The sequence below is a fragment of the Schistocerca piceifrons genome, chromosome X, assembly GCF_021461385.2.
Source record: "Schistocerca piceifrons isolate TAMUIC-IGC-003096 chromosome X, iqSchPice1.1, whole genome shotgun sequence".
In the NCBI taxonomy this organism is placed as follows: domain Eukaryota; kingdom Metazoa; phylum Arthropoda; class Insecta; order Orthoptera; family Acrididae; genus Schistocerca; species Schistocerca piceifrons.
In genome coordinates, this window is record NC_060149.1 from 776,758,111 (window position 1) to 776,830,199 (window position 72,089).

Here is a 72,089-nt window from a genome sequence, read left to right on the forward strand (position 1 = left end):
GCTTACATTTTTCACAACGCCAATGAACCGTAGACCTGAATATGTGACATAAATGTCAACGTAATGTATCTACTCGTTCCTGCGAAAAACTCCACCATTGCCGATCCCAAGTCCGGGGCCTCATGTCGCAAGTGATGAGGAAGGAGGAGGGGGAGGAGTAACACCTCGTTAAAAAAACCTGGATCCATCTGGCTCCGGATGGTAGAGCCCTGTAAGGGCCCCTGCCTAGGGTTACTAGGTGAAACCTGGTCAACGGTCTCAAAGGCGGAAGAGGAAGTTCAGATTCCGAACGGCGGAGAGAGCGGAAGAACTACCTCCAGAACTCACAATCTTGGTTGTATTTTTTGTTGCCTTTGGACTAGACCCAAAACAACTTTCAACAATCATGGAAGTGTGTGACGTAAACTATTTTACCGCAGGTGGACGAACCACCGTACGCCAGTACGTCAGCAGACATTCGGATTCTGAGGAGTCTGCAACATTGCACAAAGAGAAGTCGGAATGTCTTGAAATCTCTTCCAAATTTCAACGTAGGTAATCAACGTACCTAGCAACTTTCAATGCAAACTCTTTGTTGCAAACCGGAAAACTAAAACTTCTAACAGATACGCTAAAGAACCTCAACATACTCATAACAGCCATTCAAGAAACACGATACATGGATACAGATACCTTCGATTCCGAAGGTTTTAGTATATACAAAGGGAAACCCAACTGGTTTAAAGAAACTGAGAAAGATTTAATAGAATTAAAGATTCCAGAAAATTCACTTATTGATCGAACATCTGAAGTAATTACTAAAGATGAAAACGTAAGGTTCCAAGACAAATCTACACAAAAGTCCAAACCCTGCATCGGAAAGAATAGCGGAAAAGAAGATCAGAAAGAATGAAGAAATACTAGGCCCTAAGAAGAGAACAACGCGCAAGGAAATGATGGATCCAGCGTACCCCAAAGAGGGTGAAACGAAGGAAGAAGAAATTAAAAATTAACAATTTCCGCATTTTTTTTTCCCTTTACTTGTATTGCGAAACCTTGCTTCGTGTCAAATCTCATGATTCTAGGTCAACTGGAGTATCCTATAGATTTTATTGAGTGAGTTAGTGAGTATCGAAATATGTGACATTAATGGCCTATCTTTTTTGCATTGACTTAGAAGTTTAAATTTTTTACGAAGTCAAGGGGCCATAGATCTTAGTGTATGATATAAATTTCAAGGTTATACCTCCATCCGTCCCTGAGAAACAGGGATCTTAACAGTCGTACGGACAGACACAAGAACAATGGAGTGATCCTGTAAGGGTTCCGTTTTTACTAATCGAAGTATTAACCGTTGGAATCCAGCACTGCGTTCCGTATTACCCTCCTGAACCCACCGATTCCATATTCGGCTAATAGTCGTTGGATCTCGACCAACACGAGCAACAATGTCGCGATACGATAAACCGGAATCGCGATAGGCTACAATCCGACCTTTATCAATGTCGGAAACGTGATGGTACGCATTTCTCCTCCCTACACGAGGCATCACAACAACGTTTCACCAGGCAACGCCGGTCAACTGCTGTTTGTGTATGAGAAATCGGTTGTAAACTTTCCTCATGTCAGCACGTTGTAGGTGTCGACACCGGCGCCAACCTTTTGTGAATGCTCTGAAAAGCTAATCATTTGCATATCACAGCATCTTCTTCCTGTCGGTTAAATTTCGAGTCTGTAGCACGTCATCTTCTTGGTTTAGCAATTTTAATGGCCAGTAGTATATACCTGCGGAGTGACAACCGAAAAGAATTTCGTGTATTAGTTCAATCATGCACACTGAAACAAGGAAAGAATGAGACAGAAAAAACGCTAATAGATAACAAAGCTAAAAGAGTAAGTAGGACGTTTGGAGGAAGAAACGAAGATTGGGATTTGTCCCGTTGACGCTGAAGTCTCTAGAGACGAAGCACAAATTCGGATTGGGGAAACGATGGGGATATAAATCGAACTTGTCCTTTTCAAGGGAACCAACCCGCGATTTAATTTACATGATGTAAAGAATTCACGGAAAACATATATCTGTAGGGCTGGGCGTGAATTTGAACCTCCGTTGTCCCGAATCCTCATTTACAAAGTTTGAGACATTTTCTAGCGTTTCGTAAGACATGTGAAAGTCCTGTGGCGCATTTTTCGCAATAAATAACGTAGAAAGGCAAGTACACGCCGTGGGGAGCCTCTCGAATCCAGGTTCAAGTGTTCGGTCTTGGCCGAACTCGGGAACTGTTTTCAAGCGTTATGAACGAAAGCTCGCCTTGACTACAGAAAATATTTATTGGAACTCCATACCTGAATGATTTTTCCTTGACAGCTCTCAATGAACTTTTTGTAACTTTGCTACTACCCGTTACTAAGGGCGCAGATAATCATTTAGCTAGCGAGCTGGTTATTTCACTGGCAGGAAGTCATAAGACACTTACAATTAAGTCTTTCGAATAATTCTCTCTTTTGATTAATTTTAGTTGTACACCTCTCGATTAAACTAACTCGTGAGGTTAGTATTTTCCTCATTTCCTGCTGTGCAGTTACTGCGAAAATTTTAGGGTACGTAGACGCTCATTCACTCTGCCTGCAGAAAACAAAATTCATCCTGTCTTGATTACTTTTAATGGATTGTATCAATAAGAAAAAGCTTGGCATCGGTGGTCTTAGATGGCTGCTGGGACAAACCGAAGGCTGCTTATTTACACTGATAATAGGTGTCAATGAGATGTATCTCAGGTGTAATGTTTGCCTCTTCGTAAGCAATCAATAATCATACTCCCAGGGAGCAGAAATTCACACAATCCCCCCAAATTCGAGCTCCGTCTTTAATAGTTTTAACAATAAATGTTGCTTTGAGGCGCTCTCTATATGCATGTTATTTCTAAAGGCGAAACACATAAAGATGGACTCTTGTGCACAATACCCTTGCGTCTTGTGGAAAAGTAGACCGGAAATCAGCTTAGCAGTAAATTTTTATTACACGTATTTGGTATCAGAATTTGCTACTGTGCATGACGTGATGTGATGTTGCATCACGGAGAGATTTACTGTTGAAATTTCGGGACAGTACTCTTCAGGAAGAGTCAGACAACATATTACTCCCTCCCCCCTCCCCCCAAATACATCTCGCATGTTGACCACGAGGAGAAAATCCGAGAAATTAGAGCCAATCAATCTTCCCACGCACTATTCGAGAGTGGAACAGGGTTGGAGGGATCAGATAGTGGTACCGAAAGTACCCTCCGCCACACACACTTAGGTGGCTTGCGGAGTATGATGTAGATGTAGATGTGTGATAATTCGCATTACAGTTGACTAGTTGGAACGCGTCTGGTCGTACAGCCACTCGAAGAGTGACATTCCACCGAACAGAGTGCTATAGAAATAGTTCAAAAATGGTTCAAATGGCGCTGAGTACTATGGGACTTAACATCTGTGGTCATCAGTCCCCTAGAACTTAGAACTACTTAAACCTAACTAACCTAAGGACATCACACACATCCATGCCCGAGGCAGGATTCGAACCTGCGACCGTAGCAGTCGCGCGGTTCCGGACTGAGCGCCTAGAACCGCTAGACCACCGCGGCCGGCTATAGAAATAGTCACATAGCTTATGATGCACAGCATGGGATTGACAAGTATCGAAGTTTTGTTCGTGGATTAGAGAACTTTATAATCTGGTGAACTTAAATTGATAATAATCGATTTCATGTTTTTATCATATCTACAATATTATGTTAACTACTTTTCTTTTATCTTCTTACAAAAATAATCAATGGTAGAAAGAAAACAAAGCAAGATTTTGTGATCGTTGTTGAAACACAGTAGATCTGGATTTGATAAATTAATTTTTCATAAACTTAAATTCCCTTTTCCATCGTATTCACCTTCACTGCTTAAACCAGATTCAATGTGAACAGTTTATTTATGAGTAGGGACTACGGAAAGTAATTTACCCATGTCGTCCTACGCTAAGACCATTGTGCAACAAGAGTGGTGTACTGTCAGAGCAGAGCACATGTTCCGGATTTCTTGCAGAGAGAGATCTGTTGCGGTACGGATAACTACTGCTTCACGATATCGGAGTGGAATAGCGCGTCAACTGGAAACTAAACGTCAAAGTTGAAGTACGGGAAACAGTGCGATTCTTCTGTTAAAAAACGTCGAAATTCCACACACAGATTCGCCGTGAAATTTTGGCAGGATATGGACAAAATGCAATGTCGCATCCAGCAATAGTGAATTAGTGTCAACAATTTCACCAAGACCCTACAGATGTGTGAAGTACGGATTTCGATCTTTTCGATGTAATCGAGGAGGAAAATTCTGGGGGAAAGAGATTTCACAAAGAATGGTTCTCGAATGGATCCATGACTAAGGAGAGGATTTCCATTGTCGAGTGACTGAACTATTGGTAAAACTTTCCGGCCGCGTTTTACGGAGACTTGGTGATTACGCTACAAAACACTATTATGTATCTGTGTTACGCTGAAGGGTAGTGCTGCATTCAGTAAAAGTTAAACTGGCCTGCCATGATAATGTGTAGCCTACTTTTGGAAGTCCCCTTGTATTCTGTTTGTGGACTTTACAGAATTTGAAGCTTAGGAAGTAGACCGTCGGAATTATTGCCTGTGACATTGAGCAAGTGGCTGTCGGGACTAGGACAACAAAAAGTACCGTGAGTTAGTCTTCCACTATTTGGAAGTCAGTGGCACCCGGCTCCCCAGGTATCTTCCCCGCCTATCGCGGTGAACACACAGCAGTCCTTCCTTAACACGCAGGTCACGGCATACGATTTTAGTTTCCTGGTTCCATATCAGGAAAGACTCCCAAATGCTGCTAAACAGGTGGCGCACACATTTGAGCCCATCACTGACACAAATTGATAGAAAGAAAAACTTCTAATTGATATTCGTAAATACGAGGGCTGTTCGGAAAGTAATATCCGATCGGGCGCGAAATGTAAACCACAGTGAAAATCCGATGAAGCTTTGCACATACAGGGTGGTCCTCTGATAGTGACCGGGCCAATAACTCACGAAATACGCATCAAACGAAAAAACTACAAAGAACGAAACTCGTCTAGCTTGAGGGGGAAACCAGATGGTGCTATGGTTGGCCCGCTAGATGGCGCTTTCATAGGTCAAAAGGATATCAACTACATTTTTTAAATAGCAGCCCCCATTTTTATTACATATTCGCATAGTACGTAAAGAAATATGAATGTTTTAGTTGGACCACTTCTTTCGCTTTGTGATATACGTTTGTGACTATTACAGCGCCATCTAAGTACGTGGTATCACGTATCATTCCGCCAGTGCGGACGGTATTTCCTTCGTGATACATTACCCGTGGTAAAATGGACCGTTTACCAATTGCGGAAAAGGTCGATATCGTGTTGATGTATGGCTATTGTGATCAAAATGCCCAACGGGCGTGTGCAATGTATGCTGCTCGGTATCCTAGACGACATCATGCTAGTGTCCGGATCGTTCGCCGGAGAGTTACGTTATTTAAGGAAACAGGAAGTGTTCAGCCACATGTGAAGCGTGAAACACGACCTGCAACAAATGATGATGCCCAAGTAGGTGTTTTAGCTGCTGTCACGACTAATCCGCACATCAGTAGCAGACAAACTGCGCGAGAATCGGGAATCTCAAAAACGTCGGTGTCGAGAAAGCTACATCAACATCTATTGCACCCGTACCATATTTCTATGTACCAGGGATTACATGGCGATGACTTTTAACGTCGTGTGCAGTTCTGCCACTGGGCACAAGAGAAATTACGGGACGATGACAGATTTTTTGCACGCGTTCTATTTAGCAACGAAGCGTCATTCACCAACAGCGGTAACGTAAACCGGAATAATATGCACTATTGGGCAACGGCAAATCCACGATGGCTGCGACAAGTGGAACATCAGCGACCCTGGCGGGTCAATGTATGGTGCGGCATTAAGGGAGGAAGGATAATTGGCCCCCATTTTATCGATGGCAATCTAAATGGTGCATTGCATGCTAATTTCCTACGTAATGTTCTACCGATGTTACTACAAGATGTTTCACTGTATGACGGAATGGCGATGTACTTCCAACATGATGGATGTCCGGCACAGCTCGCGTGCGGTTGAAGCGGTATTGAATAGCATATTTCATGGCAGATGGATTGGCCGTCGAAGCACCATACCATGGCCCGCACGTTCACCGGATCTCACGTCCCCGGATTTCTTTCTGTGGGGAAAGTTGAAGGATATTTGCTATCGTGATCCACCGACAACGCTTGACAACATGCGTCAGCGCATTGTCAATGCATGTGCGAACATTACGGAAGGCGAACTACTCGCTGTTGAGAGGAATAATGTCGTTACACGTATTGCCAAATGCATTGAGGTTGACGGACATCTTTTTGAGCATTTATTGCACTAATGTGGTATTTACAGGTAATCACGCTTTAACAACATGCGTTATCAGAAATGATAGGTTCACAAAAGTACATGTATCACATTGGAACAACCGAAATAAAATGTTCAAACGTACCTACGTTCTGTATTTTAGTTTAAAAACCCTACCTGTTACCAACTGTTCGTCTAAAATTGTGAGCCATCTGTCACAAGGTGAAAAAAGTGGTCGTACTAAAACATCCACATTTCTTTACGTGCTACACGAATACTTAACAAAAAATGCGGGTTACTATTTAAAAAAATGCAGTTGACATCCGTTTGACCTATGGCAGCACCATCTAGCGGGCCAACCATAGCGCCATCTAGCGGGCCAACCATAGCGCCATCTGGTTTCCCCCTTCAAGCTACACAAGTTTCCTTCTTTGTAGTTTTTTCGTTTGACGTTTATTTCGTGAGATATTTGGCACGGTCACGGGCAGTGGACCACCCTGTATATGTTGGGCAGTATCTCTTGAATACCCATCTATAACGTCAAGTCTCTCGTTTCAGTTCTGAGGGCACAGTGAGCACGTAAATATGCCTAGGACTATTATGTCTCTCACCTAGTATAAGGGCCTTGTGAGGGATTTCGCCTCACGTTAAGCAGCCTACATAACATAACTGTCATGCGTTTCGTTCTTCATGACAATTCTCGGCCACACTCTGCAGGGGAAACGAAGATTCTCCTGTTGTGTTTTCGACGGGAAGTGTTTGAGTACCCACAACACAGCCCCTAATTGGCTCCTCCCGAGTTTCATTACTTCTCACATGAACAGCTGGCTATTAAGACAACATTCTGGCACAGACAACGAGTTGTGCCCGAGCGTAGGTAAGTGGCGGGAAACGCAGGCGGTTGGCTTGTATGACGAGGGTAATGTAACATTGGTTCAACGCTACGACAAACGTCTAAGTCGGAGAGGCGACTATGTAGAGAAGTAGCTGGAAGGTGTAGCCAACTGTTGAAAATAAATCATTTTTAATTTTTGTAACAGTTTCCATTTCGCGATCGATCGGACCTTACTTTCCGAATAGCCCTCGTATGTAGTAGAAATACTTTAAAAGCCGTAGTGTGGACTACGTAATTTACGAAAGGGAATGGAAGAAGGACGTGAAACTGAATTTCGCATCTAGAACTAATGTTTTTTGTCACTTTCACTTTTAAAATCTGTATCTGTGATTTAAACTATATGTTGCCGTCTAATAAAATTGCTACGTCATACGAGCAACAAACCTCAAACTGGGATGAAGTGTGCTACATGCTTGGATTTGCAAATCGTTAGCACTTTAGTGCAACCACATAGAACAACAAGGAGTAATGTAGTCTACATTCTGTATATAAGAAAATATTATGCAACATGCAACGGATGTCTTATTGAAGGATTCGAATTTGAATGATGTTTGTCTGTGAAAAGATTGTGTTAAGATGCTAAGCCTCCGAGAGTACAGGTAAGCTATATTTTTTCGCACAGTCGCACAGATTTGCAGCCACACCATGTTCCTTCAGTGAGAAACAACTTTGTTTACAGCAGGAACAAGTATCTGTAACGACGTGTGGAGCACTGCGGGCAGATAGCTTGGCGACCACAGTTGAGGCTTACCTTGACGCAGCAGAGAGAGGCGTGCTGTCAGCTTTGTTCCAGACACAACATTGGACGCGGAAGTAACACCATGTCGTCTTTTTGGACGAGTCCCAGTCGTAACTTCTAGACTGAGCCACACACAACTGATTTCATCAAAGTGTATGGGCCTGATGATGGCGTTGACGCAACGTCGAAACTAATAGAGAAGTAAGTGTAAAATCTTAAGTACAGCTGGAGGAATTTCATTTTTAATAAAGATCGTACCAGCTGTGTCCCACCTTCATCCAGTTTAAATATTGATGTACGAAGATCAATAATATATGGTTCAGTTAAAAATGTTGCCATCAAAAGGGAGTGTTCTAAAACCGTCAAGAAGTAGTTTTCTACGAACCTTTATATTCCTAGTGCGGATGGAAATTATGTGAAGGCATGAAAAGAAACTTATCTAAAGACACTGCAGATTTCTGGCAGTAGGGTGCATCGAGCCATAGCCAAAGCAAAGACGAACTCTTTATGTGACCAGTGCGGAAAACACATACCTCGTAAGAAAAGTGATGGCTCAATGATTATTCACATCCGTAATCATATTAATAGTTTTCCCACTACATCGAGTCACTACTGCAGAAGAACTTGGACAGTAGACTTAATCTTAGTTTGATGTACAGATTATTGATTGACAAGCTGAAAGAAGAAGATCCCAATGTTAAACCTCCCACCCAATCACTGTATAAAAAAGTATTTAGACGAGACTTCAATCTCAGTTTCAGACCTCCTCTAAAGGGTAGATACCAAACATGGGACAAGCTAAATACACTAATTACAGCAGACGAGACACTTAGGCCTGGTGGGGTAGACACTGAGAAGCTACAAAGATTAAGAAAGGAGCAGGAATTGCACCACTGGAAGGCTGAAGTTGTTACAGATTGTCTGAAAATGGATATGGAGAACTCCAAGACAGATAATCTTACAGTTTTTGCATTTGATTTGCAGAAAACGTTACCGCTGCCAAAACTGCCAACAGGTGTTGCATACCATAAACATAAACTCTCGTGGTTTAATCTTGGAATTCATGACTTTAAAAGTGGAAAAGCAGCAATACATTGCTGGAAAGAATGTATTGCTTCAAGAGGAGATCAAGAGGTAGGCTCTTGTGTATTGAAGTATATCGAATTTCATCATATTGGTCCAAGGATTTCAGTACGGACGGATTCATCTGAGAGGGTCGGGTAAAATAGGATTTTAACATTACGACAGTGTGGATGTATTTGGTTCAGAGTGACAAAAATAAAATTGAGGAAATTACCTACAAATTTGTTGAAACTGGTCACTCATATCCTCTGAATGACAGTGATTTTGGGATACAGAGAGGAAACTATGATGTTATACATAAATATTTGCACCAAAACAGCTTTAGTGTATTATTGAGAATGCCAGAGTGAAAAAAGATAAATTCGAAGTTGTGAAAACGGATTTTAGTGACTTGAACAGTACTATGGTACTGCAAAAAGCAATGACTAACAGAAAAGTAAATCTTTCTGGAGAAAAGAATGAGTGACTTAAGATTTATGAAATGAGATTTTCAAAAGAGGCCGGCCGGAGTGGCCGAGCGGTTCTAGGCGCTTCAGTCTAGAACAGCGTGACCGCTACATTCGCAGGTTTCGAATCCTGCCTCCGGCATGGATGTGTGTGATGTCCGTAGGTTAGTTAGGTTTAAGTAGTTCTAAGTTCTAGGGGACTGATGAGCACAGCTGTTAAGTGCCATAGTGCTCAGAGCCATTTGAACCATTTTTTTTTTTTTTTTCAAAAAAGAAGCTGGGGATAATAAAGTACAAGTTCAGCCACAATGACGTGGAAGAATATTCTTCAGTGAATTTCAATAAACGAATAAACGCTCAGCACTGTTCTCTCAGTCAAATTGCACTGCCTACTCTATATCCATCAGGGCATCAGGGCATACAGTACGCCCAGGGAAACTGAAAGATATTCAGAGCCTTCTGATGTATGTACCCCCACTACACCATGAATTCTATAAGGGTCTGAAAATGGCTGAAGTAACAGAAACGTGCAGTAGCAGTAATAAAGAAAATGAATAATAATACAGTACCCATATGGTTAATAGGGAAGCACAAACGTCGCCTTAAATGTGTTACAATGTTCTCTCCTAACTCCAAAAATTGTTTCATAATGCTGTAGCACATAAATACTTAAATTATTTCTCTTTGTTTCAGTTGCCAAATAGATTTATGTATGAATATAATTCAAAAACAAAAAAAAACTTCATATTTTGTATCTGAAGTGGATTAATGTGGTGTGAAAACAAAATAACTTGACGTACATGGATATTTTACACTGTTTCTCCGCAGCATTAAGTTTCATACAGTAATTAAATAATGTGCTGCAAGGCTCAAAATGCTTGTAAAATATTTTCGCTCTCACTCCACTATACCACATGTATAACCATAAATATTTTTCAATAAATAAGTTGCTGTTAATTCAACCAAACCTCAGTGTCTCTAACGTCAGTGATTTCGCCAGATCGCCATGACACAGTAACCTATAATGATGTGAGGGGTGCTGACATGTTAAGTGCCAGGATCGGCGTCTGAGGATGGCATGTGCAGGACGATCTATTGTGTACTGCCAGTTCCCCAGCAGTCGTCAAATAAGTACAGACGAATTAGCAATTAAATTCTTTATTCATTGAAACCCTCGTGCAAAGTTTGATGGTGCTGGCTCAGTGGCGTTCATAGACTTTCAGGTAGCAGTTGCTACCTACACAAAGTACACGGCAACGTGCTTGGTCCACAGCAGTACGAAAACATAGGGCAGCCAAGTGCTGCCTCGCCGATGTGACGCCAGCTGATTTGGGCATAGAGACGAACTGGGACAACGAGAGACACAGACCCTGTGGCAGGCGTCACAGCACGTGTTACTACGGGTCTTCAAGAGTTGCACCAATCATCGCTGGAGGAAAGCGAGTCGCTATTTCACGCCAATTCAATACTTCGTAGGTGTGCGTTTAAGTAGAGTCAGGCTCTCAATAACACATGAAAAAGTTTGGAAATTTACTGCCCATCTTTTCAGTCACATACCGATATCCCACGTGGTCCCAGACGTAGCCAAATATTCACGATGTATGTCGGCCAAGACAACTAGTGAGATGTCGCAAGTTCGTTGTAGGACCCCTCATTCTCATGTCCCGGCAGATGCAAGACAGAAGTCATGTGCTTGGCAGGTGGCCGGCAGATGTGCTAGACAGCCGGTTGTTCGAAGCGCTCGGTCATTGGCGTACAGGAGCTGAACACAGGACCCATTAAACACGCTCATAGATTGGACGAAATCTGCCAAGAGGTGATTCCCTCTTGGTGACACCAGCTCGATTGTCAGAATCACCAGGTCTATAGCTGCTCGAGACCAGCACCTAGCAGACGATGCAGCTAGATGTACTCAAAGCTGATTGATCCACATGGGACCAACGGCTGTCTTGGAGTATGACTTGATATTGACAGTAATCGAAAACTAGGCTGTGAGTGTTTATAGCAGCGGTACCAGATTTGTTGTAACAAGGGCCCCACCTTCAGTCACACTCGTGACAAAGGCAGTGTGGCATTACTCAATAGCATTTGGGAATTCAGCTCGCCACTGTAGTGGACGGGGGTCTTGCACCGTGCTGTGCCAGAAATACTCCAACCCCAGCACCAGCGTTTGACCAACTGAATCCCAGGCTCCTACTAAACCTGTGAATTTTTTAAAATAACATAATAGTATATACACTCTTACACTCATATTTACGATTCCCACATTGTCTTTACTTCTTTGTCCACTCTATGACATGGAATATGCTACCCTGAGAATCAACTCTATATTACATGTCTCCATGACAGTTTGAACTACATTAGATAAATAACTGTACCCCAAACCATTCAAGTACCACAACTGCTCAAACCTAAGAGGTGACATAATCAGTAAGTAAGTAATGGACTGGGCGTTTGGAAGGGCAGGCAGTTCACTGTCACTTATAGACACAGGCTATACAAGTGAGGACCAAGATTAAGATGGTACCTAATGAATATACTTCTGTTACCATGAGCCTGTACTAGTACCTGCAGCAGTACTGCTGAGGTTGTTGGAAAACCTATTTCACACTAATGGATGCGTTCTGTGTGGGTCCTAATTCGTACAGAGAACAGAATATTTTGGGATCCAAAGTATTTTTCAGGTAGGCCAGATTCCAAGCTGGCAATATTTCTAGAGGATTATTGGACAAATACAATTGGACAATACAAATAGATGCCTTCTGTGTGGGTCCTAACTCGAACAGAGTGCAGAATATTTTGGGATCTAAAATATTATCCAGGTAGGCCAAGATCCAAGCTGGCAATATTTCTAGAGGATTATTGGACAAATACAATAGAGGATATATCAGATTCGGAGCCATAGTGCCTGTTGTTGTTTCCAGAAGCTGAAAAGTCAGCCCCAAGATGTCGCACTTTGTACCATTCTGTAGTATCTATAATTCTGAATCTTCTGTTCGCATTTAATGTCCATACTCCCAGCAAGTGGTAACAACTGCAGCTAAGTGATAATATGAGTATACCAAGAAAGATCCTGTCGTCTGGAAATGTGATTGGCTTGCAGGAATGCCTTGTGTACATCCTTCCACAACGCTACCCTGAGAATCAACTCCATATTACATGTCTCAATGACAGTTTGAGCTACATTAGATACATAACTGCACCCCAAAACCACTCACGTACCACAATCTCTTCGATGCTAGACTGTGTATTACTTCCTCTCCTAATGTTCCAATCTGAAAATATCCATCCTCTCTGTTCCTACACAAGATAATCAAACACCATGTCCTGTCAAATGAAGATCACCCCAAAAAAGGAAAAAATCATCACCAATTACTGCACTAACAAGGCAAATCAATTTGAGTAAGCAAAACCTATTATATCCCCCAAACAACTGTCAACACTCTCCAGCAATGAAATTCATTCACACATTATAACCTCCAACTATATCTCAAGTAAAATGCATACAGATATAAATAAAAATGCAACTAAATAAAGGCCTTTATAAAATAATGCACCTAATAAAACTATAAAATTTTTAATTCTATCTCTTCCTCTCTACATCAGGCAACACATAAGGCAATGTATGCATAAATTTTGCAAGAATGATCTGCCCCGCATGAGGTACTGCCTTTCCCTTCCAACTTCCCCTACATTTTTTGGTAATGACACCAGTAATGGTGCTAAAGAGACTGGTGCCATAATGGATGAATATGCCCAACAATGACAACCATAATAGAAGTAGGTAGTTGTTGTTTCATGTTCACATTTTTTTTTCAATCATTTGATATGGACCTCCGTAACAACTGAAGAATTTGTTTGTCTTCACCTTCAGGGTGCATGGGCTTGTTAACATCACTCACTGTCCTACACAGTATGCAGGTAACTTTGATTTCAATTGTCCTATCCATTTAGAAAATTCAAGGGTCTTGGTGTTTTCCTTTTACATTCGATTACATGATTCCCACAAAGTTCTTGTAAAGTTATGTACCAGCTCTCCATTATTACCTACTTTGACTCCACTATATAATATGGTGATATTTTCCAGTCATATGCTACCTTGTACAGTGAAATACCCATACTTTCTTGAAGATGAATCGGCCTAAAAGCATATTCCAATCATTATTATGACTATTTACATAATGGTTTAATATCTTCTCCATTGGCCAATCAACTTGCCCTGTTCTCCCATTCCCTTGTGGACGCAATGCACTTGTCCTTAGCTTACAATGCTGCAACAGATAATGAAGCTGTTTCATTAATGCTAATATGAAATTGGTGCCCTGGTCTGTAGTAAACATCTCCAGAACACCCAAGTTCAAAAACCACTCATTTATCTTCGCCTGAGACACTATGTTGACTTGATGATATGGGATGGTAATGTGAAAAGCAATCTATTACAACATATATTCTTCAGCCACATGCTATTCCATCATTCTTTGATTACTATGGTCCGCTAACATGAGATGATGTGCCTATCTGAATACTTCCTCCAACATTGTGGCTCAAACTAAAACACATGAGGACTCAGTGAATAAAATTCATATATCTGCTGCCATCAAGGTGATGTTAGCTGTAAATGGTGTGATAAACTGAGGCTTTTATTCCTCATATAAGACTTTACTGGTACGACAGTAAAATGAACACTATAAGCTGTAAAACTTTCTTGAGATAACAGATTTTTTCCACACTGAGACAAAATTTTCGAATCGAAGTTACCTGTATCAAAAGATTATGCTCCTTTTTACAAGTGAGTATGGAGAAGAATGGAAGACTTGAAGTGGGTAGATAATATAAAGAATGGGGTAGTGTTACAGATGGTGAAGAAGAAAAGAGAAATGCTGTGAAAATGGCAAAAGATATTGGCTAAGGAGATGCTGTTTAGCCATACAACCCCAACCCACTCCAGGGGCAGTCAGTAAATTACACCTACTACTGTTGTTCATTTTTCCCCAAACCCAACAAATAAAAACACACAAAATAAGAAATTTACCTCAACCTCATGAATAAAAATAAACAAAAAATCAGACAACTTATAAGTTTTAAGTGTATATGAAATGGCTGAAAATCAATCAATTGTAATTTCTCAACTGAAGTTAAAAATGAGTGAAAATCAGTTAACTAATAATTTTTTAACTGAATAAAAAGTCTCATCCACAAAAAATTAAGGTTTTGATAAGAAAAGGATAAAAATTTTTAAAGATCGAATAATCTTCTATTTTCCTTTTTTAAAATCTAATGAATTTTTTAACTTATTGACTAGAGCAAACAATAAACTATGAGTAATGTGTGGCACAAATGTAAATGTGACAAAAACCTTTTTAATAAACCAGAAGAGGAACAAGTTGAAATCTTATTCTAAACCATCTTTAATTATAAAACATTTGTAAACTAAGACAATAATAACATAAGAATACAATTGTGAATGGGAATATATAAATTATAAGGATACAATTATAAAAATACAGGAACAAATTGATAAATCAAACACTCTCTTTTAATAACTTAAAAAGTTGGGAATCACCATATAAATCTTGATCCTTATTTTATTTTAATTACGATGATGATTCTTATGATGATGATGATACCGATACCACACCAAAAATATTAAAACAGTATTATAATTTACCAAAAATATTAAAATATTATATTGAAATTTATATATTATTTTTAAAAGTTTCTCACTTAATATGAAAAATCTAAAAATTAAAATTTCTTTGCTAATACTCTGTTTTGAGCACCATAAGTTAAATTATTTTTTTCCATAGATAATTATTTAATCTAGATTGTCATTAGGAATTTTATCATTGAAAGTAGCACATAATTTCATAGTAGTTTTTTGTATTGCTGCAATGTTTTTCTTTGAGTCATATTTACAACATAAATAGGAATAAATTGTAATACAGTTATAGGGACTTAAATCAGTATCTCCTTTTGATTGTGTTCTTTGTTTAAAATCATGACAAGAATTGTAGGCTTCAAAAAAATTATTTTTTGGGTATAATTTCCACATATCTTGAGGGAAAATTTCATTCCCTGCATTTTTAAATAGATATTCTGTAATTTAACATTATCAAATAATGAGCAATTAACCAAAAGGTTATTTCTACATATTCTTTGAGAATAACAAAAATTAAATGAGGCTTATCAAATAATGCTGAATTCTAATGGTTTGTTACATATACCTGAAAATTATTACTGCTACACAGTCCAGCGACTTTAATACACTGTAATTCAAAGTAAGATGCTGATCTTTTAGGATTTTTAAATCTTTCTTGTTGTAATTCTAGTACTTAATAAGTGCTCATATTTCACAATAGGTACTCTAATTTCCATCTTTTCAATAACAATTTCTCCTTGTTTGGTGTGTATATCTTATTACAACCACAGCATCATTTTTAACTCACCATCTAAGAACAGCAACATGTGCACTATTAGAGTTAAATTAACTCCCACATTACGTCTTTGTAATCTTTTGAAAACTTCCAAATAATTCTAAAGGATAAAGTACTTTCTTTCTATACTTTTTATTATACCATTCTTCTACACATATTGTGTAACAAACTGATGAAGTTTAACATAATAAATCTGAGGAAGAAATAAAAGAATTCCTTTTTTATAATTACAAAATGATATAACCTTGCAACATAGTTATCAATTAATTTTTTAGTTATTTTTCCATTATATGTAGAGTAATCTGTTCCATCAGCTCCAGTAAGACTGCAGCTCACATAAGGCTGACCCATGACTGAGATAAGTCCTACCATCTCCAATAATTGTATTAATATCTTCATCTTTCTTAAGAATATTGAAATAATTTTCACTTCTCTTGTTCACTGGTAAGGTTTAAAATTGATTGTTCAGTCTTTCTCATTTATAAAGATTAAAATTTATAAAGATAGCAAATTTTAAACCATTTCAAAATTAACTGTTTCAGTAACAAAAATTAAAATCTATCAAATTACCAGTTTCAACACAAATATTTATTTCTAAATCCTGTACTCTTAAATCCTGAATTTGAACAAATAAAGGACGTTTTGGTTCATAAATTATAGTTTTAAATTATAGGTTTAAAAGAAGCAACAATATTAGTTTCTTGATAAAAATATTTATCTTTTCCCACAAACATCCCATCACCTGAATTAAAATTTATGTTCATTAATTTGAACAGTATAATGTTTGGTAAGTTATTAGCAACTATTTTTTCTTAGCTTCATCAGTATGATTTTTTAAAGCTTAAAACTACTCCAATACTATCTTTTTATATCCACATATAACTGAACATTGCTCTCAATAATAAGTTTATTTAAAATATATATATATATGTATATACCATGTGCAGAACTATGAAACTGGAATTTGGTTGCAATATTTACTTGTCTGTTGTTTGAAACTGATAAACAATATTTTCTCTCATCTCTCCAGCAGGCTATGAGTGTGACACGAGAAAAAAAAACAGTTCTTCTTTTGAAGCGAGCCAGTCAGCAAGCCATTTCAGTACATTTTCGTATGAACAGAAGTGTTGTACACTAAGAAAATGTCCCAGTGATTCCAACAGATGGTAATCAGATGGAGTTAAGTCTGAAGAATAAGCTGCGTGCCATGGTATTTCCAAACTCACCACTTCGATCATTTCCTTGACACAGTTTGCTGTGTGTGATGACAGAAATTTGCATGGAATGATGAAAGTGGTTGAGGATAACAAAGTTTTTAAATAAAATAATATTATAAAAATTTATAAAGTATTAATTTATAAAATCTATATAAAAATTTTCATATAATAATAATAAGGTTCAGCATTAAGAAAACATGAAGATTGACTTCAACTAGTATTATAAACAGCATTCCCATTTTCATTTAGCGGTGTTTCAGCAGCTTCCACTGTAGCAAATACAATAATGAATAACAAAAGAGGTAATAAATAATTAGAACAATAAATTTCAGATAATTTAGAAAGAGGGAATGGAACTGGAATGAAAAAAAAAATATTGCCTCCAAATATAATTAAGAAATATGATAAACCTTTATCAATTATTGATATGGAATATCTTGCTAAGCAATTAAAAATTAACCATTTTAGGGACATTTTGGGATTGTCAAATTAACTAACAGAGCATAGGTTGTTGAATGTGGTGTAATAAGTTTAGGTGTTTCTCATAATATTGATACACATTGTATTTTTTATTATTAAGCAAGAAATTTAAATGTGCTTAATTTTGTGTTCACATGTCTCAAATATATTATCAGAAAATTATTAAATTTTAATCTAAGAAAGTAAAAATAATATTTGATGAATTAGAAAAAATATTGAAAACAAAAATTAACAAATGTACATTGCGAAGAATAAGGTGCACCCCAGAGGCTGCATTAAATGATGCAAAATCGGCTTTAGAATAAAAAAATCAATGAACAGTTAGAATCAAAAGGTAATAGAAATAGATACAAAATAGGAGATTTAATAAAAAAGTTAGTAAGGAATTGGATAATTTTCATCTAAGAATTATGTTAACTTTAGTGGTAAAAGATAATAAGTGTGAGTGAAACTATCTCTATAAAAGATGTCATTGAAAAACAATATCTATTCAAAGAATTAAAAATTCTTCTTACTACACATGAAAATACCAAGAGTCTCTTAGATTTTAGCAAAACAAGTGCAATTTATGAATTTTTATAGAAGATAATATTAAAAAAATCATAGATTCAACGCATAATTATGCTTTAGATGAATTCAATCGACTAAAAATTACGTTTAATGGTAAACAAATAACTGAATCTCCTTTTATGAGTGAAAAAGTACAAAAAAACGTAATTTTAAGTATGATTTTCTAGTTGAAAAAGTTGTTGATTATTATATTTCTGTATTTAGGTTTGTTAATGTTTACAAAATAACTATTGTTATACAGTCAAAAAATATTGCATATATCAAACATACTTACCTTAACATTATTAGATAAAGTTAAAACTGTTTCAGTATATTCAAAAATAAGTTTATTTGATAAAATTTAATCTTATGTACATGGACAATCATGATATTCAAAACTTTTCCTTTCAGACTGTGGTGTCACCGCAAGACACCACACTTGCTAGGTGGTAGCCTTGAGATCTGCCGCGGTCCGTTTGTATGCATCGGACCCGCGTGTCGCCACTATCAGTGATTGCAGACCAAGCGCCGCCACACGGCAGGTCTAGAGAGACTTCCTAGCACTCGCCCCAGTTGTACAGCCAACTTTGCTAGCGATGGTTCACTGCCTACTTAAATTCTCATTTGCCGAGACGATAGTTTAGCATAGCCTTCAGTTACGTCATTTGCTACGACCTAGCAAGGCGCCATTATCAGTTACTATTGATATTGTGAATCATATACTGCCAAGACCGACTTTCATCATTAATGGATTAAAGTCAAGTATTCCACCAGCTACATCCGTTTTTCTAAATTCTAATTTCGTTGTCATGTTCAAGACCTCACGCCAGCCTGCGTGAGCTAAAACGCATGCCTTTCGGCTTCCTCTAGTAACATGGTGTTGGCTCTCCTGCCAACCACAACACAGACAATCATTTCTCATGCTCTGTCTGCATCCAAATACTTGTGAAGAAAAAATTATGAATTACATAAATCGATAAGTAAAAGTTTTAAAAGAAGAATGTAGTTTCATGAACTATATATGATTTATGTCAAGCAGATTTAGGTGAAATGGATTGAGGGAAATTAAAGGAATTTCAAAAATTAATAAATTATATAAATATTTACTAACTATATTCGATGTTTCTTGAAAATTTGGATGGGCTCTTCCACTTAAAGATTAAACTACTAAAATATTTCAGAAGCTTCTGAAAACATTTTAAAGCTAAGATGTCAAATAAAGTTACAAGTGGATAATGGTGAAAAATTTTGTAATAAGATTTTCATGAACCTATGAAAAATTTAATATTAATCGTTATTCAACTCTTACAGAATTAAAAGCATATGTTGGAGGAATATTTACTAGAACATTTAACGAAAAATTGTGGAGAAAATTTGTTGTTCACCAATATTTAAACATATGTTGGCTTATTTAAGAAACTACTTGATGAAAATAACAATACAAAACATTCATCAATAGAACTGAAGGCAGTAGAAGTTAATGAAAGGTTATAAAAATTTATTGCTGTACATAGCAATATACCAAAATATAAAATAGGGGATAATATTCGAATCAATAAATTTAAATGCGTTTTTGAGAAAGGGCACACAGCTAATTGAACAATAGAAATATTTGAAATTGAAGAGTTATTCGTTCTAATGGTGACGAAGTGGAAGAAAATTTTTATAACAAAGAACTACAAAAAATTTCTGGATCTTTTAGGCAAAGGTATAAATACGAAAAGTGATAAAGTTTTTGTTAAATGTGTTGGTTCTGATAATTGTCATTGGATATCAATGTTATAATATAATACATAATGTTAAAATATAAAATAATTTTTATTTTTCACTTTCATAATTTTTTACATTCCTAATAATTTTTCTAAATGAATAGAAGCTATCGAGCGACAGCTAAAGCAGTCATTCGACTGCTTGTAATCTTTCGTTTGTAAAAAATGTATTGTTATGGAATCAAATGATAATTTTATGTTGAGTAAGTAGACATAAGATGATTATACACTCCTGGAAATGGAAAAAAGAACACATTGACACCGGTGTGTCAGACCCACCATACTTGCTCCGGACACTGCGAGAAGACTGTACAAGCAATGATCACACGCACGGCACAGCGGACACACCAGGAACCGCGGTGTTGGCCGTCGAATGGCGCTAGCTGCGCAGCATTTGTGCACCGCCGCCGTCAGTGTCAGCCAGTTTGCCGTGGCATACGGAGCTCCATCGCAGTCTTTAACACTGGTAGCATGCCGCGACAGCGTGGACGTGAACCGTATGTGCAGTTGACGGACTTTGAGCGAGGGCGTATAGTGGGCATGCGGGAGGCCGGGTGGACGTACCGCCGAATTGCTCAACACGTGGGGCGTGAGGTCTCCACAGTACATCGATGTTGTCGCTAGTGGTCGGCGGAAGGTGCACGTGCCCGTCGACCTGGGACCGGACCGCAGCGACGCACGGATGCACGCCAAGACCGTAGGATCCTACGCAGTGCCGTAGGGGACCGCACCGCCACTTCCCAGCAAATTAGGGACACTGTTGCTCCTGGGGTAACAGCGAGGACCATTCGCAACCGTCTCCATGAAGCTGGGCTACGGTCCCGCACACCGTTAGGCCGTCTTCCGCTCACGCCCCAACATCGTGCAGCCCGCCTCCAGTGGTGTCGCGACAGGCGTGAATGGAGGGACGAATGGAGACGTGTCGTCTTCAGCGATGAGAGTCGCTTCTGCCTTGGTGCCAATGATGGTCGTATGCGTGTTTGGCGCCGTGCAGGTGAGCGCCACAATCAGGAGTGCATACGACCGAAGCACACAGGGCCAACACCTGGCATCATGGTGTGGGGAGCGATCTCCTACACTGGCCGTACACCACTGGTGATCGTCGAGGGGACACTGAATAGTGCACGGTACATCCAAACCGTCATCGAACCCATCGTTCTACCATTCCTAGACCGGCAAGGGAACCTGCTGTTCCAACAGGACAATGCACGTCCGCATGTATCCCGTGCCACCCAACGTGCTCTAGAAGGTGTAAGTCAACTACCCTGGCCAGCAAGATCTCCGGATCTGTCCCCCATTGAGCATGTTTGGGACTGGATGAAGCGTCGTCTCACGCGGTCTGCACGTCCAGCACGAACGCAGGTCCAACTGAGGCGCCAGGTGGAAATGGCATGGCAAGCCGTTCCACAGGACTACATCCAGCATCTCTACGATCGTCTCCATGGGAGAATAGCAGCCTGCATTGCTGCGAAAGGTGGATATACACTGTACTAGTGCCGACATTGTGCATGCTCTGTTGCCTGTGTCTATGTGCCTGTGGTTCTGTCAGTGTGATCATGTGATGTATCTGACCCCAGGAATGTGTCAATAAAGTTTCCCCTTCCTGGGACAATGAATTCACGGTGTTCTTATTTCAATTTCCAGGAGTGTAGAATAATGTATAAACTTATTTAAATGAATCTCATTGAAAATGTATAAGAAAAATCAATTTCTTTGTGAGTGTTGAGAATATGTTATAAATTTTTATTTCAAAAAACACTTAAAACTAATTCCAAGTGAAAAACACAAAAAATTTCACTATCTATTACAAAAGATGAAAACATAAAATTGATGAAAGCATAAATTCAAAAAAATGTATAAATTGTCAATAAATAAAAGATATAGTAGTTTTTATAAAAATCGAACTTCTAAGAAGAAATATTCCAGTAAATGTAATAAATGTAGTCTGAAATATAATGAAAATAGTAATACTTATAATGTTGGGGGATATAGTTTATGAGCTGAAGAACATATAATTGACTTATTTTCTAATGGAAAATGTAAATATATTAAATGTGAATTATATAAAAATTTAATCTAATTAATTTCGATACATTTACATATAAATCGTTAGTATGGTAATGAATATGCTAATGCATCTATTTCATTTGCTAAAACAAATCTTCTATTACCACATGGACTCAAAGCTTCGTATCGAATTCATAGTTCTCTACTGTTCTTTATTGTTAAACAATCTTATTTTTTGTAAACTTATTTTATGTTTAACAATTTACTTATCTACTCCTTTTGATTTCATCTTTTTCTTATCACCAACTTTATAAGCATACATTTTTGATCTTAAATCACAAAATCTTCCATAATTTTTTCCATTTTATTCATCTTTCATTGTTCCTAATACTTGTTCATTAGCTTGAGATATGTTATAAGTATCATTCCCTGGATAATCACTTGTATCAAAATAATAAATCATTGATTTTATATCTTCAGCTTTCATATTATAAATATAACTATCAGTATCTTGATAATTAAGTTTCAAATCTTCTTTATACTTTTGTTTCATAACAATATAGATAAAATTAAACACTATTTCTTTCGATGAAACATCTTACAGCTATGCCAATATAAACACTTTGTTAATGAAAAATTTGATTTATTCATATGGATAGTAGCTAATCTTTTATTAAATATTGTTCTGTTTTTAAAATTAAGTTTGGCTCCTAATTTAACACATTTATCTCTCTGTTGGACTAATTAAATATCTACTCCCTTTCAAATATTTGTGGTTCTTTCCCAAACTGATTTCTTAGCCAGTTTGTAGAAATCTTTTCCAAAATCATTTTTTGCTTTAGTCCTCATTTTTGTATTTAAAACTATATCCTTTTTTTAACCAATCAAACTGCTTAAATTTTTAAACTTTATGAATTTTTGTTATTTTCCTTTCTAGAGATAAATATGGCTTAAGATACCTGTAGAGAACAACTCAACTATATATACTATCTAAAGTAGTTAATAATTTTTTCATTACTTCCTGTCACAATTTTATTTTAGGGAGCAAACAGTAAATATTATTGTTAATCATGTTAATTTTTTGTATGTTGTAGATCTACTTCAAAGGTATAACCGATTTTAAAAGTTTCTCACATTTCGCTTATTTCTGTAGAATAGCACTTTGTGCTCAGGTCTTCATATCTGCTACTCAGGCCTTCATGCTTTGTGCTCAGGTATTCAGACAAATCAAAATTATTTGCATCATTTTATTCGAAAGCTCCATAAAGCAAATACCGACTCACAGTATAACCATATAGACTGAATATGCTAAATGATTTGATATCTGTTTTACATCAGAAATTTCCATATATTGATTATTTACTTTAACCCATTTTTTACTACATTGGGGAATAGCACCTCTTATTTCTTTTTCAGCCATTACAAGCGTATCATAACTGTGTATTAATTCCACTGGTTGTTTGCCTTTTTTAACATTGAACTAAAATATAGACCTGGAGCAGTAAAATACGAAAAAAGGGTCTAAATCATAAGGTTTTTCTGCAAATTTCTCTAAAATTTTGAGAAACATCAGCTAATAATAAAACATCAGTTGTTAAATATAAATCATGTTATCCTCCTAAATTATAAATATTTATTTTTCCAAATCTTCTTCACTAATATCACATTCATTTCATTTATTACTAAATACTTCTTTTGGTCAACTGTTGTCCCTTCAAATTTTTCCCAACTAATTGCATAATCATAAGGATAAACAACTTTCTATTTAGCAATTTTATTAGGTCTTGTGGGAAATTTTTTATATTTTTCATTTCATTCTTTTTCAAATTTGAAAAACTTTTAAAGTCTTTAAACAAAAAATTTAAATGTATCAATAAATGTCCTCTTTAATTTATTTATTTTTTGGTTAAACTGATATATTTATTTTCATGATTTGGTATTAAATTTATGTTATTATACAAATAAATGAGAACTGTAACAAAATAAATTATGTAAATAACTAGGTACACAATGGGGATTTTGTTGTTTTACATTACTTTCATTATACAATAGCCTTATATATTTTTATTAGATGATTTGATTGACTTTTTTATTGTCTTTTGTGTATTACCTTCTACACTTGATTGTCCTCCAGATGTTAATGGTCTCAGTCAGGAAAAAATCTTAAAATTTCTTCAACCCTTTTTTTCATACATTCAGTGAAGTTTTAATGACAGTTTGGTTCTTGGTCTATGACTAGATCTTTGTAGTGTCCATTTATTATTTAGTACAATAACAGAAATCAATTTGTTCTTGTTTCTTTTATAGCAAACGAATTTTCTGGATTAGGTTGTCATTCATTCATCTTTAATGATAAACTTTCAAAATTCTGGATAAATAACAAAAGTAACTTTCTGAGTATATGTTGATTTTTTAAGATATATGTACTGACTGTTTATGTAGTTCTGCTATTATTGGATGATTAATTATACAATTTTTTGAGTCATCACCCAATTTTTCTTAGGTTCTTCAGTATAACAAATGCAAATGACAAATTTTTGATGCATTTCTTTTATTAATTTGACTTATAACAAGTCTAGGTAAATCTTCTATCCAACAATAGTGTGATTCCTTTTTCTTTAAAATATACAAAAGTGCTTTCATCTTTACAATGTAAGACACTGATATGTTTCATATATTTTCTTATTTTTAATGGATATATTTGAAACTTTTCATCAAATGAATAAAAATGAATAGATATATTAATTTTACTCTCTCAAGTTTTGGAATAGCATCAAATGAGATGTTTGATAGTTTTGTTTGAAGATATGTAACAAATTCGTTATAACTGACTGTTTTCTCTGGATTTTGATATCTTTTTCGATTTACTGGATATAATTCAGAAGTCTAGGCCATAAAAGATATTTTTGTTTGTTGTTCTGTACATGCATACAAGCTTGTTTTAGTTTTATTTCTTCTGGTAATTTGATGTAAGATGAACCTCATAAAGGAACATATATATTAATTTGCTGACTGTATTCGAATAATTCAATTTAACGCCCACCTGACCCGATAGCCCAAAAATCAGACGCTTTTGTTGAATTATACTTTTTCCAGTTATTAAATTTTTATATGTATCTTTTTCTGTAGTAATTCCTTAATTTCGAATTTCTGATTTTGCCACATTGAAGAAATGACTGAGTTTATTTTATTTGTAATCTTTTATCAAATGCTATATCAACTGCAAATTGAATACTTGTTTTCCTATTTTTCCCCACATATATATTAGTAGAAAAAAATGTAATTATCTTTTAACGGTTTACATTCAATGCTTTAAAGAAATTTATCACTATTTTCAATATTATACACTGAAGAGCCAAAAATGTGTTCACATGCTTAATATTGTGTAAGAACCCCTCAAGTACACAGAACTGCCACAACATGACATGGTATGGATTCCACTAATATCTCAAGTAGTGCTAGAGGCAACTGACATCATGAATCCGGCAGGGCTGTCCATAAATCAGTAAAGTGGCAGGGGGTGAAGATCTCTCCAAAAAAAAGCTTGTTGCAAGGCATACCAGATATGCTCAATAATGTTCATGTCTGGGGAGTTTGGTGGCCAGTGGAAGTGTTTAAACTCAGAAGACTGTTCCTGGAGGCACTCTGTAGCAATTCTGGACGAGTGGGGTGTTGCATTGTCCTGCTGGAATTTTCTAACTCAGTGGGAATCCACAATGGAAATGAATGGCTGCAGGTGATCACATCGGATACTTACCTACATGTCACCAATCAGCGTCGTATCTAGACGTATCATGGGTCCCTTATCACTCCAACTGCTCAAACCCCACACCATTACAGAGCCTCCAACAACTTGTACAGTCCCCTGCTGATGTATAGGGTCGATGGATTCATGAGGTTGTCTCCATACCCATACACGTCCATCCGCTCGATACAATTTGAAACGAGACTCGTCCGAACAGGCAACAAGTTTCCAGCCCAGGCGAGGCTTAAAGCTTAGTGTCGTGCAGTCATCAATGGTACATGAGTGGCTCCGAAAGCCCTTATTGATGATGTTTCATCAAATGGTTCTCACATTGACACTTTTTGATGGCCCAGCATTGAAATCTGCAGCAATTTTGGGAAGGGTTGCAGTTCCGTCACAATGAGCGATTCCTTTCAGTCAGCGTTGGTCCCGTTCATGCAGGATCTTTTTCCAGAGATTTGATGTTTTACCGGATTCCTGATATTCACGGTACACTCGTGAAATGGTCATACGGGAAAATCCCCACTTCATCACTACCTCTGAGATGCCGTGCCCCATCGCTCGTGCGCCTACAGTAAACCACGTTCAAACTCACTTAAATCTTGATAATCTGCCATTGTAGCAGCAGTAACAGATCTAACAACTGCACCACACACTTGTTGTCTTATGTAGGCGTTGCCGAGCGCCGTATTCTGCCTGTTTACATATCTCTGCTTTTGGAATACGCGTGCCTATAAGAGCGTTTTTGACGCTTCAGTGTAAGTAAAACGTTGCAACTGAGAGAGGTGGCGCAGTGGTAAGCACAGTGCGCTAGCATTCGGAAGGACGACGGTTCAAACTCGCGTCTGGCCGTCCTGATTTAGGTTTTCCGTGATTTTCCTAAATCGGACCAGTCAAACGCCGGGATGGCACCTTTGAAAGGGCACGGCCGACCTCCTTCCCCATTTTTCCCTTATTTAATGGAACCGATGTCCTCACTGTTTGGTCCTCTCCCCCAAATGAACCAACCAACCAAAACATTGCACGGCATTTTAAAGAGTTTGCAGAGGTACAAATACATGCGTAAACTATACGTATGGATGATTTTAGCTGATACATTGCAGTGAATGCAATGTAGGTAAGATAACGAAATGTTATTCAAAACTGAGAGCAGAGCGCTATCTCACTTCTTTCTTGCGTTCATTCCGGAGTTCGATATCCGACGGACAGTAGCGAGCGATGTGCCCATTCCCATCCTTGCGCAACGCAAATTATGTGGTCGTAACTATATACATATCTTATAAACGATTCACGATACCGAAACAAGGATTTTTGCAAATGATAGCATGCAATCAGGCACATATGTTGTATGATAAATACTCGAACCTTTTTTACTCGCCAATGTATGGAAGTAACTCATCCGCAGCACTCAAAGGTTGGCGGCTCAGGACGCTTACAGACGTACATAGCGCTGTAGGAAAACCTACGCGGCCAGCCGCTGTGGCCGAGCGGTTCTAGGCGCTTCAGTCCGATAAAGCGCTGCTGCTACCGCCGCAGGTTCGAATCCTTCCTCGGGCATGGATGTGTGTGATACCCTTAGGTTAGTTAGTTTTAAGTAGTTATAAGTCAAGGGGACTGATGAAGTCCCATAGTCCCATAGTGCTTAGAGCCATTTGATCCAGTTGAAAACCTACACGGGGTACTTATTCACGTCCACAGCAGCGAAAGGGTCCACTCGATGACCAAATAGTGTATCGCTGTTTTCCACTTAATCCAGAAAGCAGTACATACCATGGTCACTAGTGAGAAGATGTGATCCAGCATGGGAGAGCACATCTTGTCTAGTCTTCGTACTACATATTGTGGACTTTTTAAGTGGTGAGAAGGACTCATTCCTTGACCTTGGTGTTCACTTTGAAAGTTATCGCGGAAATATTATCTTTTAGGTTTACCTTAATACATGCCAAGGCTAACCACCTTGATGCGTTGCGCCATTTTCTTTACTGCCCACCTTGAGGCGTTGTGCCACTTTCTGTAGTGTACTCCAGGTTGTTTTTCTTTCTATTTATTATCAATGAGACAGGAATACCAATTTATTGCTGTTAGTGTTACATAGATTTTAACTTTTTATTCAAACCTATTCTCTCGTGTTGATACTAGTTTGTACTCTATGTTAGCTAACATCTGTGATTATTATACAGGGTGGTCCATTGATTGTGACCGGGCCAAATATCTCACGAAATAAGCGTCAAACGAAAAAACTACAAAGAACGACAATTGTCTAGCTTGAAGGGGGAAACCGGATGACGCTATGGTTGGCCCGCTAGATGGCGCTGCCATAGGTCAAACGGATCTCAAACGCGTTTTTTTAAAATAGGAACCCCCATTTCTGTTTCATATTCGTGTAGTACGTAAAGAAATATGAATGTTTTAGTTGGACCACTTTTTTCGCTTTGTGATAGATGGCGCTGTAATAGTCACAAACATATGACTCAAAATTTTAGACGAAAAGTTGGTAACAGGTAGGATTTTTAAATTAAAATGCAGATCGTAGGTACGTTTGGACGTTTTATTTCGGTTGTTCCAGTGTGACACCTTTGTGAACTTATCATTTCTGGGAACGCATGCTGCCGGAGAGCCATCATGTTGGAAGTACATCGCCATTCCGTCATGCAGTGAAACATCTTGTAGTAACATCGGTAGAACATTACGTAGGAAATCAGCATACATTGCACCATTTAGATTGCCATCGATAAAATGAGGGCCAATTATGCTTCCTCCCATAATAACGCACCATACATTAACCCGCCAAGGTCGCTGATGTTCCACTTGTCGCAGCCATCGTGGATTTTCCGTTGCCCAATAGTGCATATTATGCCAGTTTACGTTACCGCTGTTGGTGAATGACGCTTCGCTGCTAAAAAGAACGCGTGCAAAAAATCTGTCATCGTCCCGTAATTCTCTTGTGCCCAGTGGCAGAACTGTAGACGACGTTCAGAGTCGTCGCCATGTCATACCTGGTTCAAATGGCTCTGAGCACAATGGGACTTAACTTCTAAGGTCATCAGTCCCCTAGAACTTAGAACTACTTAAACCTAACTAACCTGAGGACATCACGCACATCCATGCCCGAGGCAGGATTCGAACCTGCGACCGTAGCGGTCGCGCGGTTCCAGACTGTAGCGCCTTTAACCGCTTGGCCACCCCGGCCGGCTGTCATTCCTGGTGCATAGAAATATGGTACGGGTGCAATCGATGTCGATGTAGCATTCTCGACACCGACGTTTTTGAGATTCCCGATTCTCGCGCAATTTGTCTGCTACTGATGTGCGGATTAGCCACGACAGCAGCTAAAACACCTACTTGGGCATCATCATTTGTTGCAGGTCGTGGTTGACGTTTCACATGTGGCTGAACACTTCCTATTTCCTTAAATAACGTAACAATCCGACGAACGTTCCGGACACTTGGATGATGTCGTCCAGGATACCGAGCAGCATATATAGCACACGCCCGTTGGGCATTTTGATCACAATAGCCATACATCAACACGATACCGACCTGTTCCGCAATTGGTAAACGGTCTATTTTAACACGGGTAATGTATCTCGAAGCAAATACCGTCGGCACTGGCGGAATGTTACGTGATACCATGTAATTATACGTTTGTGACTATTACAGCGCCATCTATCACAAAGCGTAAAAAGTGATCCAACTGAAACATTCATGTTTCCTTACGTACTATACGAATATGTAAAGAAAATGGGGGTTCCTATTTTAAAAAACGCAGTTGCTATCCGTTTGACGTATAGCAGCGCCATCTAGCGGACCAACCATAGCGCCATCTGGTTTCCCCCTTCAAGCTTGGCGAGTTTCGTTCTTTGTAGTTTTTTCGTTTGATGCTTATTTCGTGAGATATTTGGTCCGGTCACGATCAATGGACCACCCTGTATAATAAAGTTCTTTTAAATACAGAAAATTATAATCGTGTAACGCTTGAAGATTTACACTAGCAGATAGCGACAAATTTCAAAATGACTACAAGTTGCTGCGATTACACATAGTGCTAATTGACCAAAGCTCAACAACATTAAACTACGCATCCTACTTTCACTGTGAAGTGTCTTTCTTAACATCTGAGCACTAACTAAATTGCTCTGCACGAAACATGAAAATTGTTTAATCATGTATCCACAACTGCTGATTGGCAAGCTACGGATGCTAGAAAGAAGCGATTTCGTTTAACTATTTTAATAAATAACAAAAAGGTAACAGTTTGTGAACGTAGCATGCACAGCTTTGCCTTTTTAATTCCATTGTTGATCATTTCCATTTGTTACAGAAAGTGAGCTACGAATGAAGGAGTACTTGATATTTAACTTGAAGTGCCTTCCCTTCTGACAGCCAAATTTACGGTAATAATTTCAAATGGGACCCAGCTTCCCCATCCCTCGCTTGAAAGCAGCCACACCTGATGGCCAATTCCAGGTAGTCTGTATCTCCGATGCTATTGGGACGCATACAGAAAAGAAAAATCGGTGAAGTCAGAAATGGTTCCCATGTTAGTGGCAGATACCATAAAGGAGTACATTACTTTTAATGACAGAGTTTATTTCAGGTAAATACTCACGTAAATCTCTTAACGGCTGTACTAATTTTCACTGAGTATAAATAACTCTCGGCCAATAACTGTGTCAGAATACACTGGGAGTCAAAATTATAGTGATGCCTCTACTGGAGGATGAAGGTCACTATACGACTTCAGTTATTTCGGCTACTTACTATAGCGTATCTAAATTCGCTTCAGCACGCAAAGAATAAAATTTAGTATCTCGAGGACACTGAGATCGTCAGAGCCAGAGCATAAGCTCAATTATTAGTAGGAATAGGAAATAATTTTTTTGTGACACATTCTAAGAAACAAACATGGCATTCGCTAGAAACCTAATTTTGAATGACCGGCCGTGAGCCGGCTGGTGTGGCCGTGCGGTTCTAGGCGCTTCAGTCTGGAACCGCGTGACCGCTGCGGTCGCAGGTTCGAATCCTGTCTCGGGCATGGATGCGTGTGATGTCCTTCGGTTGGTTAGGTTTAATTAGTTCTAAGTTCTAGGCGACTGATGACCTCAGAAGTTAAGTCGCATAGTGCTCGGAGCCATTTTTGAACCACCGGACGTGAAAGTACGATCAAAAAATGATCGATGCGCTTCATTTTGATTTATCAACCCGATTTTCAGTTGAATGAAAACTTCGTCTCAACCGAAAGAGGTTAAAGCACCAGATTCGCGTTAGGGTTGAGTAAGATTCCAATAGCTGCCCAGATATCTTCATTGGCTATTCCATGATTTTTTAAAAATCGTTATAAGTGAATGCTGGGAAATTTTTCATAGGAATCATCATTACAATGTTTTAATTGTTAAGATTTTATGCTACCCATCACTACTGGTGTAGCGAGTATCATATTCATGTTACTGAAATTATTCGTAGAGGCTCGGCTCAGGTATTAGAGGGCAGCGTTTGCCAAGTATGATAACCCCATATTGTCAGTTATGGACATAAAGCGTTTGTTCAAGAGCTTTACGACATTACCCACGTATGTTTTAACATATTACTGTATTCCCTGACCGCGTCTGTGTTCTCGCTTCCCGCGCCCGGGTTCCCGGGTTCGATTCCCTGCGGGGTCAGGAATTTTCTCTGCCTCGTGATGACTGGGTGTTGTGTGATGTCCTTAGGTTAGTTAGGTTTAAGTAGTTCTAAGTTCTAGGGGACTGGTGACCATGGATATTAAGTCCCATAGTGCTCAGAGCCATTTGAACCATTTGAACCGCGTCTGTGTGCTCGTCCTGTCCTCTACTGTAGACGCTAGAACTGGTTTCAAGTATGTTTGTGCAGCTTGGAAATGATGTGTTGGTCCTCTCACAATGTTTCTAAGTGAGTTGTGGTCGGGTCAAGAGTCTGGTGACTTTACCACGTCGGCCGGGGTTCTCTAGCACCTGTTGTGCTGTAACCTACAGCAATACATTAACACTTTTACAATTACATTACTAGCTGACACTCAGACATTACTACAACTTAATCCTTGGATTCCAGTATCCGGGAAAATTAAAGTTCTCAAGAAAATATACAGAGTAGAACGAATTGATACTTCAAGGTCAGCGACTATCACAGGATACAATCTGTGGCATGTGTTAAAAACGTGCGCAAATTGAAAGGGGTCCACACCATATAGGCCAAGGTAGCACCAATATCTGGAGGAAATGTTTCCGAGTCTATCGTCTGTTATCGAGCATTGCTGACAGAATCGAAATTCCGTTACAGTACAGCTGGGCGAGGCGAAGAATTGGTCAGTATGCTGTAGAGATACATTTAAGCTTTAACTTCTGAGTACATAGTGTGTTATGGCTCCGCTTTTAATGAAATTAGAACCAGAAATGAACAACAATGCGACCTGACTGTTAAGAACGAATATGCTATAGTGAACAAACTTTATCGTAGACTAATGGAATAATAAACGAGTTGTTAACAAAAGAGTGGGATTACTATGGGCATTGTAGAGCACTTTGTTTACATTGACGTCTCTGGCCGACCGAAATCATTGACCTAGTGACGTCATCAACCTTATCGGTGACATCACTGGCCATCATCATCCTCATAAGTGGGAAACTACGACCATCCTTGACTCGAAACAGTCATAGCACAGTGTTAAAAATTCAAGATGGAGGAAATAGCCCAATTTTATTAATGGTAAATTTAAAACCCTCTTCCTCTCCACCCTCCGTATCTCCAACTAATCGAAAAAGTCCAAGTGGATGGAAAAAGACCATTGTGTACTTTATATTGTACACCCCCTCCTCTCTTTCTCCAACCAATCAGAGTGTAGTATAGCCTAGAAAATTTAAAACCCTCTTCGGCACCCCTACTTATCTCCAGCCGTACTGCAGCGTTAAAAATCCTGTGTTGAGGAGATAGACCAAATGAGTCACTGGTAAATTTAAAACCTCTGCCACTCAGAATGTAAAGATGTATAAAAATGGTGTTAAATTACTTTAGTTCTAAAGACGTATCGAACCACACCTTTTCCTTCTCCTCTGCCGATCTCGAGCCAATTACAAAATCCAAGAAGATGGAAACATCAAAAAATGGATCAAATGGCTCTGAGCACTATGGGACTTAGCCGAGCTGGATGAGCCGAGTTTGTGACACTTCGCTCTCAGCTTCAGGCTGTGATGGCTTCGGTTACACAGCTTGAGGCTGCAGTGGATGGGCACCACAGTTGTGGGCCGGCCGTGGGGATCCAACGGACGTCCAGCACGTCAGAGTCCTCCGATCGGTCCTCACCGGTGGCCAACCCAGTTACTGCACGCACAGAGGCTGATCCCTCACCTGTGGTCGAGTGGGAGGTCGCCCCAGGGCGAAGCAGGCGGCGATAGAATTCCCAGGCGGACGCACGTAAGGCCTTACCAGTTTGTCTGACAAACAGGTTCCAGGTGCTGTCTGTGGCTGACACTGTCGCTGAGCCAGATGCTGTCGCCTGTCCTGTTTCAGAGGAGACAACTCAGCCTGCAAGATCCGGGCAGTTGCAGAGGGTGGGATTATTGGTAGTCGGGAGGTCCAATTTTAGGCGCTTTATGGGGCCCCTTAGGGACTTGGCTGACAAGAAAGGTAAGAAAACCAATGTGCACTCCGTGTGCATACCGGGTGGAGTCATTCCAGATGTGAAAAGGGTCCTCGCCATGAAGAGCACAGGCTGCAGCCAACTGCAGGTGGTGGCTCACGTCGGTACCAATGAAGTGTGTCACTTTGGATCAGAAGAGATTCTCTCTGGTTTCGAGCGACTAACAGAAGTGGTAAAGGCTGCCAGTCTTGCTTATAAGATGAGAGCAGAGCTGACCATTTGCAGCATAGTTGACAGGACCGATTGCGGACCTCTGGTACAAAGCCGAGAGGAGAGTCTGAATCAGAGGCTCAGACGGTTCTGCGACCGTGTAGGCTGCAGATTCCTCGACTTGCGCTAAAGGGTGGTTGGGTTTCGGGTTCCGTTGAATAGGTCAGGTGTCCACTATATGCAGGAGGCGGCTACACAGGTAGCAGGGGCTGTGTGGCGTGGACTGGGCGGTTTTTTAGGTTAGAGGGTCTCGGGAAAATACAAGAAGGGCTCCAGTCACAAAGGGTGCAGGAGAACATAGGAAGAACGTAGATACAGGAACCATTGGTATAACAGTCGTAAATTGTCGTAGCTGTGTTGGGAAAGTACCAGAATTCCAAGAGATAATACAAAGCACTGATGCTCAAATCGTTATAGGCACTGAAAGCTGGCTAAAGCTGGATATAAGCTCAGCCGAAATTTTTGCGAAGAGCCTAACGGTGTTCCGAAAGGATAGGCTAAACACGGTTGGTGGTGGCGTGTTTGTTGCTGTCAGAAGTAGTATAACTTCTCGCAAAATTGAAACAGATGCTTCCTGTGAGTTAGTAGGGGCAGAGGTCATTACTGGCAGCCGGAATAAAATAATAATTGGATCCTTTTACCGACCTCCCAATCCAGATGATACAGTTGCTGAAAAGTTCAAAGAAAACGAGTTTGATTTCAAACACGTAACCGACTCATACGACAATAGTGGTGACTTTAATTTACCCTCGATATGTTAGTGAAAATACATATTTAATTCCGGAGGTAGGCATAAAATTTCATCCGAAATTGTGCTAAACGCATTCTCTGAAAATTATTTCAAACAGTTAGTTCAAGAGCCCACGCGAATAGTTCAAAAATGGCTCTGAGCACAATGGGACTTAACATCTGTGGTCATCAGTTCCCTAGAACTTAGAACTACTTAAACCTAACTAACCTAAGGACATCATACACATCCATGCCCGAGGCAGGATTCGAACCTGCGACCGTAGCGGTCACGCGGTTCCAGACTGAAGCGCCTAGAACCGCACGGCCACACAGGCCGGCACGCGAATAGTAAACGGTTGTGAAAACACATTTGACCTCCTAGCAACGAATAATCCTGAGTTAATAACGAGAATCAAAACCGATTCACGGATTAGTGAACACAGGGTTGTCGTAGTGAGATTGAATACTGTGATCCCCAAATCCTCGAAAAATAAGCGAAATATATACCTATTCAAAGAAGCAGATAAAAACTCACTTGACGCCTTCCTGAGAGACAATTTCCACTCATTCCAAATTAATAGTATAAGTGTAGACCAGATGTGGCTTAAATTCAAACAAATAGTATCGGCAGCAAATGAGAGATTTATACCAAATAAATTAACAAACGACGGAGCTGTTCCTCCTTGGTACACAAAACGGGTTAGAACACTGTTGCAGAAACAACGAAACAAACATGCCAAATTTAAACAGACGAAAAATCCCCAAGATTGCCGATATTTTACTGAAGCTCGAAATTTAGCGCGGACTTCAATGCGAGATGCTTTAACAGTTTCCACAACGAAACTATGTCTCGAAACCTGGCAGAAAATCCAAAGAGATTCTGGTCGTATGTGTAATATGTTAGCGGCAAGAAACAATCAATGCCTTCTCTGTGCGATAGCAATGGAGATACTATCGAAGACAGTGCTGAGAAAAAAAAGATATACTAAACACAGCCTTCCGAAATGCCGTCACAAAAGAAGACGAAGTAAATATTCCAGAATTCGAATCGAGAACAGCTGCCAAAATGAATAACGCAGAAGTAAATATCCTCGAAGTAGTAAAGCAACTTAATGAAAGCATCTTCTGGTCCAGACTGTATACCAATTAGGTTCCTTTCGGAGTATCCTGATGCATTAGCTCCATACTTAACAATCATATACAGCCGTTCGCTCGACGAAAGATCTGTACCCAAAGACTGGAAAGTTGCACAGGTCACACCAGTATTCAAGAAAGGTAGTAGGAGTAATCCACTAAATTACAGGACCATATCGTTAACGTCTATAAGCAGCAGGATTTTGGAACATATATTGTGTTCGAACATTATGAATTACCTCGAAGAATACGGTCTGTTGACACACAGTCAACATGGGTTTAGGAAACATCGTTCCTGTGAAACACAATTAGCTCTTTATTCACATGAAGTGTTGAGTGCTATTGACAAGGGATTTCAGATCGATTCCGTATTTCTGGATTTCCAGAAGTCTTTTGACACGGTACCACACAAGCGGCTCGTACTGAAATTGTGTGCTTACGGAATATCGTCTCAGTTATGTGACTGGACTTGTGATTTCCTGTAAGATAGGTCACAGTTCGTAGTAATTGACGGAAAGTCATCGAGTAAAACAGAAGTGATTTCTGGCGTTCCCCAATGTAATGTTATAGGCTCTTTACTGTTCCTTATCTATATAAACGATTTGGGAGACAATCTGAGCAACCGTCTTCGGTTGTATGCAGATGACGCTGTCGTTTATCGACTAATAAAGTCATCAGAAGATCAAAACAAACTGCAAAACGATTTAGAAAAGATATGTGAATGGTGCGAAAAGTGTCAGTTGACCCTAAATAACGAAAAGTGTGAGGTCATCCACATGAGTGCTTAAAGGAGCTCGTTAAACTTCGGTTACATGGTAAATCAGTCTAATCTAAAAGCCGTAAATTCAACTAAATACGTAGGTATTACAATTACGGACAACGTAAATTGGAAGGAACACATAGGCTAACCAAAGACTTCGTTTTATTGGCAGGACACCTAGAAAACGTAACAGATACTAAGGAGACCGCCTACAGAACGCATGTCCGTCCCCTTTTAGAATACTGCTGCGCGGTGTGGGATCCTATCCGGATTGGACTGACGGAGTACATCGAAAAAGTTCAAAGAAAGGCAGCACGTTTTTTATTATCGCGAAATATGGGAGAGTGTGTCACAGAAATGATACAGGATTTGCGCTGGACATCATTAAAAGAAAGGCGTTTTTCGTTGTGACGGAATCTTCTTACGAAAGTCCAATCACCAACTTTCTCCTCCGAATGCGAAAATATTTTGTTGACGCCGACCTACATAGGGAGGAACGATCACCACGATAAAATAACGGAAATCAGAGCTCGTACGGAAAGATATAGGTGTTCATTCTTTCCGGGCGCTATGCGAGATTGGAATAATAGAGAATTATTGTGAAGGTGGTTCGATGAACCCTCTGCCAGACACTTAAATGTGATTTGCAGAGTATCCATGCAGATGTAGATGTACTTCCTCTTCTTTGGTGAAGGAGTTTCGGAAAACCGTGGTTAACAACTCTGCTTTAGTGGCACTGTCATAAGTGACTTCACCGCTGTTATAGCGCAGTGAAGATATTTATTACGTCTTGACACTAGTGTGCTTTATGTATGACCAGAATTAGATTCCGAGACAAAGTTTTGTTGTGGAAATTATTAAAAGCGTCTCGCGTTCAAGTAGGAGCTGTATTTCGAACTTCTGCAAAACTTTGCTAGTGTTGGGGATTTTGCGTTATTTTAAATTTGGCATGGTTTTTTTCGTTGCTTCTGCAACGTCGATCTGACCCGTTTTGTGTACTATGGGGGATTAGTACTATCACTTATTAGTTTGTGGCATGTACCTCTCAACTGCCGTCGATATTCTCTCTTTGAAATCATTCCACAACTTTTCTACGCTTGCATGATCAGATCGGATGGAGTAAGACTGTCTCTTAAAAAGGCGTTAGGAGCATTTTTATCAGCTTTTTTAAATAGATATACTTTGCGTTTCTTTTGAATGGTTGTAGGTGTTACGGTATTCAGCCTAGCAGCAACTGCCTTGTGGTCGCTAATCCCTGTATTCGTCACAACACTCACTATTTGTCCAGGATTATTTGTTGCTAAAAGGTCAAGTATGCTTTTGCAACCATTTACGCTTCGAGCGGGCTCATGAGCTAATTGTTCAAAATAATTTTCTGAGAAAGCATTCAGTACAATTTCGAATGATGTTTTATGCCTGACACCGGCTTTAAACGTATAATTTTTCCATCATATCAAGAGTACATTGAAGTCACCACCGACTATAATTGTACGAGCGGGGTACTTATTTGAAATGAGACTCAAGTTTTCTTTTAACTGTTCAGAAAATGTACCTTCTGAGTCAGCGGGTCGATAAAACGATCCAGTTAATAGTTTAGTCCGATTGTCAAATATAAACTCTACCCATACTACTTCGCAGCAACTATTTACTATATTTTCACTACAATGTAAACTGCTTCTGACAGCAATAAGTACTCCACAGCAGTTGTATTTAATCTATCCTTTGTGAATACTGTTAGGTCGTTTATTTCCGGCTTTAGCCAGCTTTCTGTACCTATAACTATTTGAGCTTCAGTGCTTTCTGTTAGGGCTTGGAGCTCTGGTTCTTTCCCAACACAGCTACGACAATTTACAATTACAATACCGATCGTTTCTACAACTGCCTTGCCGCGCGGGATTAGCCGAGTGGTCTGGAGCGCTGTAGTCATGGACTGTGCGGCTGGTCCCGGCGGAGGTTCGAGTCCTCCCTCGGGCATGGGTGTGTGCGTTTGTCCTTAGGACAATTTAGGTTAAGTAGTGTGTAAGCTTAGGGACTGATGACCTTAGCAGTTAAGTCCCATAAGATTTCGCACACATTTGAACATTTTTACAACTACCTTACCGCGTTTTACCTGCCCCCGATTATACGGACGCCCTTTCTATGGTTTCCTGAGTCCCTCTAACCTGAAAAACCGCCCAGTCCCTTCCACACAGCCCCCGCTACCCGTGTAGCCGCTTCCTGTGTGTACTGGGCTGCTGACCTATGAAGCGGAATCGGAAAGGCACCACCCGATGGCGAAAGTCAAGGAATCTGCAGCCTACACGGTCACAGACTCACGCCGAGATACTGGCAGAAGTAAAGCTGTGATGATGGGGCGTGAGTTGTGCTTGGGCAGCTCATTTGGTAGAGCACTTGCCCGCGAAAGGCAAAGGTGCCAAGTTCGAGTCTCGGCCCGGCACACAGTTTTAATCTGCCAGGAAGTTTCATATCAGCGCACACTCCGCTGCAGAATGAAAATCCCATTCTAGAAATATATTAGCGAAAGTGAGAACAACTCGTCGTTCATAGGTCGAACACGCGACGCTTTTTAACAGAGGAACCATCTGTTGGTGACAGTAACCAACAGAAATATAAAACAGCAGTTGATTTTATTTCACGTTTTCAGGGTCGATAAAATAACATTTAAGGTAAAATTAATGCTCGAAAGCTACATATTCCTAATTCGTTATTTATATTTTATTAGCAAATATCGATTGTCAATTGAATGGTTTTGCATGAAATTTACCCGTCTCACTGGTGAGCCAGTACATAACGACTTTTCAGAAATCAATAACGGAAAGTGAGGAAAACGTTCTTAAAAGTTTAGAATTATGTTTAATGTTCCTTGCGAATCTCTAAGAGCTCTCATTCACAAACAACGGATGAATAAAGTATGGATATTCGCACATCTACACTGATTTTTATCCCCACCCCCGCCCCATTGATAGATAGAGGGTTCTTACCCTCACAGCGATTCTTTCTAGACCGTAAGCGATAGGAATCCCAAACGCTCGAGCAGTACTCAAGAATAGGTCGTATTAATGTTTTATAAGCGGTCTCCATCTGCTGACAGTGAGTGGTTATTTCACGTTGGCATCGGAAATAGGCGATTATCACATAAATGTGAATGGATGGTATACAAGGCGATCATTAATAAAACCGACAAACTGCAGTGGCTGATTCCTGACTGAAAACTGAGAAACAAAGGTAGCTTGAACATGTGTCCTGAAATGGATCGTTGCCACGGTAGATTGGCGCTGACGAATGACAATTTCTCTGGCCAAATGCCGTGCGTTCCTTGGGTATTTCAAGCTGTGTGAATGACGAAGCGCACTGTGAGCGACAGAATGGTCCGGTATTCGTTTCGGGAACAAGCCGAGATGGTGTTTGTGTACGGCCAAGCATATGGAAACAGTCGAGAGGCAGCATTTTCTGAAGAACCAGGTCCTCCAAATCTAGTGTAGGAACAGTCTGCTGCCTCTCTACACGTTCGCCTTTCTAACATCTACATCTACATCTACATTTATACTCTGCAAGCCACCCAACGGTGTGTGGCGGAGGGCACTTTACGTGCCACTGTCATTACCTCCCTTTCTGTTCCAGTCGCGTATGGTTCGCGGGAAGAACGACTGTCTGAAAGCCTCCGTGCGCGCTCGAATCTCTCTAATTTTAGATTCGTGATCTCCTCGGGAGCTATAAGTAGGGGAAAGCAATATATTCGATACATCATCCAGAAACGCACCCTCTCGAAACCTGGCGAGCAAGCTACACCGCGATGCAGAGCGCCTCTCTTGCAGAGTCTGCCACTTGAGTTTGCTAAACATCTCCGTAATGCTATCACGGTTACCAAATAACCCTTTGACGAAACGCGCCGCTCTTCTTTGGATCTTCTCTATCTCTTCCGTCAACCCGATCTGGTACGGATCCCACACTGATGAGCATTACTCAAGTATAGGTCGAACGAGTGTTTTGTAAGCCACCTCCTTTGTTGATGGACTACATTTTCTAAGGACTCTCCCAATGAATCTCAACCTGGTTCAAATGGCTCTGAGCACTATGGGACTCAACATCTGAGGTCATCAGTCCCCTAGAACTTAGAACTACTTAAACCTAACTAACCTAAGGACGACACACACATCCATGCCCGAGGCAGGATTCGAACCTGCGACCGTAGCGGTCGCGCGGTTCCAGACTGAAGCGCTTATAACCGCTCGGCCACTTCGGCCGGCTCAACCTGGTACCCGCCTTACCAACAATTAATTTTATATAATCGTTCCGCACGCATACTCCCAGATATTTTACAGGAGTAACTGCTACCAGTGTTTGTTCCGCTATCATGTAATCGTACAATAAAGGATCCTTCTTTCTACGTATTCGCAATACTTTACACTCGTCTATGTTAAGGGTCAGTTGCCACTCCCTGCACCAAATGCCTATCCGCTGCAGATCTTCCTGCATTTCGCTACAATTTTCTAATGCTGCAACGTCTCTGTATGCTACAGCATCATCCTCGAAAAGCCGCATGGAACTTCCGACACTATCTACTAGGTCATTTATATATATTGTGAAAAGTAATGGTCCCATAACACTCCCCTGTGGCACGCCAGAGGTTACTTTAACGTCTGCAGACGTCTGTCCATTGAGAAAAACATGCTGTGTTCTGTTTGCTAAAAATTCTTCAATCCAGCCACACAGCTGGTCTGATATTCTGTAGGCTCTTACTTTGTTTACCAGGCGACAGTGCGGAACTGTATCGAACGCCTTCCGGAAGTCTGGGAGCCTGTATCTAATATTTTCTGGGTCTCATGAACAAATAAATCGAGTTGGGTCTCACACGATCGCTGTTTCCGGAATCCATGTTGATTCCTACAGAGTAGATTCTGGGTTTCCAAAAACGACAAGATACTCGAGCAAAAAACATGTTCCAAAATTCTACAACAGATCGATGTCAGAGATATAGGTCTATAGTTTTGCGCATCTGCTTGACGACCTTTCTTGAAGACTGGGACTACCTGTGCTCTTTTCCAATCATTTGGAACCTTCCGCTCCTTCAGAGACTTGCGGTACACGGCTGTTAGAAGGGCGCCAAGTTCTTTCGCGTAGTCTGTGTAGAATCGAATTGGTATCCCGTCAGGTCCAGTGGACTTTCCTCTGTTGAGTGATTCCAGTTGCTTTTCAATTCCTTGGGCACTTATTTCGATGTCAGCCATTTTTTCGTTAGTGCGAGGATTTAGAGAAGGAACTGCAGTGCGGTCTTCCTCTGTGAAACAGCTTTGGAAAAAGGTGTTTAGTATTTCAAATGGTCCCATGATCACACTAAGACCGAAAAAAGGCTTGAAATATTGTGTGACGTGGTTGGTGTCTGTGTAGGTACTTGTTTTTACACTACTGGCCATTAAAATTGCTTCACCACGTAGATGACGTCCTACAGACGCGAAATTTAACCGACAGGAAGACGATGCTGTGATATGCAAATGATTAGCTTTTCAGAGCATTCACACAAGGTCGACGCCGGTAACGACACCTGCAGCGTGCTGACATGAGGAAAGTTTCCAACCGATTTCTCATACACAAACAGCAGTTGACCGGCGTTGCCTGGTGAAAGGTTGTTGTGATGCCTCGTGTAAGGAAGAGAAATGCGTACCATCACGTTTCCCACTTTGATAAAGATCGGATTGCAGCCTATCGCGATTGCGGTTTACCGTATCGCGACATTGCTGCTCGTGTTGGTCGAGATCCAATTACTGTTAGCAGAATATGGAATCTGTGGGTTCAAGAGGGTAATACGGAACGCCGTGTTGGATCCCAACGGCCTCGTATCCCTAACAGTCGAGATGACAGGCATCCTATCCACATGGCTGTAACGGATCGTGCAGCCACGTCTCGATCCCTGAGTTAACAGATGGGGACGTTTCCAAGACATCAACCATCTGCACCAACAGTTCGACGACGTCTGAAGCAGCATAGACTATCAGCTCGAAGACCATGGCTGCGGTTACCCTTGACGCTGCATCACAGACAGGAGCGCCTGCGATGGTGTACTCAACGACGATCCTGGGTGCACAAATGGCAAAACGTCATTTTTTCGGATGAATCCAGGTTCTGTTTACAGCATCATGATGATCCCATCCGTGTTTGGCGACATCGCGATGAACGCACATTGGAAGCGTGTATTCGTCATCGCCATACTGGCGTATCACCTGGCGTGATGGTATAGGTTGCCATTGGTTACACGCCTCGGTCACCTCTTGTTCACATTGATGGTGCTTTGAACAGTGGACGTTACATTTCAGATGTGTTACGACCTGTGGCTCTACAATTCATTCGATCCTTGCGAAACCCTACATTTCAGCAGGATAATGCACGACCGTATGTAGTAAGTCCTGTAAAGGCCTTTCTGGATACATAAAATGTTCAACTACTGCCCTAGCCAGCACATTCTCCAGATCTCTCACCAATTAAAAACGTCAGGTCAATGGTGGCCGAGCAACTGCCTCGTCACAATCCCTCAGTCACTACTCTTGATGAACTGTGGTATCGTGTTGAAGCTGCATGGGCTGCTGTACCTGTACACGCCAGCCAACTTCTGTTTGACTCAATGCCTAGGCGTATCAAGGCCGTTGTTACGGCCAGAGGTGGATGTTCTGGGTACTGATTGCTCAGGATCTATGCACCCAAATTTCGTGAAAATGTAATCACATGTCAGTTCTAGTGTAATATATTTGTCCAATGAATACCTGTTTATCATCTGCATTTCTTTTTGATGCAGGAATTTTAATGGCCAGTAGTGTAGTACTTAATGTTTCGTAAATGTAAATTAAAGGGGGATCACTGCTATCAGCTGCAACAGGACTTTAAGCGAAATCATCACCAACGAGCTAAAATGTGTACCGTACCTGGATTCGATCCCAGGATCTCTTGCTTACTAGGCTGGTGCACTAACCATTGCTCCATCAGGGACACAGCGCTATCGCAACTGCACAGATTATCTCGGTACGCCTCAGGCCCGACCCACACTGCGGATACTCCTGTTCGCTATTTTAGAGATTCCCACAGGAGATCGAACGTATTTGTGCATTCGCAATGCAGAAAGTGGATCCATTGCCCAGACAGGCTTATCAATTACTTGAATGCATGAAGTCTGTTCCTTCGAAAGAACAGACACAACGTAGATCCCGCAGCTGTGAAACACCATATGTAAGTTGAACGGGGATCTGCTATCAGCTTCAGCGGGACACACAGCTGCAGGATCTGTGTTGTATTTGTCCTTTTGAACGGACAGACACCATGCATTCAGGTAATTGATAAGTTGGCTGGGCAATGGATCCACTTTCTTCAGGGTGCGAATGCACAAATACGTCCGACCTCCTGTGGGAATCTCTAAAGCAGCGAACGGGAGTACAATGGACAGGGACTGCGGACAGGTGGCTCTCCGTGGGAGTGTGGCGATATCGCTGTGTCCCGTATGGTGCAGTGGTTGCCGCACCTGCCTACTAAGCAGTAGATCCCGGCTTCGAATCTTGGTCTGGCATTCATTTTCATTCGTCACCTCTAATTCCCCTTAATGTTACATTGCAGCTGATAGCAGTGATCATCCTTCAATTGACATACAGTGTTTCACGGCTGCTGTATCTGCGTTGTGTCGGTTGCTCTGAAGGAACAGGCACTATGCATTCAAGTTTTCGTAAATGGCTCACAGCTTATATCCCGGAAAGTTTTTACTTCAGCTCATCACATTTTAATATCTCCTGTTAATTTCGTTGTTTCCAGTTGCGAATAATATTGTATAAGGCAACGTTTCTGAACCATTTACAAAAGATTAAGTACTGTAAACAGATTAAACTTAGAGACATCCAAAACCTGTATGACTACACCGCTAACTATGCAAACAAAGAGTGGAGATTAGAACCATATATTAATACCTTCAGCTGCTGTCGGGCGTTGATTTATATTAACGGGGACAGGTGAAAATTTGTGCCGCGATCGGGACTCGAACCCAGGCTTTCCAAAAGGACGATCTTGTGAGACCCAGCTTGCGGTATTCGTCCACGAGACTCAGACGGCCATAGACAGGGGATCCCAGGTAGGTGCCGTGTTTCTTGACTTCCGGAAGGCGTTTGGTACAGTTCCCCACAGTCGTTTAATGAACAAAGTAAGAGTATATGGACTGTCAGACCAATTGTGTGATTGGATTGAAGAGTTCCTAGATAACAGAACGCAGCATGTCATTCTCAGTGGAGAGAAGTCTTCCGAAGTAAGAGTGATTTCAGGCGTGCCGCAGGGGAGTGTTATAGGACCGTTGCTATTCACAATATACATAAATGACCTTTTGGATGATATTGGAAGTTCACTAAGGCTTTTTGTGGATGATGCTGTGGTATATCGAGAGGTTGTAAGAATGGAAAATTGTACTGAAATGCAGGAGGATCTGCAGCGAATTAACGCATGGTGCAGGGAATGGCAATTGAATCTCAATGTAGACAAGTGTAATGTGCTGAGAATACATAGAAAGATAGATCCCTTATCATTTAGCTACAATATAGCAGATCAGCAACTGGAAGCAGTTAATTCCATAAATTATCTGAGAGTAGGCATTAGGAGTGATCTAAAATGGAATGACCATATAAAATTAATCGTCGGTAAAGCAGATGCCAGACTGAGATTCATTGGGAGAATCCTATGGAAATGCAGTCCGAAAACAAAGGAAGTAGGTTACAGTACACTTGTTCGCCCACTGCTTGAATACTGCTCACCAGTGTGGGATCCGTACCAGGTAGGGTTGATAGAAGAGATAGAGAAGATCCAACGGAGAGCAGGGTGCTTCGTTACACTATCGTTTAGTTATCGCAAAAGCGTCACGGAGATGATAGATAAACTCCAGTGGAAGACTCTACAAGAGAGACGCTCAGTAGCTCGGTACGGGCTTTTGTTGAAGTTTCGAGAACACACCTTCACCGAGGAGTCAAGCAGTATATTGGTCCCTCCTACGTATATCTCGCGGAGAGACCATGAGGATAAAATCAGAGAGATTAGAGCCCACACAGAGGCATACCGACAATCTTTCTTTCCACGAACAATACCAGCCTGGCTCAAAAATGGTTCAAATGGCTCTGAGCACTATGGGACTTAACATCTTAGATCATCAGTCCCCGAGAACATAGAACTACTTAAACCTAACTAATTTAAGGACATCACACACATCCATGCCCGAGACAGGATTCGAGCCTGCGACCGTAGCAGTCCCGCGGTTCTGGACTGCAGCGCCTAGAACCGCACGGCCACCGCGGCCGGCAATACCAGACTGGAATAGAAGGGACAACCAATAGAGGTCCTCAAGGTACCCTCCGCCACACACCGCCAGGTGGCTTGCGGAGTATAGATGTAGATGTAGATCTTCTGCTTAACTGGCAGACGCTCTATCCAGCTGAGCCACCGAGGGCACAGAGGATAGTGCGACTGCAGGGACTATCCCGCGCACGCTTCCCGCAAGACCCACATTCTCACCGTGTATGTTCACACACTACATTCGTAGTGTCCCACCCCAACACACTCATTACTCGTGGAAGACATTCTTACCAAGTCCCGTAAGAGTGCGGGGAATATGTGTGCATCCGAGCAGAAGAAGAAGGTCATTGCCAGAACTATGTACTTATATGGATATGGTGTCTGTTTTTTCGGACATATTCGTTAGAACAGACACCATATCCATATAAATATAAAGAGTGGAGATAGTTGGATATGTATTGCAGAAGTAAGGTATACCTTGGCCTAAAAATACTGTGTAACGCATGACAAATTCTCATTTGTATTTTTTACAGTATAATTCCGTTTGCTAATAGTCGCCCATAGCCCTGAGAGAGAACTTATGTCGAGTACGTGGCTGTCGCCTGTCTGGATACCGTTACCAACACAGAGGTAGTGCAGGCTGCATAAAACTAATCGGTAGGGGCAGCTGTGTGTGTGTGTGTGTGTGTGTGTGTGTGTGTGTGTGTGTGTGTGTGTGCGAGCGAGCGCCCGCGCGAAAACCAAAGGAAATGTTCGATAGTGGTACGTCATGACGTCGATGTCAAAGAGATACTAAACATTAGCATTCTACAGTTGCCCTTTTCTTCATTATTAATATTTTTATTTGTTGTGCCTTTCAATGAGCGCGTCTGAACTAATTTAACTCTATTTTTCTTCTTTCAATATCTCTGCATACATTCACTGTGTTCCTTTTTGATTTTGTGTCCATTGCGAATTTCCACAGATAAACTTTTCACAGATAAACTTTCAGAAAATTTGTGTTTGCAAATTAGGAATGTAAGTTCTGTTCCGCCTTAAATGACTTCTTCACGAATGCCAGTTTCTTTTAGCTTCTGTTAGTCAGTTACAGTTTTTAATCGACGAGGCTAACTTTATTATTTCCTTTATGTACCCGTCGTTTCACGAAAATCTGTAATCATCTTTTCCTGATGGTATCTATGATTTTTTCTGTAACTTGACAGATCTTCTCGTTTTATTTTTCATTTAAATTCTATTTTCACAATTTGGTCCTAAGATTTTACTGGGAATGTTCCTTGTTGCACGATGGCTTTTATTTGGAACGTGTCACCAATTATCATATCAGATGCGTAAAGAACTTCATTATTATTATCAATCGCACTTTATATTTCTCTTCTTTGACGATGAATTGTGTAATGCTTGTGTTTACTCGTTCACTATGGTATCTGGAGTTCGGGCTGTAGTCCGAGAGAAACTCTTTTTCACTGCATGTCCTACATACTGGTGCTAGTAAGGATGTGATGAGCTTGACCCACTGGGGTACGTAGTGACCTCGCAGCCGTTACCTTTGCCTCGAGTTGATGCAGACGGAAGCTTAAATACTTGTGAAGGTGTAACGGGTAACAGACGCAGTGCGATTACGGCCACGGAATGCCGTACGGCTGCGTGACGCGTACACTGTTTCGTCACGCGGCCACCTCACCTCTGCAATCTAGTGCGCGGCCTTTCCACTCACCCCAACAGCTCTTCCAATCGTGTTGACCTTGGAACATTATCAGTGCTGTGTAGCCCTACATTGCAACTAATTGACGTGAAACTCACGGTTAATGAAACATGTTCCGCACTAAACATAAGGTAGGTATTTGTGTCTCCTTTCAAATACCAGACTGTGAAGCACAAACACCTCGTTGACAGAAATATTAGCACCAGATTCCAAACCACTGAATGCCTGCTCACGATTGACAAATAGTTGGAAACAAAGCGTTCTTTTTTGAAATGACGTTAATTTCCAAGTAATTGTCACGTAGACGGACGTAAAATATCGTGTTTTGAAATGACATTAATTTTCAAATGGTTCAAATGGCTCTAAGCACTATGGGACTTAACATCTGAGCTCATCAGTGCCCTAGACTTAGAACGACTTAAACCTAACTAACCTAAGGACATCACACACATCCATGCCTGAAGCGAGATCCTAACCTGCGACCGTAGCAGGAGCACGGTTCCGTTAATTCTCAAGTAACACTGATGGTGCTAGGCTGACGAACGGCGAGTTCAAATTAATATTCCTGCGTCCAAAAAAGTAACCATTTAGTGCTAAAGTATTCTGTGATTAACCTGCAGGGACAAGCCAGCGCATTGAAGTGCCCGTTTCAGGGACAAGAGGAAATGCGCCGACCGCGCATCCAATTCGCCTCGTGGATTAACGATGAAAGCCCGGTGCGCAGACCATCCTGAATGTGGTTTTAGGCGGTTTTCCACATCCACCTCGATGACTACCGAGCTGTTTCCCATGTGCCGCCTCACATACATGAGGCGCCATCACTTTGTAAAATGATGTCACATTTGCAGTTAGTTATTTACCTACATGTTCTATAGATCATTTGAACGATTCTTTTACCGAAATTATGTAGGACGAGTTAGCTTACAGGGTGTGTATACGTGATCAGTATTAACCTTAAGGAACACATTGTTGCCGGCCGAAGTGGCCGTGCGGTTAAAGGCGCAGCAGTCTGGAACCGCAAGACCGCTACGGTCGCAGGTTCGAATCCTGCCTCGGGCATGGATGTTTGTGATGTCCTTAGGTTGGTTAGGTTTAACTAGTTCTAAGTTCTATGGGACTAATGACCTCTGCAGTTGAGTCCCATAGTGCTCAGAGCCATTTGAACCAACACATTGTTGTTTTTTTTCCCTGCTACGCTTTTTTTTTCAGGCTACGAGACTTTCAATGCAAATTCATCAGTGGAATGAACGGAGCTGTCCACGAGAATTGATTTTAGATTAGCTTTAAAACTTGCTTTTCTATCTGTCAGACATTTTATGGGAAAATGATCCAAAATTTTTGTTGGTGCATGTTGAAATACTTTCTGACAGCTTTAACAGTAGGTAATAAAGGTCATTCTCTCCTCTAGTGCTGTACGTATGGACATCACAGGGTTTCATTAGCGAATATACACTTGCGGAAAGAAAATAGCTACATCAACGAGGAGCTGTGCAACATAAACGATAGTTGTAAGGCGTGTTTCTACATCTCAAAGATGATATTTGTTCAAATTTCGTGCCAGACGCATAAGAGTGGCGCTAATAGATGAAAATCAGGTTTGTTTTAAATACACTCTGTAACGGTAGTTAGCGTTAGTTACCTTTGAGATTGGGCGTGGTGAGCTAATTTTAGTCAAGAATGCCTGTAAGACGACAAAGACGCCAACATCTTCCCGGGTTCGATTCCCGGCGGGGTCAGGGATTTTCTCTGCCTCGTGATGGCTGGGTGTTGTGTGATGTCCTTAGGTTAGTTAGGTTTAAGTAGTTCTAAGTTCTAGGGACTGATGACCATAGATGTTAAGTCCGATAGTGCTCAGAGCCATTTGAACCATTTGAACGCCAACATCAACACCTCACTGAGTTTGAACGAGGTCGTGTAATAGGGCTGGATGTTCCTTTTGCGACATTGTAGAAAAACTTGTCAGGTATGTAGCCACTGTACATGATTGCTGGAAGTGGTGGCCACGAGAATGTACTGTGGCAAGAATTCAGGGCTCCGGAGGTCCACGTGGCACTACCGCCAGGGAGGACCATTGTGTTCAAAGTACGGCTCTGGTACATCACTACATATACAGCAGCAATTTGGGCAGTAGTTCGCACCACAATGACACAACGAACTTTTACAAGTCGGTTACTTGAGTGACAGCTCCGAGCCAGACGCCGTGTAGTGTGCATCCCATTGACCCATCGCGGCTTCAGTGGTTCAAATGGTTCAAATGGCTCTGAGCACTATGGGACTTAACATCTGAGGTCATCAGTCCCCTAGAACTTAGAACTACCCAAACCTAACCAACCTAAGGACAGCACACAACACCCAGCCATCACGAGGCAGAGAAAATCCCTGACCCCGCCGGGAATCGAACCCGGGCTTCAGTGGTGCCAAGCGAGAGCTCATTGGACGACAGGATGGAGGTCTTGCGTTTTCTGATGAAACTATTGGAGCGGTGTGTGGCCTTTTACAGTGACAGATTACAGTGTCTGCCATACTCGCGTCCGCAGCTCGTGGTCGTGCGGTAGCGTTCTCGCTTCACGCGCCCGGGTTCGATTCCCGGCGGTGTCAGGGATTTTCTCTGCCTCGTGATGACTGGGTGTTGTGTGACATCCTTAGGTTAGTTAGGTTTAAGTAGTTCTAAGTTCTAGGGGGCTGATGACCATAGATGTTAAGTCCCATAGTGCTCAGAGCCATTTCAACCATTTTGCCATACTCGTAAGACCTTTGTTTAACCAATTTGAAAGGTGTTTCGAGTTTTCGCTGTACAGTAATGCAACAACGAAGGAACACGTGAGGAAGGTGAAGTGTATCTTTATTCTAGAATGGATTGTTATGGAGACTAGACGTTAATATGCTGCTTGATCAAAATTGCCCAGATGCCCACTTCTGCTCCAGACATATCAGTCACGGTCTGCTCGACGTCCAACTGCTACGATGACAGCATTCAAGGAAGAAGTAAACTTCTACTTCACTGAAAGCGCATTACTTCTCGTTCTGTCTCTAATATGGTGAATACTTGAGGGCAGAAGTGGCAAGTTCACTGTGGGTGATGGTCCTATTTGGTGGCCAGCGATGTCTTCTGATCTGAAACACCTAGTTTTACTTCTAAAAGGACATCTCGAGTCGTTCATGTACGACAGCGAACAATTCGCTGACATTTAGTTCAAAATGTTCAAATGTGTGCGAAATCTAAGCTTACACACTACTTAACCTAAATTATCCTAAGAACAAACACACACACCCATGCCCTAGGGAGGACTCGAACCTCCGCCGGGACCAGCCGCACAGTCCATGACAGCAGCGCCTAAGACCGCTCGGCTAATCCCGCGCGGCTGACATTTAGTAACCCTGCTCGACACACTTTGTATAATGTTCGCATTCGTATGATTTACCGTCCAAATGGAGGCACTGCCGCGATACTGAACATCAATTATAAAGATTTTTGTATTTTACGATATCTTTGTGTCACGAACAAGTCATAACGAATAGTAAATTAAAGTTCGCTTCTAAATGAAAAATGGTTCAAATGGCTCTAAGGACTATGGTACTTAACATCTGAGGTCATCAGTCCCCTAGACTTGTAACTACTTAAACCTAACAACCTAAGGACATCACACACATCCATGGTCGAGGCAGGATTCGAACCTGTGACTGTAGCAGCAACGCAGTTCCAGAGAGAAGAGGCTAGAACCGCTCGGCCACTGCGGCCGGCCGATCCTAAATCGATTACATGTGATATTAACTAATTTTACCATGAAAAAAAAAATACATTTATTAGAAATGCCGGGCTTTGGATTGGAAATCTTCGATAGCTGGAACGACAGATTTGCCATTCATCCTGCTCTTGTCTTCTTATAGCTTAACATGGACTGTTACATCAGTTTAAGTAAAAATACCTGTTAGATATCAGTTCTGACAGCACTTGGTCACAATAGTAGAGATTAGGTATTTTCTGTTTGATAAATTTGTTAAAAGTGCTGAACTATGTTTCATTCTGACCGTGTACTAATTCTGTAAATATTAGCAGTTCCAGTTTGCTGTAATGTATCCACGTATTTTGACAATCTCCTGAGAAATTATCAAGTAGTGAGTGTTATACTCAAATGTTTGATGTTTTTTGTGTTACACTTTCCGATTTGTTCCACACCAACGAGAATCGTCTTATTTTTGGGTCTATGGAACGAAAACTGAATGTAATCTAATCTAATCTCATGTTATGGAGTTGTGATATCAAGCATTTTCTCTAGGTTACCATGTTGCCGCATCTCGTACGTTGTCAGAAATTTTATAGCTAATGGTGGATTGCATCACAGCTTGGCACTTTTGTTTTAGAATAAAATGCGGCGTGGCACTATGAAAAGAGTTCTCAGATATTCTCTAGATAAAACTGTACAGAGATGAATGTAAAGAGTTGGTAAAAATTACCCTTATACTTAGTGACTATGTCAAAAATGTAAAAATCGGATATAATTTAAGTTTACAGTCTACAAACAGACATTGATTTCTTTGATCCAGCTCACACCAATCAAACAAATTTTGTGTACGTTATTGCCCATACGTCAAGTACCATCAAGAAACGGGCACTTTTCTTTTTTAAGATTACAAATGGGCTACAAAACAAGACAAGGCTTCATACAAAGACATTAGCGTCCGCAGCTCGTGGTCTAGTGGCTATCGTTGCTATCGTTGCCACCTCTGGATCACGAGGCTCCGGGTTCGATTCCCGGCCGGGTTTGGGATTTTCTCTGCTCGGGACTGGATGTTTGTGTTGTTCTCATCATATCTTTATCATCATCATCATCATCATCCGTGACAGTGGCTCGATTGGACTATGGAAAAAAATTGGACTGTGTACAAGTTGGGAATTTATACGGGCGCTGATGACCGCGCAGTTGAGCATACCACAGACCAAACATCATCATCGTCATAAAAGACATTAGCAACACAAAAGTGTTCAAAACGAGTAATTACAAAAGCTACGAACGCGAAGATGCCCACTTTCAAAAGTAATAAAATGTCAAAATACCTTCCACAAAAAATAATTCAGTGAGGCACATAAATACCTTTTAGTAGCACACGTGCTTGGCAGCGTTCTGGCACGCGCTCTACGAGAATTTCGTGTCTATCGGCAGTGGAATTCATTCCTGATAACGTGCTGTGCAAAGGCGGTAAGATTCCCTGGTGGTGGCAGACGGGTTGCAATTCGTCTCCCCTTTGTATCCCAACATGGTCTACACGATTCAGATCCAGAGACCAGTCGACTAGTTAATGTGGTGGGTATACTTACTTGCGTAAAATACACTCACCAAAGCAGCCGATGAGGACGAGCGTTAAAGCCCACAATGAGGAACTCCGCATGGCCTGAACCTTACACATGTGGCCGTAGCACGTCACCCGCAAATCCTTATATATTAACAGTATCGTTCCAACTACCAGCGAAGCTGTGAACGTCATCATAACCAAATCGAACTCTTTTTTTCATCCTTGATACTCCTATCATTCTGCAATCCAGAGGGGTCCAAAAAGATGTATCCGTTGTTTAAAACTCCAAAACTGGCAAATTAATTGACGGAATTGTCTCATCTTTGGTAGTGTAATAGTTTGTAGTTCCGGCAATCGCCACACAAGCGTTGTACCGAGTTGTTTTGTTTTGTCAGATGACAGTCGCCAGTTAGTCAGTGTTTTTTTCTTAGTTGCACCTAGTTACTCGAGTAAACGTGGCTAGCGCAAGGCTTACATTCGATGAAAGGAAGTCAGTTTTGAAGTGGTATTTTAAGTACGAAAACATTAATGAGGTTCAATGGCAATGGTGAAATGAGTATCAAACAGAGCCACCGACACGTTTAACGATTCGTCCTATTCGAGACAAATTTGAAGCCGAAGGCTGTGTGAAAAATGTACAGAAACAACGACCTGGACGACCTGTAACAGAAAACACGTCCAGCTAACTACCGTCGTGTGTTACAAAAATTCAAAAATGGCTCTGAGCACTATGGGACTTAACATCTGAGGTCATCAGTCCCCTAGAACTTAGAACTACTTAAACCTAAATAACCTACGGACATCACACACATCCATGCCCGAGGCAGGATTCGAACCTGCGACCGTAGCAGTCGCGCGGTTGCGGACTGAAGCGCATAGAACCGCTCGGCCACCGCGGCCGGCTTACAACAATTCAATTCACCACAGAAGTCTGTGAGACAGTGTGCCCGTGGAACTGGAGTGAGTCGCTCAAGTGTTCGGTGAATTTTAAAGACAACAAAGTGGAAGTGCTACATCCCACGATTGCTACACGCTATAAACGAGGACGACCCAGACAGTACTGCGAGTGGTTTACTAACATGGTGCGCAACGATGAAGAGTTTGCAGAGATGATTGTGTCGTCTGATTAGGCACAGTTCAAACTCAGTGGTACAGTAAATCTCCACAGTTGCATCTACTGGGCAGCCGAAAATCCGAACGTCCATGTAGACAAAGCAGTGAATCTGCCAGGAGTAAATGTGTGGTGTGGGTTGTCTTACCGGCGCTTGATTGGGCCATTCTTCTTTGACGGCACAGTTGCCGGTGAGGTGTACCTTCAGAAGCTTCAGACATCCATTTTACTTGCCATCCGAGACTTGTATGGAGACGGAAGAGTTTGCTTTCAACAAGATAGTGCCCCAGCCCACGACCAAAATAGTGTTAGGGCGTATCTCGACGAAAATCTACCAGGAAGATGGATAGGCCGCAGAGGTGCTGTGGAGTATGCACCACGTTCCCCAGACCTAACTCCTCTGCACTTTTACCCGTGGGGAACACTAAAGGACGTCGTTTATCGACAAAAGCCACGCACATTGGGTTACCTTCGAGAATCCATCGTACATTCATGTGCAAATATCCAACTGAACACGTTGCAGTCAGTAGTTCGTGCTGCAGTTCGGCGGCATCGTTTGTGTGTGGATGTTAATGGTGACCATTTCGAACACCTACAGTGATATTTTTAAGTTAGACTTTCACCAAAAATGAGACAACTCCGTCAATTGTTTGCAAGTTAAGGACTTTTGAACAGTGGATACATTGTTTTGGGCCCTTCTGTCTATCACTTTTTACCCAGACGAATGACCATGGGAATCCTGCGCTGGAGACTGAATCGAGAGTCATCTGCAAAATGCACATACTTCCATTCAATCATGCTCCCATCTCGATGTTTCTGATTACGGACATTATAATGCGATGAGCGAGACACGTGCTTCCGGACGTCTGACATACAACTGCTCTGGGTATTTAGTACACAGTCTTCTAGAAAACGGCCATTCCAGAAGTAGCTGCAAGCTCTACAGACACCGGTGGATTTCGTTGTGCAGTCAAGTAACATAGCGGTATTTATTGAGAGGTGGCTACTGTTCTTAGAGCTTCTGTTGGCCTGTGTGAACATTTCCTGCTTCTTGGAAGGTTCGTGATAGCCTTCAAATGGCATTTTACTGCACACTAAACCATTTTAGCACACATTAAACATTGTCGCGATTACGTTCTGTGCTTGACCTCCTTCAAGTGTGAGTAGTTCTACATTCTGTTCACAATGAAAGCTCATACACAATTGGGACATTACACAGTCCTATTCGTTGCCTTTGAATCACAAGCCCGATCGAATAAGCGAGTATTCACTTCTGCCACATAAAACTCAGTTTAGGTGTACAGAAATTTCATGGCGGTCATTTACAATAACTGCTCACGTTTTCTCTTTCCATTCTATTATTTTCCTGATAACTCTTAACTACTGAGCACTTGTGTAATATCTCGTGTACGTAGTGTATGCGATAACTGTTTACAACGTGCTACAGTGGTGTAGAGGAAGTCGAGACGAACACAGTAAGCAATGAATACAGGAAGCAATTCACAACACTTGTTCTGTATCAAGTCGGTAAATTACCTCAAACTGCCCTACAAAACCCACCCAACCTACAGCGCATGCACCTCGCGCGGGATTTTCAATATTCTTTCGCTCTCTTCTCGCAAACTCTTAGTTCTCCAGAAAAGATGAATAAGAACTTTTTTTGCCAATTCTGTTCGGTGATTCGTTTTCGCTGCAGGCCGCGGTTTTGGAGTTACTCAATACAAACCTAAAAATATGACCCAGAGACGCACCCCCTCCCCCCGACTGGTCGTTGTTCATGGCACTCTCTCACACCACCGCACAAATATTTCCCGTTTTCGATCTTTTTAGGCTTGAATGGGCTATTACGCCACCAGCTTAGTTGATAGCTACATTAACATTATTAATTTATACTGCCCTGTGACGGTAAATGAAACGAAAACGATTTCTAAACGTTATGTAAAAATTAATTACGTTCAGAATTTAGCCCTTACAAGCACAATAGTTTCGTAGTAGGAAGGCCAGACAGACAAAACGATCTAATTATTAATTTTATGCTGTTAATATAATAAAATTTACACAAACGCAGATTTTACTATTTGTAAGTTCACGGCTAAGCTGGTGGCTTAATATATCTATCAGTGAAGACCAGAAAATGTCGCACGTAAGAAATAGTTCATGTAGTCACAAATATTTTGAACAATGGTAGGCGTACCACGAACAACAAACTAAAAACCCTGCCAGGTATTGGTTGAGCGCGGGGATGGTGGTGCGTTTTAAGGTCACTTTTTTACGTTTTTGCTGAATAACTAGGAAGCCATCGCCTCTAGGGAAAACGTATCCCACTACAAAAATAAACCACATGAAATTTCCTGTAAAAATGACCTGTTAATTTTTTGTCTAGAACCAATAGTTCGGGCGGAGAGAGCGAAAGAATACTGTAAATTTCGGGCGACACACATATGCTGTAGTTGAAGTGGTTTCTTTGAGCCAGTTTGGGATGTTTTCCCGACTTGATGGACCTCAATTGTCCCTATACCAAATCGTTTGCCTCGACTTCCTGTGTACCACTTTGGCACGTTTTAGAAGTTATATTTTCACCCTGTAGGAAGTATAGGACGAATAAAGAAATGCAAAAGAGTGACAGTAAGCAAACCATACACTTATTACTAAGATTGTATAGTTTTTCGCTTAGTTTCTGAAACTGGTAAACAAAGAAAGCATACATTGAATTCCTCAGGATGTTACGGTAGCTCTGCAGCAGTAGAATTTCCGCTGTTGTGTGTTTCATCGGTACACGCGGAGGAGTTCGCTGATGTATATACATGATATCAATTACTGTGTTGAACATGGTATTTCTGATTTATTAACAGCAGAAGAAATGCTGAACTTAGTCAAAGAGCGTAAGAGGTAAGAAGGAGCAAGAGAACAATATAGGGTGCGTGTCTTACGGCTGCTGATTTTTTATGGCTCAGATGGCTCTAAGCACTACGGGAGTTAACATCTGAGGTCATTAGTCCTCTAGACTTAGACCTACTTAAACCTAAGGACATCATACACACACATGCCCGAGATAGGATTCGAACCTGCGACCGTAGCAGCAGCGCGGTTCCGGACTAAAGCGCCTAGAACCACTCGGCCACAGCGGCCGGCGATCTTTTTGTTAATGATCTGTATATGCTGGGGAAGTTTACTGTTAAAAATACTTAATTTATTGGGAAGCTTTAATCGAGCTTGAAGTGAATAATGGAAAATGTTGACAATTTTTTTATTCATTTGGTTCGTGACTTGCGTTTGGATATTAGAGGACTTGCGTGAATGCCGCTAAAATAAATAATCTTGTTGCCAGCGTTTCACTTTGTCGGCTCACATAATTTAGACATTGGCCGTGGTTGTTAAGAATGATGTGTAGCATAACAGTATGAAACGAAAATAGTATGCACAAATGATTAACCATTAATAAGACAACTTCGATTTCACTCCTACAGCCACGCCATGAACAGCTGAATTAGACGCACTCAACTAGTAGCGGCGCCACGCTGTGGACTGAACTCCACGAGACACGGAAAGCTACGGAGTGCCATTCTCACCACTCAGGGTCCACCTACATTTCCTGGACATTGGCCAGCAGAACTGGGCCCATCGTGACAGCAACTCACGCGATGGTGTCCCACACCCGTTCAGTAAGGACCATACTAGCACCGTCACGCCTGTGGAATGCTCCTCGAACCATTCTGGTGCGATTAGATTGTTATGGCATGGTTCATTGTTTGCTGGACGCTGTAGACGAACAAGCAGGTGTAAGTAATTGTACAACCGGTTCTTGCAATGTTCGTGGATGAAAGATGGTTCAAAAATGGTTCAAATGGCTCTGAGCACTGTGGGACTTAACATCTGAGGTCATCAGTCCCCTAGAACTTAGAACTACTTAAACCTAACTAACCTAAGGACATCACACACATCCATGCCCGAGGCAGGATTCGAACCTGCGACCGTAGCGGTCGCGCAGTTCCAGACTGACGCACCTAGAACCGCTCGGCCACACTGGCCGGCGGATGAAAGATGGTTGAGGACGTTTTAAGGGTGCAATATGATCCCATGTACACATCCCTACACGAGAATGCCTCCAGCAGCTGCTTGAACGGTGCTCTGTTGGCAAGCGGGACAGCATGCTCTAACCTATACCAAAGCTCATCGCTCTGCCATAGCCGCGCGGTCTCGGGCGCCTTGCCACGGTTCGCGCGGCTCCCCCCCCCCCCCCCTTCCTCCCCCACCCCCGTCGCAGGTTCGAGTCTTCCTTCGGGCATGGGTGTGTGTGTTGTCCTTATCGTAAGTTAGTTTAAGTTAGATTAAGTAGTGTGTAAACTTAGGGACCGATGACCTCAGCAGTCGCACGCTGGGCTATGGATCGTGTGACGTGTGGTGTGAGCGGGCACATGTGTGGTTCATAAATGCCTTTTACACTCCATAGCGAGAAATTCGTTCTAAATGATACGGCTGTTTACCGGATGTTGCTACCTAGCAGTGAAACGGTGATTGAACTCTTTCACTGCAGTCTATCTATTCCCAATTACAATTCCGTAAATCGAAGAACTCGTGGTACATCCTAGATCACGTGGTACACGAGAAGCTCAGCACTCGCACGACCTCTTGCGCGGGGTCTCCCATGCGTCGGGCATCCACGGTTCGGCTGCTACGCGGACGACGAGGTTTGACGACACCCCAGTAAAACGATATGCTGAACTATGTCGTTCACTGTGATAACAGGAGTGTGTAATTAATTGCAGCATAGTAATTCACATTTTACTGTATCTACTAAGCATTGTCCCTTGATGACGTTGAGTTTTCGTTCGTAGCACGTTTTTGTTGGGTCGATTTCTTCTCTGTCTGTCTGTCCGCTACAAAGTTTGCAGTTGATTTTAAGCTAACTTCCCGATGAGGTAGCTACTTAAAATTTTGAACATAGCTCAGAATTGGATGACAGTGCAATGTTAACTATCTCCCTTGTCGGCTTGTTTGGTAGGGGTGGCGCTGGCGGTGAAAAAATTTGGTAATGTTTGACACTCGGCTGCCCTGCAGGACAGGTGTGTGGTAGGGTAGTACTGCGTTCCAGTCGTTATGCGAGTGTAGCAGTGAGAGAGTGGGTCGAAGGGGGAGGAGGGGGGAAGAGGAGATGAATATCGCTTTCTTGTCTGTCTCTCTGTTCGGTACAAATTTTGCAATTGAATTTAAACTAACTTCTGATTGAGTTAGAGACTTAAAATTTTAAACATAGATTATAGCTGGATGACAGCGCAATATTAATTCGCTTTCTTGTCTGATGCGTGGTCGAGGGTACTTTGTGTAAAACTGCCTTTTTGTCTTTTCCTGTCCCAGTCACGAATAGTTTGCGGGAAGAACGATTACTTGTGAGCCTCTGTATGTTGCACGGATCCCTCTAATTTTACCTTCACGCTCTTTTCACAGGATATACATAGGACGAAACAAAATATTGGTTGAGTCATCTGAAAAGAAACTGAAATAAACCTAAAACTTACCACATGTCTACCTTGTAATATGATCAAAATGTCTGAAAGCGGTTGAAAAATTTCACACACACAGGACTAAACAGCGGTTAATGATTTTCAAATAAAAATTTTATTTTAATATACCATGTTCTTCAATTGGACTAAAGGCTATGGAGCAATTCCTCTTAGCTCCATGAAGATTCCTAACCCCATACAGGTAGTCTTCAATTTTGTGATCGTAGATTTTTTTTGATAGCTATGAGAAAACTTGTAAGATTTCACAGGAAAAACATACGTGCATGCATACATAATTTACGCATAAGTAGTTCACTTTCATACTAATATCTATTGTATACTACCCACGTTTTCCGTTTTAAATATTACAACCATTGTCATAGCTATTAAATATTCATAATCACAAATTTTCAGGACTGTCTGTATAGGGTTAGGAATCTGTATAGGGATAGGATAATTTATTTCATATTTTTAGTCCAGTTTAAAAACGTGCTTTATTAAAAATTCACTTTCTTTTAAATAATTATTTTCATCTTTAAGCGTATTAGATACAGCGAGAAAGAAGGCATGTGACAGATTACAGTTAGTAATGATCAGACTCAGTACTAGTGTAATATATGAAGTACCAGGCACTGGATTTCACCTTTTCTCTCCTTCCGTTTCCATAATAATCCGTAACAACAGTCGTTTTCGAAACGCTACACTAAGAAAACAATAGGGATCTTAAATTGGACTTTGAACGTATCCCTCTACAAAGTAGAACACCTGAGATTAAGGCACGAAGCTAGGGGTAAGAACTAATGACTAGGTTTGAAAACTTGTTAATTACTTACATTTCCTCCATACTGACACGCCTGGAAAGCAACACATTTGTACGGCTCTTCCGGGATTGGGGTACACGCGCCGGTCGAGGATCGAATCCGCCCTGCGGAATTACGACGAGAGCCGGTGTGCCGGACAGCATGGGTATGGTTTGTAGGCTGTTTCTTGGATGCGATTACGTGAATACCGGGCTGCTACCCACGTTCCACCTCACATACACGACTCGCAACCATTTGGAAAACGTTCTCACACTTCCTCTACCACCAACATTGTGCAATCCAGATTAACATGCCGACCACGGGAAGATAGGGATAAGACCAAGAAAAAAAAGATATTTCCTTTGCACTGTATGAGTAACTTACGTGTGAACGACGATTTTAGGAATTACGTTCACTCGTAAAGCAGCCCGCATGCAGTACTCTACCACGACCCATTCGTGAGAACTGGTGGATTGTTTAGCATCTCCACCAGGTCAGATTAAAGAAAGACATCGAAGCAACACAGAAGCGAGCTGCTAGATTTGTTACCGAGAGGATCGGACAACACGCAAGTGCTATAAAGATGGCTCGGGGACTCGACTGGGTATCGATGGAGGGAAGGCGACGTTCTTTCCTAACAAGGGAACCTCCCCATCGCACCCCCCTCAGATTTAGTTATAAGTTGGCACAGTGGATAGGCCTTGAAAAACTGAACACAGAGCAATCGAGAAAACAGGAAGAAGTTGTGTGGAACTATGAAAAAAATTAGTAAAATATACAAACTGAATAGTCCATGCCAACATATGCAACATCAAGGACACTGGTAATCAAGGAGCGCCGTGGTCCCGTGGTTAGCGAGAGCACCTATGGAACGAGAGGTCCTAGGTTCAAGTCTTCCCTCGAGTGAAAAGTTTAATTTTTCATTTTCTGTTTATGTGACAAACTCTTATGTTTTCGTCACCTTTTTGAGAGTGATTATCACATCCACAAGAAAACCTAAATCGGGCAAGGTAGAAGAATCTTTTTACCCATTCGCTAAGTGTACAAGTTAGGTTGGTCGACAGCATATTCCTGTCATGTGACGCACATGCCGTCACCAGTGTCGTATAGAATATATCAGACGTGTTTTCCTGTGGAGGAATTGGTTGACCTATGACCTTGCGATCAAATGTTTTTGGTTCCCATTGGAGAGGCACGTCCTTTCGTCTACTAATCGCACGGTTTTGCGGTGCGGTCGCAAAACACAGACACTAAACTTACTGCAGTGAACAGAGACGTCAGTGAACGAACGGACAAATCATAACTTTGCGAAAATAAAGAAAGTAAAATTATCAGTCTAGGGAAGACTTGAACCAACGACCTTTCGCACTGCAGCTACTCACGCTAACCACGAGACCACGGCGCTCCTGAGATCTTATATTCCTTGATGTTGCCTATGTTGCGCATGGACTACTCAGTTTGTATATTTTACTAATTTTTTTTCGCGGTTCCACACATCTTCTTTCTGTTTTCTCGATTGATCTGTGTTCAGTTTTTCAAGGCCTATCCACTGTGCCAACTCATAACTAAATCTGAGGGGGGTGCGATGGGGAGAACCGGCATTTCAACCTGAATTCAGCACGATTGTACTGCAGCAAACGTACATTTCACGACCACGAAGATAAGATTAGAGAAATTAAGGCTCTTACGGAGGTATATACAGGGTGTTTCAAAAATGACCAGTATATTTGAAACGGCAATAAAAACTAAACGAGCAGCGATAGAAATACACCGTTTGTTGCAATATGCTTGGGACAACAGTACATTTTCAGGCGGACAAACTTTCGAAATTACAGCAGTTACAACTTTCAACAACAGATGGCGCTGCAAGTGATGTGAAAGATATAGAAGACAACGCAGTCTGTGGGTGCGCCATTCTGTACGTCGTCTTTCTGCTGTAAGCGTGTGCTGTTCACAACGTGCAAGTGTGCTGTAGACAACATGGTTTATTCCTTAGAACAGAGGATTTTTCTGGTGTTGGAATTCCACCGCCTAGAACACAGAGTTGTTGAAACAAGACGAAGTTTTCAACGGAGGTTTAATGTAACCAAAGGACTGAAAAGCGATACAATAAAGGATCTGTTTGAAAAATTTCAACGGACTGGGAACGTGACGGATGAACGTGCTGGAAAGGTAGGGCGACCGCGTACGGCAACCACAGAGGGCAACGCGCAGCTAGTGCAGCAGATGATCCAACAGCGGCCTCGGGTTTCCGTTCACCGTGTTGCAACTGCGGTCCAAATGACGCCAACGTCCATGTATCGTCTCATGCGCCAGAGTTTACACCTATATCCATACAAAATTCAAACGCGGCAACCCCTCAGCGCCGCTACCATTGCTGCACGAGAGACATTCGCTAACAATATAGTGCACAGGATTGATGACGGCGATATGCATGTGGGCAGCATTTGGTTTACTGACGAAGCTTATTTTTACCTGGACGGCTTTGTCAATAACCAGAACTGGCGCATATGGGGAACCGAAAAGCCCCATGTTGCAGTCCCATCGTCCCTGCATCCTCATAAAGTACTGGTCTGGGCCGCCTTTTCTTCCAAAGGAATCATTGGCCCATTTTTCAGATCCGAAACGATTACTGCATCACGCTATCTGGACATTCTTCGTGAATTTGTGGCGGTACAAACTGCCTTAGACGACACTGCGAACACCTCGTGGTTTATGCAAGATGGTGCCCGGCCACATCGCACGGCCGACGTCTTTAATTTCCTGAATGAATATTTCGATGATCGTGTGATTGCTTTGGGCTATCCGAAACATACAGGAGGCGGCGTGGATTGGCCTCCCTATTCGCCAGACATGAACCCCTGTGACTTCTTTCTGTGGGGACACTTGAAAGACCAGGTGTACCGCCAGAATCCAGAAACAATTGAACAGCTGAAGCAGTACATCTCATCTGCATGTGAAGCCATTCCGCCAGACACGTTGTCAAAGGTTTCGGGTAATTTCATTCAGAGACTACGCCATATTATTGCTACGCACGGTGGATATGTGGAAAATATCGTACTATAGAGTTTCCCAGACCATAGCGCCATCTGTTGTTGAAAATTGTAACTACTGTAATTTCGAAAGTTTGTCTGCCTGAAAATGTACTGTTGTCCCAAGCATATTGCAACAAACGGTGTATTTCTATCGCTGCTCGTTTAGTTTTTATTGCCGTTTCAAATATACCGGTCATTTTTGAAACACCCTGTAGATAGTGGTTTTTCGCTCACTCTATTTGCGAGTGGAGCAGGAAAGGAAATGAATAGTAGAGGTACAGGGTAACCTCCGCCACGCACCGTACAGTTGTTTACGCAGTATGTATGTAGATGTATATGTGGAACCACTTGTTCTAAACAATGAATTTCGTATTCTCATTCATCGTCAAGCGAATGCTCACGTGCATGTGAACCTATTATTCCAATCCCGTACAGCGCACGAAAAGAACCAACACCTGTATCTTTCCGTACGAGCTCTGATTTCCCTTATTTTAACGTGGTAATCGTTTCTCCCCATGTAGGTCGGTGTCAACAAAATATTTACTCATTCGGAGGGGAAAGTTGGTGATTGGAATTTCGTGAGAAGATTCCGTCGCAACGAAAAACACCTTTCTTTTGATGATGTCCAGCGCAAATCCTGTATCATTTCAGTGACACTTTCTCCCATATTTCGCGATAATACAAAACGTGCTGCCCTTCTCTGAACTTTTTCGATGTACTCCGTAAGTCCTATCAGGTAAGGATCCCACAGCGCGTAGCAGTATTCTAAAAGAGGACGGACAAGCGTAGTGTAGGCGGTCTCCTTAGTAAATCTGTTACATTTCCTAAGTGGCCTGCCAATAAAACGCAGTCTTTGGTTAGCCTTCCCCACAACATTTTCTATGTGTTCCTTCCAATTTAAGTTGTTCGTAACTGTAATTTCTAGGTATCTAGTTGAATTTATGGTCTTTAGATTTGACTGATTTATCGTGTAACCGAAGTTTAACGAATTCCTCCATTTAGCGCTCATATGGATGACCTCACACTTTTCGTTATTTATGCTCAAGAAACATTTTCTTTTATTTTGATCCGGAGAATCACCTCCGGACATCTGTTACAAATGTTTAACAACACCTTGCATTTCGACATTAGTAGAAGATACGCTGGTTTTGGTTGCAGGCTCTGAACTGTTTGTAATTGTTTTTCAGTAATATCTACTCCGAAAACTATCATGCGGTGGTAGATGACACTTCTGGTGCGACTAACCGCTTCCCACTGCTGTCACTTTCACGAATGGTACGTAAGGAAAACGGTTGTCGATGAACCTTCGTATGAACTCTCATTTCTCTCATTTTCTTGTTTTGATCATTTCGTGAGACATATTATATGAAAACAAGTAATATGTTGATCGACTCTCCTTAGAACATACGCCCTCTAAACTTCAACAGTACTCCTCTCTATGGTGGACAAGGCCTCTTTTGTAATGTCTGTCACTGTAGTTTGTTGAACATCTCCGCAACTTACTCGCGCTGATTAAACGGTCCCGCGACGAAGCCGGTTCTTCTTTACCTCCTCCATTTATAAAACTTGGCAATGGTTCCACATAGATGAAAAATACTCAAGAAACGGACGAGCAAGTGTTTTATAAGTCCCTTCTGTCGTAAACGAATTACATTTACATAAGATTCTTCCAATCAATTCACAGGCTGGCATCCGCTTTTCTTACAGTTTATTTTATGGCGTCGTTCCACTTCAGATCAGTCCGGATTGTCACTCTTAGGTATTTTACGATAGTTAATGGTTGTATTGATTGCTCATATGTCGTAGACAGTTCGGCAGTCAGTGCAGTGTCTACATCTACATGTCGGTCTATACCCCTCAAGCCACATTACAGTATGGGCGGAGGGTACTTTGTGCACCAATGTTATTTCCCCCTTTTCCTGTTCCAGTCGCGTATGGTTCACGGGAAGAACGATTGCTGGTAAGCCTTGAATCTCTCTAATTTTTATCTTAATAGATTTTTCGCGAGTTATACGTAGGAGGAAGCAATATACAGGGTGGTCCATTGATCGTGACCGGGCTAAATATCTCACGAAATAAACGTCAAACGAAAAAACTACAAAGAACGAAACTTGTCTAGCTTGAAGGGGGAAAGCAGATGGCGCTATAGTTGGCCCGCTAGACGGCGCTGCCATAGGTCAAACGGATATCAACTGCGTTTTTTTAAAATAGGAACCCCCATTTTTATTACATATTCGAGTACTACTTAAAGAAATATGTATATTTTAGTTGGACCACATTTTTCGCTTTGTGATAGATAGCACTGTAATAGTCCCAAACATATGGCTCACAATTTTAGACGAACAGTTGGTAACAGGTAGGTTTTTTAAATTAAAATACAGAACGTAGATACGTGTCCATCCCCCCCCCCCCCCCCCCATCTGCCCGAGGCTATGGTGTGTCCTCTTTGTGCCGACATTTTAGTGCAGTGTTTACAGTGAGTGTGCAGTGTTGTGTGTCTTTTCCGAAGAGTTGCGAACGGCCATCATACTGTCGCTGGGTCTGATTTTATATCTCTTGCGAACAGAAACAAGACTGTCGCCATGTTTTTTAATTGTCTGTCTACTATGTTACCTGTCTGCATCCAGTGTTTTTTTATTCGCTTTGCCAACGCTTTGCTTTATGTTTGAACTTTCCCCAATTTTCCGCCGTTTTACACTTTAAGTCCCAGCTTTATCCCCTGCTTTTATTCTTTCTTAACTTCTCCTTACATTTTAAAAAGTCTGTAGGCTGCAGAGCAGCGTAATAAGCTGCTGCCAGCCCGCCCCCTTCGGGGGGATTCCAAATACAATAAAGGAAAAAAAGTAGGTACGTTAGAACATTTTATTTCGGTTGTTCCAATGTGATACATGTACCCTTGTGAATTTATCATTTCTGAGGACGTATGCTGTTACAGTGTGATTACCTGTAAATACCACATTAATGCAATAAATGCTCAAAATGATGTCTGTCAACCTCAATGCATTTGGCAATACGTGTACCGACATTCCTCTTAACAGCGAGTCGTTCGCCTTCCATAATGTGCGCACATGCATTGACAATACGCTGACGCATGTTGTCAGCCGTTGTTGGTGGATCACGATAGAAAATATTCTTCAACTTTCCCCACAGAAAGAAATCCGGGGAACGTCAGATCCGGTGAACGTGCGGACCATGAAACGGTGCTTCGACGACCAATCAACTTGTCATGAAATACGCTATTCAATACCGCTTCAACCGCACGCGAGCTATGTGCTGGACATCCATCATGTTGGAAGTACATCGCCATTCTGTCATGCAGTGAAACATCTTGTAGTAACATCGGTAGAATATTACGTAGGAAATCAGCATACATTGCACCATGTAGATTGCCATCGATAAAATAGGGGTCAATTATCCTTCCTCCCATAATGCCACACCATACATTAACCCGCCAAAGTCGCTGATGTTCCACTTGTCGCAACCATCGTGGATTTTCCGTTGCCCAATAGTGCATATTATGCCGGTTTACGTTACCGTTGTTGATGATTGACGTTTCGTCGCTTAATAGAACGCGTGCAAAAAATCTGTCATCGTCCCGTAATTTCTCTTGTGCCCAGTGGCAGGACTGTACACGACGCTCAGAGTCATCGCCATGCAATTCCTGGTGCATACAAATATGGTACGGGTGCAATCGATGTTGATGTAGCATTCTCAACACCGACGTCTTTGAGATTCCCAATTCTCGCGGAGTTTGTCTGCTACTGGCGTGCGGATTAGCCGCGACAGCAGATAAAACACCTACTTGGGCATCATCATTTGTTGCAGGTCGTGACTGACGTTTTACATGTAGCTGAACACTTCCTGTTTCCTTAAATAACGTAACTATCCGGCGAACGATCCGGACACTAGCATGATGTCGTCCAGGATACCGAGCAGCATACATAGCACACGCCCGTTGGGCATTTTGATCACAATAGCCATACATCAACACTATATCGACCTTTTCCGCAATTGGTAAACGGTGAATTTCAACGGGTAGTGTATCACGAAGCAAATACCGTCCGCACTGGCGGAATGTTACGTGATACCACGTACTTATAAGTTTGTGACTATTACAGTGCCATCTACCACAAAGCGAAAAATATGGTCCAACTAAAACATTCATATTTCTTTACGTACTACACGAATATGTATTATACAAAACGCAGTTGATATCCGTTTGACCTATGGCAGCGCCATCTAGCGGGCCAACCATAGCGGCATCTGGTTTCCCCCTTCAAGCTAGAAAAGTTTCGTTTTTTGTAGTTTTTCGGTTGACGCTTATTTCGTGACATATTTGGCCCGGTCACCATCACTGGAACACCCGGTATAGGTTGACTCTTTTGGGAATGTAAGCTCTTGGAACTTTAACCGTAGACCATAGCGTGGTGCAGAACGCCTCTCTTGCACCTTCGGCCAGTGGAGTTCGATGAGCATCTTCGTGACTCTTCCACGCTTACTAAATGAAACTATAACAAAATGTGTTGCTCTTCTTTGGGTCTTTTTTGTTTCCTCTATGAGTCCTATCTGGTACGGATCCCATACTGATGAGCAAGCTTACTAAATGAACCTATAACAAAATGTGTTGCTCTTCTTTTGATCTTTTTTGTTTCCTCTATGAGTCCTATCTGGTACGGATCCCATACTCATGAGCAAGTGATCTAGCATCAGGGACAGAGAGCTAGAGCTTTTTATTATTCAGTAGGTTCTTAAATGCTCTTTGGATCATTGAACGGTGCGCCAGGAGGATGGTGAGTATTCAGAGATATGACAGGAACGATCTTCGAAGCAAAACAGTCTGAGCAGCCGGCCGTTGTGGCCGAGCGGTTCTAGGGGCTTCAATCCGGAACCGCGCTGCTGCTACGGTCGCATGTTTGAATCCTGCCTCGGGCATGGATGTGTGTGATGTTCTTAGGTTAGTTAGGTTTACGTAGTTCTAGGTTCCAGGGGACTGATGACCTCAGATGTTAAGTCACATAGTAATTAGAGCCATTTGAACCATTTGAAAGGACTGAGCATGGATTCTAAAATGCATACCTTAAGAGCTATAAGCACTTCTTTATCTTCGATACTTTGAAACATATCTTTTCTATTGCAAGCCCTCTGCTTTAACGTACATACCTTAAAAGGTATGAGCAGTCGTTCAGTAGAAGAGATGCGTTCCGCAGTAGCGAACATCAAATGGTTCAAATGGCTCTGAGCACTATGGGACTTAACATCTATGGTCATCAGTCCCCTAGAACTTAGAACTACTTAAACCTAACTAACCTAATGACAGCACACAACACCCAGCCATCACGAGGCAGATAAAATCCCTGACCCCGCCGGGAATCGAACCGGGGAACCCGGGCGTGGGAAGCGAGAACGCTACCGCACGACCACGAGATGCGGGCAGTAGCGAATATCGACAAATCCTCATAGCTCCTAAAGTATATATTTTAGAGCCCATATTTTCCAGACTCTTTCGCTTCGAATGATCGTTGCTCTCATATCCCAGTATATTCACCATTCCCCCTGAAACATCCTGTATGTACTAGTCGGACATATACAGGGTGAACATTAATACGGCGGTGAGTCAAATGAAAACCTTAAATTTGTAATAACAAATCGAAAATTCGCGCCGTTATCCTGTAGGTTGGTAAGCGTGCTACAGACAGCGTGCAGAATGGCCTGTAGGTGGTATCATAGTGCCGATGCACACATACCGTCGCAGTATCAGTATAAAGATGGCCGCCCCACTTGCGACTTGCACCAGGGAAGAACAGCGTTCTGTTATTCGGTTTTTGGTAGTGAAGGTGTGAAACCTATTGAAATTCATCGACGAATGAAGGTTCAGTACGGTGATGCATGTTTCTCACAGCAGCAAGTCTACGAATGGAGTAGGAAGTTCGCAAATGGTATGACTTCAGTGGAAGATGCTCCTCGTCCAGGTCAGGCACAACGAGTTGTGACTCCACAGCAGTGTGCGATTTGCAGGGGGGGATGGGGGGGATTTCCCCCCTTCTGCATCAGACCATCCCCTCCTCTGGTTTTAGTTTACGCATCCCAACCTGGGATGTTTATTTCCCAAGCACTGGAGTAAAACTTTACATATAATTTAAATTTGTGAAGCCGAACACTGAAAGTTTTTAATACAGTCTTACTATTAATACTATTAATATGTTTGCTTGTTAATTTTGAAAAAGTGTTATGCAGTAGTTAAGCATTTCAATACATTTAGAACTAAATGACAAGACGACGCACGCCACATTTCCGTAGCATGCCATAGTGTTGCAAGACGTCGCCCCAGCGTAAACGAGGCTTTAGAGCCAGGTCTGTATTGTATGGTGGATGATATGTGTTGGGTACGAAACAAAAATCTGAAATCAGATCCAAAGGTCGTGGAAAACTGTGAAGAGGTGTCATCCTGCAGCAAGATAACGCTCGCCCACATTCTGCCCGACGCAATAAAGGAGTTGAGATTAGAGGTGCTGGAACATCCACTATACAGTCCGGGCCTGGCTCCAAGCGATTTTCACATGTTTGGACCCTTAACGGAAGCACTACGGGGAAGAAGATTTGAAAGTGATGAAGACGTCATTTCTGCGGTGCAAAATAGGTTACAGATGCAACCTAAAAACGTATTTTCTGATGAAATAAAAAAACTCGTAAAACGTCGGGAAAACTGCATTGAAGTCCAGGGAGGTTACGTAGAAAAATTACGCATTTTTCAGTTTTCTATCATCAGAATAAGTACAGCTTTTCACAAATGTGCCCTTACTTTTTGAATTCCCCTCGTATACTTGTATGTAGATGATTTTGTAAATAAGCTTTACCTATAATGTACTTTTAAAGATATAACAAGGGATGGCTTTTCTGATAGTGCATACGCGTGAATAGTGAGTTTCGGCATTAACATCTATTTATAATTAACTGTTTAAACATGGGTAACGCCACAGTCCAAGCAAGTAACATATATAATTATACTAACCCGTTAAGACATCCCCCCCACTGGTAAAACCACAAATCGCACACTGCTCCACAGAACATTGCAGCAGTTGTATCCATAGTGAAGGAAAACCGCCGAGTGACACTGAATGACATTGCAGCATGTTTACAGATTAGTCATGGGTCACCACACCACATTGTGCATGATGTGCTCCAGTTTCACAAAGTGTCTGCAAGATAGGTGCCACGGCAGCTGACTCCTGAAATGAGAGAGAACGACGTGTTGATGCTTGTGAAGCACTTCTTCGCTTCTTTGAACGAGAAGGTGATGGCTTCCTTGCAAGAATCGTTACTGGGGACGAAACCTGGGTTCACTTCCACCAACCGGAAACGAAGACAGCGAGCAGGGAATGGCGCCATTCCTCATCACCGAAACCAAAGACGTTTCGAACAGAACCATCAGCAGGGAAGGTTATGCTGACTCTTTTGGGACGAAAAAGGCCTCATTTTGGAACATTACATGCCTAGAGGGACTACTGTCACCGGTGCATCATACACATACCTCCTAAAAAATCATCTGTGTCCTGCAATCAAATCAAAGCGACGTGAATTTGTGTCAGCAGGTGTCCTTTTGCTGCGACACGACAAAGCAAGGCCCCACACTGCCCGTACAACAGTTGCAACAATCAGAGACCTGAATTTTGAGTGTCTTCCTCACCAACCATACTCACCATACCTTGCCCCAAATGATTTCCGTATGTTTGGACCACTCAAAGACGCAGTGGGAGGAAAGAAATTCCGTTCTGATGGACACGTACGCCATGCGGTGCATGAGTGGTTGCGCTGACTACCAAAAGAATTTTTTTCTAAAAGAATTTATGCACTTTGTAAGCTCTGGATGACTTGCATTGAGCGTGGGGGAGATTATGTTGAAAAGTGATACGGCTTTGTAAGACTTCTGCACGATAAATAATACTTAAAAAAATACCGGTTGATCTAAAAGTCAGTATAAATTTGAAAACTTAATAAACCACGGAATAATGTAGATAGAGAGGTAAAAATTGACACACATGCTTGGAATGACATGGGGTTTTATTAGAACAAAAAAAAAGTATTGCTAGACCCGTGAAAGGTCTTTCACGCGTCGTTTGGTGATGATCGTGTGCTCAGCCACCACTTTCGTCATGCTTGGCCTCCCAGGTCCCCAGACCTCAGTCCGTGCGATTATTGGCTTTGGGGTTACCTGAAGTCGCAAGTGTATCGTGATCGACCGACATCTCTAGGGATCCTGAAAGACAACATCCGACGCCAGTGCCTCACCATAACTCCGGACATGCTTTCCAGTGCTGTCCGCAACATTATTCCTCGACTACAGCTATTGTTGAGGAATGATGGTGGACATATCGAGCATTTCCTGTGAAGAACATCAACTTTGCTTTGTCTTACTTTGTTATGCTAATTATTGCTATTCTGATCAGATGAAGCGCCATCTGCCGGACATTTTTTGAACGTTTGTATTTTTTTGGTTCTAATAAAATCCCATGTCATTCCAAGCATGTGTGTCAATTTGTACCTCTCTATCTACGTTATTTCGTGATTTATTCAGTTTTCAAATTTATACTGACTTTTTGATAACCCGGTATTTAAAGATTTCATTTGACTCACCCTCGTAAAACCGACAAACTGCAGGGACGGATTCCTGACTAATGGAGGGGAAAAAAGGGTCTATGAACATGTGCCAGGAAACGCATCGTTGCCACGCTAGATGACACCGACGAATGACAATTCTCTGGACACGTGCCCTGTGTTCCTTGTGTGTTGCAGGCTGTGTGATCGACACAGCGCACTGTAAGCCGCAGAATGATCCGGTATTCATGTCGATAACAAGCCGAGATGATGTTTGTATATGACCAAGCAGATGGAAACGGTCGAGACGAAGCACGCCTGTACCAAAACAGGTACCCTCACAGACACCAACCACATTACACAACATTTCGAACCCTTTTTGGACGTTTGCGTGATCGTAGGTTCTTTCTGACAGACGACCGTGCAGGAAGGTGGAGGACTGTGCGTACTCCAGATTTGGTGGACATTGAGTACAACCAGGCAAGTCGCC